At 44.4% G+C, this 70785-nt stretch overlaps 3 protein-coding genes across 3 annotated transcripts; 2 read left to right on the top strand and 1 right to left on the bottom strand.

Moving 5' to 3' along the window:
* Positions 1-1868: 1868 nt before the first annotated feature.
* ATP5IF1 (ATP synthase inhibitory factor subunit 1) lies at positions 1869-3930 on the bottom strand. The gene is made up of 3 exons (XM_079696689.1): positions 3786-3930; positions 3600-3691; positions 1869-2140 (listed from the first exon to the last, which is right to left on the bottom strand). Exons 1-3 carry the CDS (start codon positions 3870-3872, stop codon positions 1996-1998), a joined length of 324 nt encoding a protein of 107 aa, XP_079552815.1. The 5' UTR covers positions 3873-3930; the 3' UTR covers positions 1869-1995.
* A 2059-nt stretch (positions 3931-5989) lies between these two features.
* DNAJC8 (DnaJ heat shock protein family (Hsp40) member C8) lies at positions 5990-27007 on the top strand. The gene is made up of 9 exons (XM_079698068.1): positions 5990-6069; positions 8388-8489; positions 15928-15984; positions 18735-18801; positions 19319-19413; positions 20979-21050; positions 24104-24195; positions 25074-25149; positions 26192-27007. Exons 1-9 carry the CDS (start codon positions 5992-5994, stop codon positions 26312-26314), a joined length of 762 nt encoding a protein of 253 aa, XP_079554194.1. The 5' UTR covers positions 5990-5991; the 3' UTR covers positions 26315-27007.
* A 4824-nt stretch (positions 27008-31831) lies between these two features.
* Positions 31832-68227, top strand: PTAFR (platelet activating factor receptor; the record flags this gene model as incomplete). Its single annotated transcript, XM_079728502.1, has 2 exons — positions 31832-31904; positions 67153-68227. The coding sequence occupies exon 2, from the start codon at positions 67169-67171 to the stop codon at positions 68225-68227; it is 1059 nt and encodes a 352-aa protein (XP_079584628.1). The 5' UTR covers positions 31832-31904; positions 67153-67168.
* Between the last annotated feature and the right edge of the window lie 2558 nt (positions 68228-70785).

Raw genomic sequence — 70785 nt, 5'->3', positions numbered from 1 at the left:
TTGTCCCCTGCATTGGCAGGCAGATTCTTTTTTTTTTTTTTTTTTTTTTGCGGTACGTGGGCCCCTCACCGTGTGGCTTCTCCCGTTGCGGAGCACAGGCTCCGGATGCGCAAGCTCAGCGGCCATGGCTCACGGGCCTAGCCGCTCCACAGCATGTGGGATACTCCCAGACCGGGGCACGAACCCGTGTCCCTTGCATCGGCAGGTGGACTCTCAACCACTGTGCCACCAGGAAGTCCCAGTTAAAAAAATTTTTTTTATTTAGGTTTCACCTGGTCTTAGTTGCGGCATGCGGGATGTTCGTTGTGGCATGAGGACTCTTAGTTGCGGGATGCATATGGGATGTGTTCCCCGACCAAGGATTGATCGCAGGCCCCTGCACTGGGAGTGCAGAGTCTTACCCACTGGACCACCAGGAATTCCCATAAAGCTCAGGTAGTCTTAAATTAGGCTGCTCCAAAAATTCATTTAACCTTTTTAAGAATTCAAACTCACGATTCCTCATTTTCACTTTAAAGTTCCAACTTTTTGCTTGTTTGACTCAATCGTCATTAGACTGATTTTTATTTAAAATATAGGACAAGAGCAGATGGTACACTGCTATTGAGGAATCAACTCAGGAACATCATTCCCAATAAGGGAATTATTGATTGTAAGTCATGAAAACACTGTCATCTTCAAACTTAAGAGGTTGTGTTGTTTTGTTTTGTTTTTGGCCACGTCACTTACGGGATCTTAGTTCCCCCATCAGGGATCGAACCTGGGCCCATGGCAGTGAAAGCAGGAAGTCCTAACCACTGGACTGCCAGGGAATCCCCAAACTTAAAAGAGATTTTGTATGCCTTTCTTTGGTCACAAAAATGCGAAATGGAAGATATTACTTGTTCCTCAACCAATTTTTAAACTTTTCAAATTTTGTAGTGTTCTAAAATTAAAAGAAAAAGGTATATGACTTAATATAATCATTTCTTGCGCTTCATCTTTGAGGTCATTTTGTTGCTGGGCACTAAAATCTCAGCACTCATACCTCAAGAGTACCATAAACTTTTCATCAGTAGCATCATGGACAAGTTTTGGAAACAGCCAGTGTCTGGTCTGCAAGGGCAGAATCAATGACTTATCCAAGCTGTTATCACTCAGTGGCCCTAACGGCTTTTGTGTAATAGGGTCTTACAACAAAAGACTCATCAAAATTCTGGGGCAAATGATCTACTGAACTGGAGAACTGAAAATGTCTTGCCAATGGCCCATAGGTCACTTGAAGTTTTGTTTTTTGTCTGGACGAATTACACAAGTAGTTGGTACAATAATTTAGTTAAACAAGGCCTTAAAGTCTAATTTGAATCAAGAGCATACTCGGCAAAGCAAAATATAACCTAAGAAATAATTCTGATTCTGTGCTGTTAACAGATTTGATGAGGAGTCAAAACACCTGGATGCCAAGGCAACATATGATTTCTAATTCCAGCCTTCTCAACCTGCACAAGGATAATTAGAACAAGGATAACTAGTTCACATAAAGAGCTGTTTACTCCATTTTAGAAATGCAAAATGGTGTGATTATTGATGGTGCCTTGAATTACACCTTTTTAAGCAATCACTCCTGTTTTCCAGGCTGCTCTTGACCTTACGCTTTGGATTGAGGTTTATTCCTTAAGAAGCTTTCTCTGAACACCTCTTGACTAGTGTCCGACAGGGAAAGGGGCCTTGCTGTTCTCCATGTCACATTGGTCCCCCCATGTTGCACAGCACTTATCACACTGTGCTTTGTCTCCAAGTTCCCTACTGCTGGTACCCTGTCTGATTCATTTTAGTGGTTCAGTAGTGTATCCCCCTACCCCTCTTCAGATAGAAGGCATTAGACACAGTTCACTGATGACAATTTATTATAATTTGTTGGAAGCACACAGATAGATATTAATTAAACCAGAACTATGTCTGGTTTAATAGAAGTGGGCAATAACAGGTAGCCATGCTATAGGGAACTGTGAACACTTAATCATCATCTTGTTTTAGTTTCTTGATCGACTGCTTGTGCCGCTCAATTTCTTTCTGCAGGTGCTCAATCTCCTTCACGTGATGAGAGATCTCATTTTCATGGTGTTTCTTCAAGGCTGCCAGCTGTTCTTTAGCACGAGCTCTACAAGGACATAGTGGCTCTTGGTTTAATCCCAATCCTTCACCCCAAAGAGACCTCTAAGCATAATCTGAAATACCTAAGGCAAAAAACAGGAGTCCCAATCCCATGGGAGTCTGGCTGGTCATCCTCTTCTACCCTCTCAAGCCCCATCTTAAGAATACTCCACCTTAAGGTGTATCATTTTTAGGAGATGACCAAAATGATTCCATTTTCCTGGTGCTAGTGCCTGAAATTCCACCACTAATGATGGATTCCTTTCAGATTCAGTAGAAAACTCCAGAGAGGTATGACTTAAGTCCCTAACTGGGGGACTTATTAGAGGAACAACCCAGAGAACAGAATCCCTTTTGGGGGGAAAAAGAGCAAAAGGTGGGGGTGGGATATGCGAAGGGGCATAGTTAAAGGACAAGTATATGTGTCCTATCCCAGTTAATCTAGGGCTTTCTTTACCTGAGAACTTCAAGACCCACTGTAAAAGCCAAAATGAAGGGAAAAAAAAAAAAAGCGGTCTCTCGCAGTACTTGGCAGTCCAAGTTTAGGTCTCATGAAGGGATGATTCAAATGTTGGTTCGGCCACATATGGGCCTCTGTTTTCCATAACTGTACAATGCAGGAGGCCAATTAGATGGTCTCTAAGGGCTGCACCTTGTTTCTCTGGTATGGCAGGTGCCATGGTGGTAATAAGAGTGTGCAAGAGAGGGTGGAAGAGAAAAGATAGGTCAAGGAGAAGCAGAAGCTAGATTAGTTCCACGCTGCTCCTCACTGTGGATAGAAGTCACTGTAAGATAACTCGAGGTTGGTAAACAGGATAGGTAGGCCCAGCCCATGCCATACTCCTAAAAGCTGGGCTGGGTGGAGCAGGCCGTCTCAGAGGAGTGGGGGATGGGGTTCCAGCCATGAGCAGCTGCTACATGCTCTATGACCCACTCGCTCAGGCCAGTTGGAAAGGTGGGGTGGGAGGCGTCTAGAAATGGCTGAGAAGGTCTGAGGAGTCAGGGAATCCATCCACGCGGGGCTAGCAAAGCTGAGGCCTGGGGTGATGGGTGGGTGAGGGCCGAGGGAGTCAGGCTCAGGGGGTCTGCATATATTGGAACCGTCGGATCTAGACACTCTGGGAGGAATCTGGGGGGCGTTTGGCAGGATGCGGGGTGAACTCCACGCGTGGGGATGGTAAATGATTCAGGAACAGATGAGCCGTGGTTGGCGAGCTCTGAAGACCCGCAGGTGGAAACGGCTTGGGTGTGGAGGCCTTGGGATTCGGCAGCGCACGGGAAGTGCCCTACAGGTGGCGACAGTCGGGTCATCAAGTGTTGGGTGTAATGGGTTCAGGGGCCGGGAGTTCTACTGGGGGATGGGGAGCCCCAGGACACCAGGGAGGGATGGGTGGGGCGACTGACAGTTGAAGGACTGGAAGGCCGTGAGAGATCTAGGGCTGGATTCGGGGTCCCGTGGGCCTCACCGGAAGTATCGCTCCTCTTCGGCCTGCTCTCTTTTTCCGAAGGCTCCACCGGCGTCCCGGACCGCGCCCGCACTGGAGCCGAGATTGTCTGCCTGCGGAGAGCGACGGGGGTATTGGTAAAGGTGAAGGCGGCAGAGACGGGATCTGCGCTCAGGGCTGGGGCAACAGGCACCGCCGCCGGCGTACCGATTCCGAGCCGAAGCCCCGGCCCTGCATGGCCCAGACGCTCCACACGCCGAACCGCGTCCGGGCCGCCAATGCCGTGGCTGCCATTGCTGTCAGTGCAGCACCCCTCCAGTGACCGAAGGTGCAAGCTCCTTCGCAGGAGCTAACGGCGCTGCAGGCCAGGCCGCCAATCGTTTCGCTGGAGAGGCAGGATGAACCTGGGAGTAGCGAATCACGAGAGGGAGAGGCGGGGTTCCTGTAGTTTGCAGCGAATCCTGACCGAGAGGCGGGCCTATTCTTAGCCAACCCCTAGCAAGGGCTCCAGGGTCAAGGACTGGAGAAAAATAATGGAGGAGATAGGAGAAAAGCCAGAACAGAGGGGCAGAAGCCAAGATTTCGGCTCTCGGATCTATGAGAATTAGGCGTGACGTCCATCCCCACCTCACGATTCCAATCCTAAAGTTGTTATTATTAAGCACCCAAAGGAAGCTTTCCCTTTCCTGGACTACTGGCATCAATAAGATGGGTAATATGGGGGTGGGGGTGGGCGGCTATGTCCAGGATGCCCTGACTTAGTCATTTAGGGTTGGGAAAAAAATTTTTTTTTAATGTATGTGTATATGGTCAATGTTCTTTTGTTGCACTGACATTTCACTCTCAACTCTCAGCTTAAACGTCAGCTCAGAGAAAACTTCTCTGACCTCCTTCGTCATTCTATCATAGCCCCCTGTTTTGTTCTTGCACCTTTGAGCTTATGAAGTTATTAGGACCTTGATCAATCAAGTAGGCACTGAGTTAGTATTTGCAAAATGTATTGATATGTTATCAAATGGGCTTGATAACAGGACTTTTGGCAATGTGGTGCAATGAAGTGGAAAAGAGCATAGGTAGGAGTCTAGGGACGGCTTAGCCTTGACCTTCCTTAAGCCATCTAACAAAGTGAACAAGATAATAGTAGTTTATAGCCTTTGCCTAGGTCATTTTCTCCCTCTGGGCCCACTTTTTTTCTCCTTTAGTTGAGAGGGTTGGGCCAGATCTTATTCATGATTATAAAAATATGTTCTTTGCTTTCCATGAAATTGTTGAACTGTTTTTATTGATCATCTTTTGGTTGGAAGAATACCGGCCCTGGTTTGTAAGAGTTAAATGGGAGGAAATAGCTGCAGGGTATATTTTCAAATGTTCATTTTAGAAAACTTGGAAAAACACGAAAGCAGAAGGCTAGAAATAATAATCACTCATAAGCCCACTATCTAGTAATAATAATTTTTTGTGTTTCTAGATATTTAAGTGCCATTCCCATTTCAGACACTGTTTCTAGTTCTCAGATACTATTGTTTCTTGATTATCTCCTGGCTGGGCATCCAGTGGAGGGTCTTGCTGAGTTTGTGCAAAAGATCCATCTAGGTACTAGGATGGCTGTAGTTAAAAAAAATTGAAAATAACAAGCATTGGTGAGGATGTGGAGAAATTGTAAACCTCCTACATTGCTGGTAGGAATGTAAAATTGTTCAGCCGCTGTGGAAAACAGCTTGGCAATTGCTCAAAAGGTTAAATATAGAATTACCAAATTCCTTTCTAGGAAATTGTACCCCTCAAATAGAAAACTGGTACTCAACACATGTTCATAGCAGCACCATTTCACAGTAGCCAAAAGATGGAAACAACCCAAATGTCCATCAGCTGACGAATGAATAAACAAATCGTGGTATACACATGTGATGGAATACTATTAACCCATAAAAAATAATGAAGTAATGATGTATGCTATGCCTTGAATGAACCTGGAAAACATTATGTTAAGTGAATGAAGCCAGACACAAAAGGTCACATGTTGTATGACTGCATTTATATGAAATGTCCAGAATAAGTAAGTCCGTAGGGACAATACACAGATTGGTTGTTGCCAGGGGTTGGGAAATACGCGTACGAAATGTTGATTAGGTGCCGGGTATGCTTTTGGGGCCATGCAACTGTTCTGTAACTAGATAGAGGTGATGGTTGCACAACACTGTGAATGTACTAAAGGCCACTGAATTGTTCACTTTAAAATGGTTAATTGTATGTCACGTGTATTTAACCTCAGTTTAAAGAAGAGTTTACTTAGATTGGAGGCGTCTGGCTGGGCTGCGAGCCCTTTAAGAGTCACAAGGGGGAGAGGCGGACCTGTAAGAAGACGTGAGGTAGCGCTTGCGCAGAAGAGTCACATGGTGGCTAGGCCGGGAAAATGGCGGCTCCAGGAGAGAGCGGGGCTTCGGGTGGCGGCGGCAGCACGGAGGAGGCATTTATGACCTTCTACAGTGAGGTGAACACAGAGTGAGGGATGGCGGCAACGGGGCGACCCCGCTGGGGCTACGCTTCCAGCGGGCGAAGGCAATGGTCCTTCTGGCCTGGACCGTTGGGCAGCCCCTCCTGTCTGGCCTTTGGGGCGGTGGGGGCTTCGGGAGTGTGTGTGCGTTTCTTCCTGATATTGCGGCGCGGAGATCCCCTGGACGACAGAAAGGGGCGTGGGTCCGGCGTCTGCGGGGAGGCGGCGATCGTGGCCAACGAAGTGCTTGGGCGCGCGCAGAGTTCCCCAGGTCCGCGTAGTCGGGGGCTGGCAGCGGCTGGGAGGCTGGGCCTTCCTGGGGGCGACTTAACCGGCTTGGCCCCCGTTTTTATTCTCAACGGAAGCACTCTCTACTCTTAGTTATCTGTAGTGAGTTTTCCTGGTAGTTATTTCTGCCATTAGCGAACGCTAGGCACTGTGCATTTTGCCGTGTAGGCATTATCTCCCTTTTACAGATGACAAACCTGAGGTTTAGGGAGGTGAAATAATTTGTGCTGCGTCTTAGAGCAGATGACAGCTCGGTATCATGTTGGGAGGGAGTAAGTTTGGTGTGAGCCTCGTTTACTATCACATCTCCAGCGCGTAGTACGTAGTAGTTGCTTAATAAATATTTGTTGAGTAAACGAATGAATGAATAAATGAAGAAAAGAATGGCTTTTGGAGTCAGAGGACCTCGGATTGGATTCGTGCAAGGCAGTTAACGTTACTGTGACAGAATTCTTTCAAGCCATTGATTTTGCAATCCTCAATTTCCACGTTTGTAGAACAAAAGTTAATATTAAAACAAGAGTTTTAATGAGGGTTAAAGGGTTTAATGTATAAGAAAGTTTCATGAAATATAAAGCAGAAGCATCTTTGTAAGAGTTAAAACAAAGTTGAAAGTGGACCTCTTTAGGTTGGCATGGATTTGAGGAATGGAGTTGCTCCCCACCTGGCTGTGAGTTACTGAGAGTTAAGCACCATGTCACATTCATCTTTTATCTCTGGTAGTTGTAACAGTGCTTGTTACATAGTAGTTTCTCCAAAATATTAAGTTTAAAAACAAATTAGTATGTCCATTTATAGTCTGTGCTTTCAAAATGTCTAATTCACTTGAAAGTGTTAATGCACTGGTACCAGTTTACTGGCTTCTCATGAGTACTCAGCAGTTATAGTGGAACTTGTTTTAATTACTCTTTCTTAGTTTAAAAAAAAAAAGCAATCCTGGTTTGTTTAATGAGAGAAAGTGTCTAAAGAAGGACCCTTTAATCATCATTAACTAATATTTATTGAGCACCTGATATGGTCTAGTGTACTATTTAGGTCCTGGAGAAATGGTAGTGAACAACAGAGAGAAAAATCCTGTCTTCATAGAGCTTTCATTCTATTGAGAAGGATAAACAATGAATAGATGTACAATATACTGTCAGGTAGTGATAAGTTCTATGAGGAAAAATGAGTCTGGGAAAAAGAGAGTCGGGGGAGGGGCATGCTATTTTACAAAAGAGTGAAGAGGGAAGATGCTGAAATGGATTAGCTTTTTATGTTACTGAGATCCTTTCCAAATCCATTTTGGCTATAGAAATAAAGATGGTATATATAACATGCCAGAGATTCGTTCCAACTAAAATTTCAGTTCTGACAGTGGCACCAAGGATGTTTTCCTGGGACTACCTGGTGCTTGTTCTCTTTAACACTGTGTTCAGGTCAGGGATTTTTCTAACTATTAGAAGTAGAAAGGCGGAGTTATTTGCTCTCTCCCACACACTTTTTTAGTGCTGCTTTTAGTGTATATTTCAGTGTAATTGTATTTTTCCTTTCTTAAAAAGTTGTAAATTAATGTGAACATTCACAAGTACATCATTCGTCATTAGAGGGGAAGCTCTTTGAAGGCGGTGGCTGTGACTTATTTATTTTTGAATCTTCTTGCTGCCTTGCTCTGGCATCAAACTGTTGGGCCTAAAATTCTGGTTTATAAATTGGGTGATTGGGAAAAAATCTGGTTTACAGGTTGGCTGGTTACCAGTCAGTTGACCTAACTCTCAGTTTTCTTATCTGCAAAATGGGGATAATAGTGGTACCTACCATGTAGGATTGTTGAGAGGAATAAACACCTGTAAAGTATTTACATTATATTAAAATTCAGTAAATGGTAGCTGTTGTAATTATTTCTCAAAGTGTTTAGCAAAATACCTTGAACGTGTAGACACGCAAATAAATGTTTACTGAACATGTCTGTGAGTAACTTGTTAAGATGATAATTCAGAGTTCATTACTGAGCTTTACTAATGAGGTTTTTATCCCCTTTATTTTAGGTGAAACAAATAGAGAAGAGAGATTCAGTTCTAACGTCCAAAAATCAGATCGAAAGATTGACTCGTCCTGGTTCCTCCTACTTCAATTTGAACCCATTTGAGGTGAGGTATCTGATGTTGCTGTGGCCCTTGATAGGGAGCTTTACGTAGCTGCGGCCAGACTTACCTCGGAACACACACCTAATTTGTACTATGCATAGTTGGAGTTGAACTTGGGTGGTTTGTTGTGAGCAGAGCTTGCTCTCATCTTTTAGTAACCCAAATATATATGGATTTATTTTCAAATGTGAAGGAATAGCTAGCCTTGGTAAATTTAGGGTCTTAGATTTAATTTGTTTGTTAAAACTTTTCTGTTTCACCACAATAAAAAAAACCTAACAACCCAAAAATGTTCACAAGATTATAGACATGCAAGTACACTTTTTAGCTTCCTTAGTTTTATAACTTTAAATGTTTCCTGATTATAAAAGTAAATCATATTTCTAATAAAAATTAGAAATATAGAAAAAGCAAGGAAAAAAATCATGTATAATCGTACCTAAGAAAACACCTGTTTATGCTCCAACTGTTCTTAGTATTATTTAGAAACAAAGAGGGTCATGCAGTTCATGCTGTTTTCTTTTCTTTTATTTTTTTTAAGTTTTTAAAAATATATAAATTATTTATTTATTTAAAATTTTGACTGTGTTGGGTCTTCATTGCTGTGCGTGGGCTTTCTCTAGTTGCAGCGAGTTGGGGCTACTCTTCGTTGGGTGCTCGGGCTCTAGATGTGCAGGCTTCAGTAGTTGTGGCACACGGGCTTAGTTGCTCCGAGGCATGTGGGATCTTCCCAGACCAGGGCTCGAACCCGTGTTCCCTGAATTGGCAGGCGGATTCTAAACCACTGCGCCACCTGGGAAGCCCCATGCTATTTTATTTTATTTATTTATTTTTTTGAATTTTATTTTATTTATTTTTTTTATACAGCAGGTTCTTATTATCTATTCCCATGCTATTTTAAATGCTGTATTGTTACATAAACTATTTTTATACACTTTTAAAGTCTCAATTATTATTTCAACAATTCCTTTATTGTACAATAATTAAACTAGTTTCTAATTGTCACAACTATAAGTAACTTTGAAACGAATGTTGTTACATCTTATAAAAAACACTTATTGAGCACTTATAAAAAAAAACCTTTTCCCCACTTCATTTTATTGCGGTAAAGTATACATAATGTAAAATTAACCATTTGAACCATTTTTAGGCATACAGTTAAGTGGCATTAAGTACATTCACAGTGTTGTGCAATCATCATCCCTCTCCATTTCTAGAAATTTTTCATCATTCCAAACTGAAACTTCAAACCCATAAAATAATAACTCTCCGGTCCTCCTACCCCCAACCCCTGGTATGCTCTATTCTGCTTTTTGTCTATGAATGCCTTTTCCAGGTGCCTCATAAAATGTTTGTCTGTTTATGTCTGGCTTATTTCACTTAGTAAAGTATTTTCAAGATTCACCAATTGGGAGCTTCCCTGGTGGTGCAGTGGTTGAGAGTCCGCCTGCCGATGCAGGGGACACGGGTTCGTGCCCCGGTCCGGGAAGATCCCACATGCCACGGAGCGGCTGGGCCCGTGAGCCATGGCCGCTGAGCCTACGCATCTGGGGCCTGTGCTCTGCAACGGGAGAGGCCACAACAGTGAGAGGCCCGCGTACCGCAAAAAAAAAAAGAAAAAAAGATTCACCAATTGTTCTGTTTTTTTGAAGAATAATTTTTGAAGTATATCTTTCATTTTAAAACACTCTCAGGGGCTTCCCTGGTGGCGCAGTGGTTGGGAGTCCGCCTGCCGATGCAGGGGACATGGGTTCGTGCCCCGGTGTGGGAGAATCCCACATGCCGTGGAGCGGCTGGCCCCTTGAGCTATGGCCGCTGAGCCTGCGCGTCCGGAGCCTGCGCTCCGCAACGGGAGAGGCCACAACAGTGAGCGGCCCGCGTACCGCAAAAAAAAAAAAAAAAACAAACACTCTCAGATTTGCAGAAAGGTTGCAAGTAAGTTGTCAATATGACACCCCATCTCCCTGAAATACTTTAGTGTATTTTCCAACGAACAGCATTCTCCTACTGAACCACAATATAACAATCAAAACCAGGAAATAAAGGTTTTTTTTTTTTTTTTTTTTAGGAAATAAATGTTGATGATTTATTTTACTATGTGATCCTCAGACCCCATTCAAACTAGCTAATTGTTTCAGTGATGTCCTTTATAGCAAAAGGATCCAGTCTGGAATCTCTGTTACATTTAGTTGTCATGTCTCATTAGTCTCCCTCAGTCTGGAACAGTTCCTCAGTCTTTCCTTGACTTTCATGACCTTGGCATTTCTGAAGATTACAGGCCAGTTATTTTGTAGCATCTTTCTCAACTTGAGTTTGTTTGATGTTTCTTCACATTAGATTCAGTTTATGCAATGTTGACAGGAATAGCATAGAAGTGGTACTGCATTTTTCTCCTTGTAACCTGTAAAGTGGTACGTGATTTTGATTTATCCTGTTATTAATGATATTACTTGATCACTTAAAGAGTTGCCTACTAGGCTTCTTCATGAAGTTAACTTTTTTCCCCCTTTGTAATTGATAAGTATTTCATGAGGAGGTACTTTGAGTATGTGTGAATATACTGTCCTTATCAAAGTTTCAATTTATTCATTTGTCAGTATAGACTTGGGGTTTCCTATTTTATTCAGTGGGTTATAATTTGATATTACTTATTTCAATGCTCAAACGTCCCAAATTTGACCAGTAGGTTACTTTTAAGCCTTTCCTGTCTTTTTGATATGTCTTCATCATTCTTTGATTACTAGGCACTCTTGTACTTTTCCTGACCCAGCCTGGAATTAACCATTTCTTTGAGGAGTTCTGATTCCTTTTAATGAAGAATGATATTTAGAAATCAAGATTTGGATGCTAGGTATACCCATTGCCATTGGGATGTCACTACTCCCAGACCCTATTGGTAGACAGAGCTAAGGAGTGTGTGTGTGTGTGTGTGTGTGTGTGTGTGTGTGTGTGTGTACATACACATACACGTATTACATAAAAGTTCAATCCAACATCACAGGGTTTATTCTAGGGTTTTTTTTCTTTCCATGTTCATAGTTCCCTTCTCTGAGAAATATGGCTCCCGCTCTCTTTAATATATATATTTACTTAATTGATCCTCCTGTATGAATCTGATCTCGATCTCCCATTGCCATTCCTTCCCTCATGTGAATGACCTCCTCACCCTGCTTCACTCTGACACCAACACCAGGTTGCCTCTCTGTGCAACCTGAACTCTAAACTCCCTTCTCCCCACACCTGAACTCTAAACTCCAATGCCAGGTCACCCTTTGGTGTGGGTATGTTTCTCACCTGGCTCTGCCTCCCTGTGCCTGCCCTCCACTCCCAAGAGCTCTCTTCATCCCTCTTGGGCTCCAGCATCCTCCCCACCAAGCAGGCATGCTTCCTTCCTACCCTGCTGTGGTTTTGACACCCTGTGTCAGGCTACCTCCCTCTGGGAACACCCTCCTCATCTTTACTGGGTTCTGACTCCACACTCCAGGTCCCCCCACACTCCAGGTCGCCCCCCTGCATGGAGGTCCTCTTCACTCTGCTCATGTTCCAACTCTCTGTGCCACTTGTACTTGGGCTCCTACACCTCAAGTTGAGCTGCCCTGTTACATTGGATGCTCTCCTACATGGGCACCTACCTCACCAGGCACAGGCTTCCACACCCCATGCTAGGCTTGGGCTTTGTGGAGATGTCCTTGCTTGGGCTCCTGCACCCTGTGCCCTCCCATATTGACAATCTCACTCTGCTTAGGTTCTGACACCCTATGGCGGGCCACCTGTCCATGGAGGTGCCCTCCTCAACCCACTCTGGCACTTTATGTCAAGTTACCCCTCTGTGGGTGCTCTTCTCACCCTGTTGGGGCTCCAGCACCACATGACTAGCCGACACTCCTCGTGTGGTTACTGTCTTCTTTGTCCCAGATGGGCTCTGACACTCCTCTCTGGGCCATCTTGACTCCTCACCCAAAGTAGATGTCTACTTCGCCTGGCCCCACTTAACATATTTGAGAGGGAAGAGGAAGATGAAAAGCTTAAAGAGTATTTAGATATGATTTTGGGGCGGGCGTAGGGGGAGATAATATGTTTGAAAGAACTTGATGGTATGTCCTTTCTGTTTAGTCATATATATATATTTTTAATATTTATTTGGTTGCACTGGGTCTGTAGTTGAGACAAGTGGGCTCCTTAGTTGTGGCATGCAAACTCTTAGTTGCAGCATGCATATGGGATCTAGTTCACAGACCAGGGATCGAACCCTGGCCCCCTGCATTGGGAGCATGGAGTCTTATCCACTGCACCACCAGGGAAGTCCCTAGTCATATTTTTAAATTGAGATAGTATGTACTGTGAAAAGGGGACACATGATCATATAACTTAACCGTTTATTTAAGATAATTAGTGTTTCCTGTGGAGATCTGTTGATGAGGAGTAACAGATTGTTGGGACCAGTATGAATGCTAGGATTTTACTGTCCTACCAGTTAATGTGGTCTGGAAGTGGAACTCACTGCCCCATAGCTCCTGTCCTGATTATAGGAAGTGTGTTTGTTTTTTAATTTAATTTATTTTTTTCACTGCATGGCATGTGGGGTCTTAGTTCCCTGACCAGCCATTGAACCTGGGCGGTTGGCAGTGAGAGCTCAGAGTCCTAACCACTGGACCACCAGGGAATTCCCGGGAAGTGTGTTTGAATGTGTAAAGAATATGGTAAGGTTGACAAAACTTGGGGAGGTGCCAGATTGTGTTTGAGTGAGCAGGACTCCATGATTGTCCATTAGAACTTTTGTCTTTTCTCTTTCATACAAATATGCTGGCCACTTTATAGGATGGGTGTCATTATCTTTTTTTAAATTGAAGTATAGTTGGTATACAATGTTGTGCTAGTTTCAGGTGTACAGCAAAGTGATTCAGTTATACTATATATACGTGTGTGTGTGTATTCTTTTTCAGATTCTTTTCCATTATAGGTTATTACAAGGTATTGAATATAGTTCCCTGTGCCATATAGTAGGTGCTTGTTGTTTATCTGTTTTATATATGGTAGTGTGTGTCTGTTAATCCCAAACTCCTAATTTAGCCCCAAGGCCCCGCCAGTTGTCTTCTTACAAAGTTGGTTTTTGACCCTAAGTCAGGATTAGGTGTTCCTAGCAATTTAGGAAATCAGTAACTTCTGTTTTTTCATGCAACAACTACTGAGATATCTAAATGAATCAGACTTTTCTCCAGAGGTAAGCAGACTGGTTTTTTCCTAGTAAGGAGAAGTGATGCAGTAATAGCTGTCCTCTTGGCTATAAATTGAAATGCAAGTAGTTGTCCTATATACCATCTTCCTGAGCAGCAGGTAGAAAAGGGACTCTGATGGGTCTTGTTACAGGAATCCTAATCCAGGGGGCACTTCCCCCCGCTTCCTGCCATCACTGCACTATTTGGATGCATTTCTAACCTTCAGCCATTTTCTAAACATCTTTCTTATGCATTCTACAATTGTTCCTAGGTTAAGGACCCTCCCCTACTTCCTTCCATAAGCTTAGATGAACCTGTGCGCCTGCTCAGCCCTGCCTTTTTCATGTTCCTTTTTTCTGTTTAACTTTATTTTTTATAAAGATTTTATTTACTATTTATTTATTTATTTTATTTATTTTTGCAGCAGGCGGGATGCGGCACGAGGGCTTCTCTCTAGTTGTGGCGTGCAGGTTTTCTCTCTCTAGTTGTGGTGCGCAGGCTCCAGGGCATGTGGGCTCTGTAGTTTGTGGCACGCGGGCTCTAGTTGAGGTGCGCAAGCTCAGTAGTTGTGGCGTGCGGGCTTAGTTGCCCTGCAGCATGTGGGATCTTAGTTCCCTGACCAGGGATTGAACCTGTGTTCCCTGCATTGTAAGGTGGATTCTTTACCACTGGACCACCAGGGAAGTCCTTCTATTTAACTTTAAAGCCCCAGAAGGCAGCACCACAGGCGTCGTTTTCTGTTTATCTTGTTCAGCACGTTGGAAAGAAGGGTATTTATCTCACGGGATTCTGGAACCTGCACATTATTAACAGGTCAGAGAGTTCAGATGTGACCTAAGACTGGATTCCTCTTTCAAGCAGAAGATCCTAAAGGAGACTGTGGCGGTTTATTTGAGTTCAGGAACTTATATAAATGCCACAGTCAAGCATTTTTGTTTCTGTGTGATGATTTATTAACTCTCTGAGGTCCAAGACTGTGGATTTTTCTTTGCAGTATCCCCAAAGCCTGAGACACAGTGGGAGTTCAGAAAAATCTTCCAAGAATCTGAACAGACCTGTGTGCTTCCTTAGAGCCATATTGGTTATATGGTATTTATCATTTTGGTAAGAATTATTTGTGACTTTTCTGTTCCTTCCCTTGTGGACCTTAAATTCTATGAGAACAGTAGTGAGCACAGGATCTAGCAATCCCAGGTGCTCCATAAGTTTGTCCTGAATGTATAAAACTGGCTTCATAGGGGTTTGGGCCGCAGTTATAAGCCCATTGTCTTCACTGTGTTTCATGGCCACATAAAGCACCTCCAACTCTTAACGGTAGAAGAGGAGTCGGATTAGCTAGCTTTGAAGGCACTCAGTGAATATATGTTGCTAGTGATCAGTACACATATGATATGACCCTTGGAAAAATAACTTTTGTTGTATGTGTGTTTGTGTATATTTATACATACCTTCTTCATTTTTGCCAAATCATCTGAAAGTAAGCTGCAGACATTGATGCTTCATGCCTAAGTACTTTCGCATGCATCTCCTCAAAACAAGAACACATTTCCACATAACCACAACACCATTACCACACCTAGGAAAAACTTTTTCCTAGGAAAAACCACATTACTGCAGTTCAGCAACATCATCTGGCATAAAGTCCACACTCCCTGGCATTGCTCTCAGATTTCCACTCTGGGTTGAGAACTATTGAGCCATGTAAATTATAACATGGAGCCAAGTGGACATTTCTTGATTGAGATGAAAATCAGCTGTGGGGGGGGCTTTATTTGAAGATCTACAGTCCTCCCTCATTAAAAAAAAAAAAAAAAAAAAATCAGGTAGCCAGCCTAATTATTTCCATGTTGAGTTGCTGTACTTTCTCCATATTTGCAAAAGTAAGTAGAGGGTGGGTACTTTTCTTAATGAATGAAGGAGAAAGGCAACATTTGTCTCATGGCCTGTAAACATGTCCCTGGGTGTAGGGTAATTTATTATTTTTCTGATGGAGTGAAAGAAACCACTGAATTAATTTGAGAACCCTGAAACACTATAGCTATTATTCTGTTATTGGTTTACTCATTTATATTTCTTGAACATTTTTTAGAACTGTGTGCCAGGTACTGTTATAGAATGCTGAGTACTGTTCTAGATGCTGATTATAAAATGTATAATTATTGGGCATCTCTTAAATCTATAGATTCTTTTCATCTCTTTTACAGTTTTGATTTTGATTCTTCCAGGTTCTTCAGATAGATCCTGAAGTGACAGATGAAGAAATAAAAAAGAGGTTTCGGCAGGTATGATACTATATTCCTGTAATAGGTGGAGTTTGAACCTTTTAAAAATGTATTGAGCACATGATTCTCTTAGGACTTGAAGGTTATTATCAGGGCATTCTATTATGACTTTTGGGCCAAAATTTAATCTTTTTTTTTTTTTTTAAGGCTATGTAACTCTGAAAAAAAACTTACAGTGACATACAAATCTTAAATAATTTAATGACCATAGCTTACCTGTGAATAGGATGAATTTTACATCCAAATAGAATCTCTTCAATTCCTCAATTAAGAGAGAGAAGTACAAGGTAGAGTAGTAGAGCTTACATGGAGTCATACTTATCAAATCCTCTGGCTTCTAGGAGACTATAACAGTTTTAGTTTTAAGTTCATTTAACAGTGTTAAATGATTTTATTTTTAAAGTTCTATTCCTCAATAATTTTATCTTTTGCAAACTTATATGAATACTCAAAAGATACCTGGTTTAATATAGAGTGCTTTCAGAAAGTTCTCTAGGAAAGGGGATCCACCACCTCTGATTCTTGCCCATTCTAATATTTACTAACTCAAGCTGCAGAGTTTTATAGTAGCCTTTTAAAACACCTTTCCAGTTTTGACAGCTGAGTAACCCCTGCAGCCTTTTCTTCTATGAGTTGAATAATCATACTCCCTGTAATGTCTTTGCAAATTGGATTTTCTGTATATTTCATGTCTTTTTTTTCAACTTTCCTCAACTTATATTTTTTATATACTTCATATTTTAATAGGGCCTGACCAGTGCTGAATATAATTCTCAGCTCCTGCATGACAGACTTGTTAATATCCAGTGTTATGCTTGCTTTTTCAATACAGTCATTGCCTCCACATTGCTGACTCATAATCGTCTTCTGATGTACTATTAAGCCAAGGTGTTTTTATCTTTGCCTACTCAGTCATTTCCCATTATATAACTTTATAGCTTTTTTGCTTCCTGACTTCTTCTCTGCACTTATATTCAGCTTTTTCCCCTTCTTCTAAAATTTCAAGTTTTCTAATGTAATGCATTAGAAATCTTTCCCAATTTAATAAGCAGTCATTCAAATTCATAGTCAAAACTTTTAGACTATTTATGTAGCTATATGAAGAACTCAATAAGAGTTCTTATTTAGTCATTAATAGAGCCTAATAGTTAAGAATGTGGGTGCTGGAGCTGTATGACTTGAGTTTCTGTCTTGGCTGTACCTCTTACAAGCAGTGTGAGCTCTGGCAAGTTACTTTCAACCTTCCTGTGCCCTGTTACCTCATTTGTAAAATGCATGTAATGATGGTGGCTGCCCCTGGGGTTTTTATAAGGATTTGAATGAGGCAACACACCTAAAGCACTTAGAATAGGTCTTGGCCTATGGTATGTCCTCTTCATGCGCTAGCTGTTGCCTTTGTGTGTTAGTATGCTAAGTTCTTTACTCATTATCTCATTTCATCCTTACAACACAGTGAGATATAGGTATACAGTATTGTCCCACTTAGAGAGGAGGAAACTGAGACGGAGATAGACCAAGTGAATTGCTCAAGGTCTCACAGCTAGCAGGTGATTGAAGTTGAAATTGAAACCCAGGATTTTGGCTCCAGTAATGCTGGATTTAGCAGTAGATCCCTACTTGATGTCATCCCCGAGCACAGTCCCTCTGTTCAAACTGTTTCTGTCTGATGGTGATAGTAGGTCAGTGGTTCTTAACCCTGGCTGTCTGAAAGGATCACCTATGGAGGTTTTTGCTTTTTAACTTTTTGTTATAAGAAATTTTCGTTATATTTTAAAAAGAAAGAATAAAGAGGGGCTTCCCTGGTGGTGCAGTGGTTGAGAGTCCGCCTGCCGACGCAGGGGGACACGGGTTTGTGCCCCGGTCCGGGAAGATCCCACATGCCGCAGAGCGGCTGGGCCCGTGAGCCATGGCCGCTGAGCCTGTGCGTCCGGAGCCTGTGCTCCGCAGCGGGAGAGGCCAAAACAGTGAGAGGCCCGCGAACCGCAAAAAAAAAAAAAAGAAAGAAAGAATAAAGCAATGAAAGCCCATATATTCACCATCTATATGCAACAGTTCCCTTCATTAACTATACATGTATTTTTGGCAGAACTGTAATTTACAGACACTATGATACTTCACCACTAAGTACTTAAGCAGTTACCCCGCGAAAGTAAAAAAAGGACATTTTCTTGCATAACTACTTGTCACACCTAACAAATTAACACTAATTCCTTACTATCATCTGATACCCAGTCTAGTGGAGGTTTAAAAAGTACAGATGCCAGAGACTGATTCAGAAGGTCTCAGGCTGGAAAGTAGACCTCTGTATTCCTAAAAATCTGCACAGGGTTGGAACGCAGCCAGAACTGAGAGCCACTGCTCTATATTAGAAGTTCTTTTAGGAAAGAGATGATATCTTAGACCTGTTTAATCCTCTCTAGTGCTCCATATAAGAAACATAAAAGGAACTTGGTACTTTTTGTGTTTTCCTTCCCCCTCCCAAATTATCACAACATCTTCATAATGCTAGGCTTACATTTGTGCTCAAGTAAATGTTTTCCATCTGTGCAATTACCTGTTTGGCACTTGAATTTTATTAAGGACTAACACTTCTGGGCATTTTATGATATTTATTAATTTTTAAAAAATGCTTCTGGCTGGCTGGCAGTTTTTGCCCTAATAAGAGCTTTTGGTTGTAAAGAGGCACAGTGCAGACGAAGCGTTACTAAATGTTCCTCTTACTGACAAAGCTATCTCTTCTCTTATTATAGTTATCCATATTGGTGCATCCTGACAAAAATCAAGATGATGCTGACAGAGCACAAAAGGCTTTTGAAGGTATTTGTATATTTACCTGCTTCTGAGTAACATATTGTCAGTGCTCGGGACTAACTGTTCCTAGTCCTGGATCAAGAAAAGAATGTTACAGTTTTGTCTTCTGGTCATGAAGAAGCTGTGGTTTTCAGTAGAACGGTTGTCATTCAAAGCAGAATGTTGCTGTTTAGAAGTAGACCTTAACTTTGGTTTGTTAAAACTTTTATGTGCCAACAAAGATTGTTACTGCATAGGATCATTTTTTTCCTTTGAACATAAAAAATAATTGGAAGAATTTGATCACTGAGTTAAATCTAGATGTGGTGTATTTAACCTTGAATATATATTTAATTTTTTTCCAAGGCTCTCAAGGGAAATCATTGCTGTAGTTGTATGTTTTAAAATTAGCTTAACAACAGTAAATAATTTAACAAAGTAGGGAATGCTTTTAGACGGCACAAGTCCATTTACACTGCCTGAGTATAGTTCAGACTTTGAGAGGGTGTTTGCAGAAACAGTTAATTTCAATGTTTTGCATTAGCTGTGGACAAAGCTTACAAGTTGCTACTGGATCAGGAACAAAAGAAGAGGGCCCTGGATGTAATTCAGGCAGGAAAAGAATACGTGGAACACACCGTAAGTATTTATAGTGCTGCTGTGTTTACAGGAAGTATTAGTAAGCCTTGGGCGCCTTGCCTTGTAGGAGGGTAAATGTTAACATTAACATAGCAATGCCTAACTGGCCTGACTGGCCTGACTGCTCCTGTGGTCTCCACCACTTTGCTGTGGTGGTCATGAACAGTGCGTGCCTGAATCTGGCATTCACTCCTAGAGCTCAGGGTGAGTGGCCAGGATGCTGCTCCTGCCTCTTTCCCTAGCAGGTCCCTTGTCGTGGAAAGAGGGTTTTTCTTGCTCTCTCATCGCAGTACCCCATTCTGAAAGTGGAACAGTGGAGCAGCCATGGTACTGCTTGACCCTGGACTTTTATTCTTGTCTCTGTGAAAGGGTTGAAACAAGGGCTTGAGAAAGGCTGGCAAGGGGATATGAGTAAATATTAAAAAAAAAAAATAGGACGAGATACATGTCTGTATTAATAATAGAGTTGGGAAGGACTCAATTGAAATAAATTCAGTTCTAGCTGTCTTTATTTTTTTCCATTACCTAAATCTCCCGAGTGGTGGGAAATGTTAAGACAGCTTCCTTGAGGTAAGAAAGGTCTTTGTTTTAATTTTTTACTTGCTAGGGTAAGAATCTTGAGGCTGTTTTATAAGAGCAGTTTCAATTGGGAGTGAATATGGATGTGACCTTTTCTTTGAAGAGCTTTGGAATCTGTAACAACTATATAACCAATAATAGTAATGAGGCCAATTTAGATGAGGGACATGAGTAAAAAGAAGAGACAGACTGCCATAACTGTGTCTTGCTGGTCATGTGTTGGAATTTGAGGGCCACATTCTGGTAGAAACCAGAAAAGAACCTGACAATTTGTCCCTGAATTATTGTGATAGTTACCCTTCCTCTGTATTTTGCCTGTAAAGGAGCCACCATCAGGCTTTCTGACCACAGGGTGGCAGTAGGGCCTTTTTGAGCTTGGAAGGCACTTGGCTTTTTGCCGGACTGAATGGTAATTTAATGGAGTAATGTCATTCTTTTATGAATGGATATATTTATTTTGGGGGGGGAATCTCAATGGTGGCCAAAGTGATGAAAACATCAGTTAATGTGTTGTGAAGATCGTTGGTTTAAGGAAGTTTCACAGTGAAAATTATCCAGAATGCCATTGCAGAAATGCCAGAAAACAATCATATTTGATGCTGCAAATTCTGTAGCTTCTTTAAAACTTGACAAATATACTTTTTTTTTTGCTATAAACACATAACCACAAGCCATGAAAGATAAATGCATAATCTGTTCAATGTATCAAAGGCTCTTTGGATCTGGCCTAGGATCTGATAAGTTGGGGACAACTCCCCAGCTGGTCCCCTTGTGTTGGATCTTAGATGAGGTTAGGGAAAGGACCCCTGGTTCCTAGTTTTCTTTGATTGCATTGCTGTTTTGGAGGGGAGGGGAGTGGCTCATCTTTTTTAAATGCAAACTTTTTGTTATACCTGTAGAAAAATGCACATATTCTATGTGTGCAGCTTAATGGATATTCTCAAAGTATGAGTGCTCATTTTTTGATGGAAAAAAATTCTTTTTAGGTGAAAGAGCGAAAAAAGCAATTAAAGAAGGAAGGAAAGCCTACAAATGTGGAGGAGGATGATCCTGAGCTGGTAAGTTAAATATGAGAAAAACCACTTCATCTTGTGTGAATGGGTTCACTGATCGGTGGGTTAAAGAGAGGGAAGCTTGGGGCTTCCCTGGTGGCGCAGTGGTTGAGAGTCTGCCTGCCGATGCAGGGGACACGGGTTCGTGCCCCGGTCTGGGAAGATCCCATGTGCTGTGGAGCGGCTGGGCCTGTAACACATGGCTGCTGGGCTTGCGTGTCCAGAGCCTGTGCTCCTCAACGGGAGAGGCCACAACAGTGAGAGGCCCGCGTACTGCAAAAAAAAAAAAAAAAAAAGGGGAAGCTTAAGGAATGTTGCATACATGCTAGAAACATTTTCACTTAAAATATTAAAATGTATATTCATTCTCCTTTTTGAAAAATCCACCTTTTTTTGGACATAGGGCTATGGCCTTTCCTTTGAGGGTTTGTCTGCTCATTGGAGTTTTCAGTAGACTTTATTTTATAAAACACACAGAGCATTATCCATAGTTTCTGCTTTTAATTTCTTTTGAAGAACATTGAAAACTTAGGTACCTGTGAAGCAAAGCAAAAGCAGAATCCTAGATTGTTTTTTCAGTCTTTTCCAGATGTCTCACCTGTACCTAATTCAACAGCGGTTATTTTTAGGGACTTGTGTTTGACTCTTTCTAAAGCAACCAACAAACATTTATTTTTATAACCTCACTCATCAATTTCTGTGATGTTTAAATCACATAAGTACAGTAGTAATTGCAACTGGGATAGACAGCTTTGGGAGCAACCACGAATGACTCTTGGTAAACAGCTGTCTATAGCCACGGGTACCCATTGTGCTGCAGGTAATAATGTGCTTCCAGGGAAATGGCAAGCATCTGTTTTTTGTTTTTTTTTTTAAATTTTTATTTGGTTGCTCCAGGTCTTAGTTGCGGCTTGCGGCCCCCTTAGTTGTGGCATGCATGTGGGATCTAGTTCCCTGACCAGGGATTGAACCTGGGCCCCCTGCATTGGGAGTGCAGATTTTAACCACTGCACCACCAGGGAAGTCCCCGAGCATCTGTTAATCCCGTGGGTTCTTCAGTGGAGATTGGTTGAGAGAGATTCTACTTATATATTTGTGTCTGATTGCCTCACTAGCCTGAAATTTTTTTTTTTTTTTTTTTTTCCGGTACGCGGGCCTCTCACTGTTGTGGCCTCTCCCGTTGCGGAGCACAGGCTCAGCGGCCATGGCTCACGGGCCCAGCCGCTCTGCTGCATGTGGGATCCTACCAGACCGGGGCACAAACCCGTGTCCCCTGCATCAGCAGGTGGACTCCCAACCACTGCGCCACCAGGGAAGCCCCGCCTGAAAGATTTTAAGTCATCTTAATCTTGCCTCAAGTTAGGTCAATAAATAACTTAATCCACATGCTTATTTTAAAAGATTTATAGAGGAGCAGCTGTCTTACTAGGGAAACTTCCTATCAACTTCTTCCATCAGTGATCTTACTAACAGCAACTGGTCCCCTCTTCTGTTTGGTAACACTGCTTGAGAACTGTTAGGCCATCTTTTCCACTAGCCACTTGTTTGGGGTTTACTCCATTCCAGTATTTTAGTTTTTTTTCTCCTCAGCCCTACTTTCCCTTCCCTTTAATTATCCTTTTTAGTCTTTTCTGAAGACCCTCTTACAAATATTCCTTGCTCCTCCTAAGTTGTTAAGAACCTTAACTTTTTTTAGTTGTCTTTTTTTCCTGCTTATAAAGGAACCCATGCTAATGATAGAAAATTTGGAAAAAGCAGACAAATATAAAAAATTAAAATCACCAGAAACTGTTCATCCAGGAGCTTTTAAAAATATTGAAATATTCATTACAGATTCCTTCACCTCTTTGATGTTTGTCCTTATTAGGGGCTGGAGTTTGTCAGCATTGCTTTCATTGAGCAGTGCCTGGCAGGTAACAGTATTAAAGAGAAGTGACAGTAATTTGGGGATTCCTTTACCTCTCCTTTTTTCCATAGGTCACTCTTGCTCCAGTGTCACTGATTTTAGGATATAAATCGTATGGAATCTGCATGATGGGTTATTTTTTATATTTCTTTGTATATTTAAAATACTTTATATTTTGGGGAAAAAGTTTTAAAGATAAGAGTTTTGTTTTCTATCTAATGCTGTGTTACCTGTTTCTGCCAACGTAAGAGTCAGAATATAAGCTCAGCTGCATACAGCTGAGACCCCAAATGACAGTGGTTTGAACAAGTCGGTGACTTTTTTCTCTCCTGTGTAGTAGTCTTTGGGAAGATGGTTGCTGGACTGCCTGTCACTCAAGGACTCAGTGTCCTCCTTTCTGTGGCTCTGCCAACAAGTGTGTTGCCTCCATTCTCACAGTCCAGGATGTGTCATCACCTCACCCATGTACAGACAGCAGGATAGAGGAATAGGGCAGGAGGGATAAGTGTGCTCCCTCTAAGAACACTCCAGAAAGTTGCTACATCACTTTTCCTTATAGCTCATTGGCTAAAACAAGTTACATGGCCACGCCTAGCTACAGAGAAGCCTGGGAAATACAGGCTTTTGCGCTGGGTAGCCATGTGCTTTAAGATAAGGGAGTGTACAAGAAGGTAGAACACATCATGGGGCGAGGATAGGGGACAACTAGTATCTCTGCCACGGTTGGGAGACTCCTGAGACTTGTCTGATAGCACCTGCATATCTCCAGTACCTCTCTTGGTGCCTAGCTCAGAGTAATTATAAAATATGCATGAAAAGAAAGAATGAAAGTTATTTTTGGAAGTTCTTTGGAAGAAAGGGCCCTCCAAAATTTCAATGGTTGTGATAAGTGGGAAAATTTTTTTTTCTCTTATTGGTGCTTTTTACCAGAGCAAGCTCCTCTGTATCATCTGAATGGTGAAAGTGGAAAGAGCTCATAGGAGGATGTGTTATTATCTCCCAGGAGAGAGCCAGCATCCTGAAGTGGTTCTCTCTGGAGAGTCTTTTTTCCTTGCTGGTCTAATCTGCTTTTGTCCTGGGCTCCATCTAAAAATATTTGATTCAAATTGCTGGTAAAATATTTACTTTGCTTTTCTTCTTGATTTTTTTGTAGTTCAAACAAGCAGTATACAAACAGACCATGAAACTCTTTGCTGAGCTGGAAATTAAAAGGAAAGAGAGAGAAGCCAAAGAGATGCATGAAAGGTATATATTAGTATATTCGTTTAAGCCATGTCTGTCTGAATACCTAGATTAACCAAGATGGTCTTCGGAGATTTTCCTGGTGAAGGAATTATGTTACAGTACATCATTTAAGAGACTGTCTAAAATAGTTACCTGAAACAGCCAAACTTTTGAATCACTAGGGTAAGGAATTCTCTCTGACTTTTGGGAAATATTGAATAGGCCTGTCCTTAGGGAGTTTATAATCAAGAGTACTGTGCGTTTTCTTCCTGATTTCCTGGAGTGAAGTAGGCAGTTATTCAGGCCAGAGCCTTTTGTGTGACTAGTGGCTGCAGCTTTGGTGAGTATGTAGTGTTGTACAGTGTAATCACTTACAATATATTTATTGCCGGAAAGTATGATTTCCTTTGCTCATCAGAAATCTTGAGGTTAATTTAGTTTATGTGTTTTGTATTGTTGATTGGTGTTTAGCAATAACTAGGTTTTGCTGGTTGGGGTTGTGTGAAATGGCCTTGTTTTAGGATAGGGTTTTGTCCAATGATCCTCTTGAACAAGAACCTCTGCTATTGTAATGGTCACTCTACTGAAGTAAGGTGGCCTGGGTTCTTGAGATGGCAGGGACTGGGCCTGGAACCTCCGATGAGTGTTGGCTGGGCTTTGACGACCTTGTCTGTCTCTCTCTGTGACAGGGGTATCTGTATCTTGCCCCACAGTCTCATCTGCATGTTTTAGAATGACATTTGTGCAGTGCTTTGAGCCCTTTCCAGACAGCCATCTTTGGAGAACTCTAGGGAATTGGTTTACTTTATATGCTTGCTTCTGTGGGGAAATGCCTAATTTGTCTGGTTAAAACAGTCTCCAGGTATCATATAAATCCTATGGCCTGGTTTTCCTCCTAGGAAGCGACAAAGGGAAGAAGAGATTGAAGCTCAAGAAAAAGCCAAACGAGAAAGGGAGTGGCAGAAAAATTTTGAGGTAAGTTTCCAAGGTGGCCAGGGACTCTTATTCCAGAGTAAGAAAACTTCCCAGCATAGAAGCCTGATTCCTGGGCATTGCCAGGACTGACTGGGGTGGACGGTCGGGGAAATGACTTATGTGGGGAAGAGCGGGGGCTTTGGGGACTGAGTCCTGGCTCAGCCACCTCTGCGCTCTGTAGCTTGGCAAGGGCATGATAGGCACAGCTGCCAAGTAGGCTCAGGAACAATGGTTTACACCTCTAATTTAGGGGGCAAACGTGGAGTAGCGCCCTATTTAGAGGTCTGTTAGTAGAAACCGAGGTTCTTGTAACCCCGGTGTCCTGCCTGCAGAGAGACTTAAGGCTTGATTCCTCTTTGACATCCTGGTTATATCCTTCAGGGGCTCAGCCAGTTTCCTGAATTGAGCAACATTTGGTCTTGTCTTCTGTAAGATTTAGGACTCAGGGTAGGGATTGGCTAACCAGTGATGATGGCTTTGTTTCTGTCCCACTGAGTGAATGCACAGAGAGAAAAGGGGTAGGCCCCTCGGTAAGGGGCAGGGATCCCAGTGGCCCTCCCAGCACAGCTGGCCAGGCACTGTGCTGGCTTCACGCCTCCATCCAGGTTTTAAGGGGCAGGAGGCAGGTGCGGGGGAAGGAGCGGCTGTACTGCTGTCAAGCCAGATGGCTTTGAGAACAGGATGCAGCCTCTGAGCCCTGGTGTCTTTGTTTGTGAAATACCAGTGGCACGACACACCGCAGCTTTTGGTGAGGGTTAGAAATAGCGTGCAGTAAGTGTCTAGCCCAGAGGTTCCCAGCAAACGATGGCTTTGTTGTGATGAGTATTATTCGTCTCATCCTTTCCAGCCTGTGGCTTATCCTGCCTTCCAGGGGTGGTATGACCCTTTCCTGGGCCCATGGAAGGGGCAGAAAAGCTCTTGCTGTGTTGTAGGATTATTCCAGAGGGCTGGGCTGGGCCGAGCTGGGCTACGAGGGGGATGGCAGAGCAGGCCCTTCCTTTCCCTAACTGGTTTCCTCACCTCAAACCTCTTCTGTGCTTAGGAAAGTCGAGATGGTCGTGTGGACAGCTGGCGAAACTTCCAAGCAAATACAAAAGGAAAGAAAGAGAAGAAGAACAGGACCTTCCTGAGACCACCAAAAGTAAAAATGGAGCAGCGTGAGTGACCCCCTGGGGTCACAGCCACAGAACCTTCCCTCACCTGTCTCCCCTCCTGCTTTGAAGGACTCATTCTTTCCTCCCATTTTCACCCCAACATAGGGTAGTATTTGCTTTTTAGTCCATTTTGTTTTCAATACAATTTAATATCAATCAGAGTAATTCTTTTGTACATTGAAATGAGGGGCTCGGTTTAAAAAGAAACCTACCCCTACCCCTAGACCAACCGGGATCTGGAAGGTGCCACCACTGGTGCTGCCTTCTCTTCCCACAGCCTGTAACTTAAATGTTTTGTACTTCACTGAATTGTGATGGTTAGAAACTTCGTGTATAGTTTGTGGAAATCATCCAATTAAACATATTGCTTAAAATGGTGTTGCCATGACTTCAGAGACAAGCCTGGGCCACCTTAGGAAGCCCCTTTCCGTCAGTTGCTTGCTTCTGGGTGTGGCATCCTTCGAAGCCCCAGATCAGATGGGAAGGCATTGGACACACAGAGCAGTCACTCGATGCCCTGACGTCCCGTGGTGTTTGGCATGTGCTTTCCCGTCTGACTGGCCAATCCGTGTGGCATGAGGCTCCAAGCCACCCAAACCTATTCACTTTCCAAAGAGCTAGCCATCCTCCCTCCAGTACCACTGTGTCCTAGCCTGTCTGCGTTTGTTAGTGGTAATATTCTGTATGTGTAATAAATTTTTATACCCGAACCACTGGTGTACTGTTGCTCAGGTAGTTTTCCATGGATGAGTCTCTTGTCGGGCTTGGCCCATCCGCAAAATGCTTTGGAGTTGCATGGACCTGGCTTCTGACCCCTTACTTGCCGAACCTTAATTTCTTCATCTGCAAGTGGGACTATAGATCGCTGGCAGCTTTCAGAGAGGCTTAGGTATGGCATATGTAGGGTAACTACCATAGTGCCCAGTGCGTGTTGCCAGGATTATTTCTGTGCAAAATGAAAATACTGATTATTTTGAGGATTAAATGAAATAATGTATGGAAGCATCCTGCTTACGGTATATACTCCAGTGTCGTGCTGGCTGTGAGAGACAGGACCAGCCCTTGGGAGGGACATAAGGTGAAAAATAGAAAGGTGACACCTAAAATGTGAAGACAGGAGAACCTGGGTGACTTGAAGCCAGACTTTTGCATTGTTTTGTAGATGAGTACAGATGTCCAGTAATCACAGAGGTACAATGTCTTGTATCAAGAGATCCTGCAACTTTGACTTGCTTCTCTATGGGAGGGGACAGAAGCTTGGGTGTCTTACTGTCCTTCCCGGTGCAGCTAAGCGAGTCCAAACTGCAGATGATTAGACCAAAGGGGGTGGGTGGGAGGGGTTCTAGCTAAAACCTGACCGAGGCAGAGAGAGGGAACTGTTTAGTCACCCGCGGAATGACACCTGTCGTGAGGGAATGCTGATCGTCCTGGGCAGGGAGGTGCCGCCCACCTCACTCCAGGGTGTGTGTGCACACACCCACCCCTTCCTTAGAGCTCTGCAAGCTCGGGAGGGCCAGGCCCTGTCTTTGTCCTCCGGGAGGCTGTACCAGTGATCAGCTACTGGTATGCTTAGGCACTCAACAAATACGCTGGCTTTGGGATAAAGTGGTGAACACCACGGGTCCCTGCTGCCGACCGCGTCCTACTGGGGCGTGTGGATGGTGAACCGGTGCAAAGATCATGAGAGGCACGATGCGTCCACCGCTCCGAGGAGGGGGCCTTTGATCCTGTTCTTAGCAGCCAGGGAGTGTTTGCTGGAGGAAGTGACCTTTTCAAAGTCGGATGTTTTCAGCTGCAGGGAATAACTAGTGTAAACAAATGGGCCTATTTTCTCACATAAGTCTGGCAGCAGGCAGTTTCAGGTGTTGTTCATGACCTCAGCGGTGCCACTGAGGAACCAGGCTCTTACTCGGCTTCTCCTCCCTCCTCTCAGGAGGGCTTGTCGTCTTCCAGGTGTAGACTCTCAGAAGGTGGTGACTGCACCACACCCCATATCAATTGCCAAACAAAAGAAGTCATTCATGAAGCAAAACTTCCCCCAAAGGTGTCATTGGCCCCAAAATGCGTGACGTGGCCACCTCTAACTGTAAATTCGGGAAAACAGCAAAGGAGAATGGGCAGGCCCTAGACCAGGACTTGCCCCTTGGGACTGGACACCAACTGTTTCCAGTAAAGTCTTGTTGGCAAGGAAGGAAGAAAGGGAGATTGCCCAGCATAGGTGAGGTAGGACTTGGGGGGAAGATGTTTCCATCAGAGGGAACAGTGTGTGCAAAGACCTGGAAGTAAGAGCACAGCACATTCTTGGAACTGAACACCCTTTGTCACGCCTGGAGCAGAGAAGTGGGGTGAGGTGAGACCAGGAAGATGAGAAAGTCATAATAAGGAATTTGGGTTTCAGCCGTGACATCACCTTTTCCCAGACGGCCTAACGCCTTCCCGTTTCCTTTCTAGCACACGATAGCCACAGACCCACTTACAAAGTCAGCAGTGGTCCCAGCCCATTCCCATAACCCTGCTCAGAGCCATCTTTTCAGCGATGACCTGGCCCGCGAGAGAGGTGTGCGTTGGGCAATGTACATTGGGCATGAACCAGCTGCGTTGCTCAAGATGCCTCCAGGGTGTCTCCGTGGCAGCTGGTTCATCCCCTTCAAGGTTGAGGGGCTCCTTGGGCAGGGAAGGCTGGCTGGAGGAGCGCCAGGGCCCAGAAAGAGTGGAAGGCTGGATGAGCCACTTTACTCCTCTTCCTGTGGTTTACTGTGAATAATGGGGCCGATCCCAGCACTCTCACACCTCCCAGAGGGCAGCTCATTGCTGCCTGTGGGCTACCATGGGCTGAGCCAGATGGGTAGGGGTAGCAGCCGGGCATTTAGGCCTCAGCTTCCTCACGTGTCAAGTGGGAATTGTTCCTTTAAAACGAGGTGTAACCACCTAAAAAAAGCATGAGTCCAGACATCCCACCCCCAGCCCCTCAACATCCCACCCCCGTGGCTGGCCTCTCAGTGTCAGTCTGGGCACCCCCCTTCCAGCCCCTCTCACAGGCCCCGGGGGGGGGGTGGGTTGGAGTGTGTGTGTGTGTGTGTGTGTGTGTGTGTGTGAGAGAGAGAGTCTGGGCCTGCACTGACTGGGACCTCAGGGAAGCAGGGTTCGCCCTCTCCATTTCCTTCTCCCTTTCTGCAGCCCCGCATTCATCCTAGCACATCTGTTTCATCTGTCCCCTTGCTGGAGGTCATCCACGCTCCTCATTATTTAGGAATAGTGGGGATGTCCAGCGGCCCTGAGGAAAGAGCTCAGAAGGGCCTCGGAGTCACCTTGCCAAGCGCCTGCTCTGCCCCTGACTGGCTTTGTAATCCTGGCCAGTCATTTTGCCTCTCTGGGCTTTAGCTTCCTCTTCTTTAGTAAAATGAGGGTAAAAATAGCTCCTCTGTCCCTGTTCCGTGAACTCAAGTAAGATTCTGTTTATTGTAGAAAGAACAAACCTTGCAAGTGGAGGCGACAGGCCTGTGTTTGGTGTCAGGCAGACTGGAGTCTTGAAACTTCTCTGAGCCTCAGCTTCCATCATCTCTTAAATCTGTTGCCCTGAGGGTTAAGGAGATCAGGGAACCCTCTGCCCAGCACAGCGGGGTACACAGTGGGTACTCCTCTCCGTCCCCTCCTCTGGCAGGGTGGTCCCTGCTCCAAGATTGGGTGGAAGAGCAGAAAATGGAGAATGCCTGGGAAACTTGTTAAAAAACATTCTCGGGACTTCCCTGGTGGTCCAGTGGGGAAGACTCCGCGATCCGAGCGCAGGGGGCCTGGGTTTGATCCCTGGTCAGAGAACTAGATCCCACATGCATGCCGCAACTAAGAAGCCATGCCGCAACTAAGACCCGGCACAGCCAAAATAAACAAATAAAATAAATAATAAATATTTTTTTTAAACCCACAAAAAAAATTCTCTGGTCTCCCTGAAGATTCTGATTCAGGATTCAGGCTGGAGGAGACAGCTGGATCTTTAATGAGCTCCCGGGTTAACCCCACCAGCACTGGAACGTCAGGCAGGGACAGCCAGTCCGCCGGGAGGTAGGGGGTGGGGAGAGCTTGGGTTCTGCTACAGATGCCAAAATCCTCGCCCTACACCTGTGGCTCAGAGCAGGTAAGCGTGGCTAGAAAGAGCTCTTAGGTAATGGGCTCTCCTTGCCTAGTCCCTGGCTCCCTCCAAGCCTGCTCTGCAACATGGACTTCCTACCGTGGAATCACCTGGGTGCTTGTTAAAAATTCATTTCCTTGGCCCCATGACTAGCACTGCTGATTCAGAATCTCTCTTGAAGTAGAATCTGAGAACCTGCTTTTGTTTTAAACCTTCATTTTTAACAAGTTCTCCGACTGAGTCTGATGTGGAGAAAGGATTTGACTTCCAGTTCTGGGACACCAGGCAGGAACTTGGGTAAATAAAGTGATTTTCACTTACCGAGTTCCTATTATGTGCTCAGGTGTCATGCCAGGTCTAACAGAGGGAGTATGTGTGGCTGTTACTGACCCAGGACGCTGAGGCTCCGAGCGGGCTCCAGCTGAAGACCAGAGGCGGCAGTCAAAGCCCGGTCTCGTAGATTCTTAGAGTTGGTATTTGAGAATGTCCACCTATGCCAGGGCCCAGTTTGCTTCTCTCTGTGGCCTGACACCTCTGCTTCCTGCTAAGCCCAATCTGATTTTTCGGGGAGGTGGGGTGGGAGATGGAGGTGGAGATAACTCGCAGTGCAGAATGCGCAGTCGGAGCCCGGGCACAGTCCTAGGCTTTGACAGAACTCTGGTGCTTTACCATGGTCAGACTAGGTACTTCTCAGAGCAAGGATCTATCTTCCCTCTCAGACTGGGGGTCAGGACAGCCGGGATGCTGCATCTCCCCTCACACGGGGCTGGTTTCAGGAGGCAGAATTTTCTCTTTCCTTACAGACTGGGCATCCCTGAGGGCAGGCTGTCTCCTCCTTGGCTGGGGGCACTTGTGGGCAGGTTGTCACACCCACTGGACCGTGGCTTCCTGTGGGCAAGACTGGCTGTGCGTCCTCTCAGACAGGGTTATCTTCTGAAAGCAGCTTTGGTCATTTTCTAGCACCATGGGGCTCGCTGGATTGGGGCGGCACCCACAGAAGCTCGGGCTCCTGAAACAGGGCTGAGCCCTCCCTAGGTCAGGGCCCATCTCCCCCTCAGACCAGGAACCCAGTTCCTCCTTCTCTACCAGCCCAGGCCCGGCCCGGCCTCCCAGAGGGGCTCTGCATTAGATGGACCAGCCCTGTGTTGCTGGCTGAGCTGATTAGCAGAGAGAGAGAGAGAGAGAGCGGGCGTTCGGGCTGGGTGTGAGTATTCTTGGTGACCTTGGAGTTGGGGCCCCACCCAAGGAGCTGGCTTCCCGGGCTTCCCTGATCCTTCATCCGCCACTGCTAACTGGGGATTGCAGCTGTAAAGTGAGTCACGCACCTGGGACTGGGCCCGCCTTCTGCCTCCTTCCTGTTCGTTGCTCGCTTCCTGAGCTCCCTGAGAAGCCGGCAGGAAACATGCTCTCGGCGGTCCCAACCTCCCCCTCGGCCTCTTGTCGCCTCCTAGACCACTGTCCCTGCACTTTCTCAGGTAAGAGGCTGGTGGCCTGGGTGAGAGGGTCAGGTTTGTCTGCTTTGTCTGGCTGCTCTGCACAATCCTTGAGGCGGGTCAGGCTCTGGAGGGGTCCGCAGAGCTGGGTTATGTCAGACATCCCCCCCGTCAGCACCCCTCATGGACACACAACGCCCTTTATCACTCACAGACACAGCACACATTCTTTCACCCCTCATAGACATTTAACACACACAATCACCAACAGACGTGGCATTCCCTCACACACTTCACAGAAAACACACCCTCATCACCCGCAGACACCGTTCATGGCCCCTCACAAATACACGTCATACAACAGACCCTTGACATCTGCTGACCCCACCCACTACACGCAGTACACACGCTGTCACAATTGGCACAGTAGTCCCTTGTAGGATGTATATTGTAACTCACAGGATGAAATACACATCCTTATAGACATACAACATGTACGATAGCGCTGATGCACAGAACACATGAACACTTGCAGGACACAAGAAGCCCAGACTTGAAAGACCCTCCACTCACTCACGGCAAACAAACCTCTCCACACGCACACGCACACACACACACACACATCGATGCGGTCACACATACAATCATAGAAACTCCTCACACCCTGAAACAGGTCCCCAAGATCCTTGGGTGGTACTGCTCAGCTGGGGCAGGGGGTGGGGCGCAGTCAGCAACATTATCCCCACTTCTCACCTCCCCACCGTTGGACCCTGTTTGTGTACTGGGGGGCAGCCAGGAGCAGAGCTGGGGGTCTGGGTCACATCATGGAGCATGACGCAAGGGGCTGCCTTTCCCAGCTGTCTGAGTGCAGCTTCCTGACGGCCCTGGGACTCCACACAAGCTGCTGATAAAAAAAACTGGCTAGCATTTATCACATGCTTACTGTGAGTCAGACATACCGCTCACTGATTTTGCAAGTATTATCTGATTTAATTATGTGATACCTTTATGAAGTAGATAGATACCATTATCCTCATTTTGCAGCTGTGTTTCGATATAGGCTCAGAGAGGTTAAGAAACTTTCCCGATATGCCACAGCTACGAGGCAGCAGCGGGATTTAGACATAAGTAAGTCTGACCTCAGACTCCACTTCTTTTATTCTTTTTAAATTAATTAATTATTGCTGCGTTGGGTCGTTGTTGCTGCATGCGGACTTTCTCTAGTTATGGCCAGTGGGGGCTACTCTTTGTTGGGGTGTGTGGGCTTCTCATTGTGGGGCTTCTCTTGTTGCAGCACACGGGCTCTAGGCACACGGACTTCAGTAGTTGTGGCACATGGGCTCAGTAGTTGTGGCTCACAGGCTCTAGAGCTCAGTAGTTGTGGTGCACGGGCTTAGTTGCTCCGCGGCATGTGGGATCTTCCCGGACCAGGGCTCGAATCCATGTCCCCTGCACCGGCAGGCAGATTCTTTTTTTTTTTTTTCCCCCATTTGTTTATTTTTGTTTTTATTTCCTTTACTCTAGGAGGTAGATCAAAAAAGATCTTGCTGTGATTTATGTCAAAGAGTGTTCTTTCTATGTTTTCCTCTAAGAGTTTTATAGTGTCCGGTCTTACATTTAGGTCTCTAATCCATTTTGAGTTTATTTTTGTGTATGGTGTTAGGGAGTGTTCTAATTTCATTCTTTTACATGTAGCTGTCCAGTTTTCCCAGCACCACTTATTGAAGACAATGTCTTTTCTCCATTGTATATCCTTGCCTCCTTCATCATAGATTAGTTGACCATAGGTGCATGGGTTTATCTCTGGGCTTTCTATCCTGTTCCCTTGATCTATATTTCTGTTTTTGTGCCAGTACCATGTTGTCTTGATTACTGTAGCTTTGTATATAGTCTGAAGCCAGGGAGTCTGATTCCTCCAGCTCCGTTTTTTTCCCTCAAGACTGCTTTGGCTATTCGGGGTCTTTTGTGTCTCCATACAAATTTTAAGATTTTTTTGTTCTAGTTCTGTAAAATATGCAATTGGTAATTTGATAGGGATTGCATTGAATCTGTAGATTGCTTTGGGTAGTATAGTCATTTTCACAATATTGATTCTTCCAATCCAAGAACATGGTGTGTCTCTCCATCTGTTTGTATCATCTTTAATTTCTTTCATCAGTGTCTTATAGTTTTCTGCGTACAGGTCTTTTGTCTCCCTAGGTAGGTTTATTCCTAGGTATTTTATTTTATTTTATTTTTTGCTGTGGGTTGGTCATATATGGCCTTTATTATGTTGAAGTAGGTTCCCCCTATGCCCACTTTCTGGAGAGTTTTTATCATAAATCAGTGTTGAATTTTGCCAAAAGCTTTTTCTGCATCTAGTGAGATGATCATATGGTTTTTATTCTTCAATTTGTTAATATGGTGTATCACATTGATTGATTTGCATATATTGAAGAATCCTTGCATCTCTGGGATAAATCCCACTTGGTCATGGTGTATGATCCTTTTAATATGTTGTTGGATTCTGTTTGCTAGTACTTTGTTGAGGATTTTTGCATCTATATTCATCAGTGATATTGGTCTGTAATTTTCTTCTTCTTTTTTTTTTTTTTTTTTTTTTTTGCGGTACGCGGGCCTCTCACTGCTGTGGCCTCTCCCGTTGCGGAGCACAGGCTCCGGACGCGCAGGCTCAGCGGCCATGGCTCACGGGCCCAGCCGCTCCGCGGCATGTGGGATCCTCCCAGACCGGGGCACGAACCCGTGTCCCCTGCATCGGCAGACGGATTCTCAACCACTGCGCCACCAGGGAAGCCCCCTGTAATTTTCTTCTTTTGTAGTATCTTTGGTTTTCCTTCCTTGTCTCTTGTAACATTCTTTATTTTAAAGTCTATTTTATCTGATATGAGTATTGCTACTCCAGCTTTCTTTTGATTTCCATTTGCATGGAGTATCTTTTTCCATCCCCTCACTTTCAGTCTGTAAGTATCCCTAGGTCTGTAGTCGGTCTCTTGTAGACATACCCATACCTATATATGGGTCCTGTTTTTGTATCCATTCAGCAAGCCCATGTCTTTTGGTTAAGTATTTAATCCATTCACATTTAAGGTATTATTGATATGTATGTTCCTATTATCATTTTCTTAATTGTTTTGGGTTTGTTTTTGTAGATCCTTTTCTTCTCTTGTGTTTCCCACTTAGAGACGTTCCTTTAGCATTTGTTGTAGAGCTGGTTTGGTGGTGCTGAATTCTCTTAGCTTTTGCTTATCTGTAAAGCTTTTGATTTCTCCGTTGAATCTGAATGAGATCCTTGCCGGGTAGAGTAATCTTGGCTGTAGGTTCTTCCCTTTCATCACTTTAAATATATCATGCCACTTCCTTTTGGCTTGTAGCGATTCTGCTGAGAAATCAGCTGTTAACCTTATGGGAGTTCCCTGTATGTTAGTTGTCATTTTTCCCTTGCTGTTTTCAATAATTTTTTTTGTCTTTACTTTTTGCCAGTTTGATTACTATGTGTCTCGGCGTGTTTCTCTTTGGGTTTATCCTGCCTGGGACTCTCAGCACTTCCTGGACTTGGGTGGCTATTTCCTTTCCCATGTTAGGGAAGTTTTCGACTATAATCTCGTCAAATATTTTCTCGGGTCCTTTCTCTCTCTCTTCTCCTTCTGGGACCCCTATAATGTGAATATTGTTGCGTTTAATGTTGTCCCAAAAGTCTCTTAGGCTGTCTTCATTTCTTTTCGTTCTTTATTCTGTTCCGCGGCAGTGAATTCCACCATTCTGTCTTCCAGGTCCCTTATCCGTTCTTCTGCCTCAGTTATTCTGCTATTGATTCCTTCTAGTGTATTTTTCATTTCAGTTATTGTATTGTTCATCTCTATTTGTTTGTTCTTTAGTTCTTCTAGGTCTTTGTTAAACGTTTCTTGCATCTTCTCGATCTTTGCCTCCATTCTTTTTCCGAGGTCCTGTATCATCTTCACTATCATTATTCTGAATTTTTTTCCTGGAAGGTTGCCTATCTCCACTTCATTTAGTTGTTTTTCTGGGGTTTTATCTTGTTCCTTCATCTGGTACATAGCCCTCTGCCTTTTCATCTTGTCTATCTTTCTATGAATGTGGTTTTTGTTTCACAGGCTGCAGGATTGTAGTTCTTCTTGCTTCTGCTGTCTTCCCTCTGGGGCAGGCGGATTCTTAACCACTGCACCACCAGGGAAGTCCCTCCACTTCTTTTTTATTTATTAAAAATAAAAAAAAATTTTTTAAAGAGGTAACAAATGAGCAAGTTAAAAGTTCAGTAGATATAAATGGACACACAGTGAAAAGACTCCCTCTGATCCTTGTTCTCAAAACACCCAATTTTGCTGTCTGGAGGAAACCCCCCGAGTTACCCCTTGGAGACCTCTCTTATTTTTGGCTGCCCTTGTGACTTGTGGGATGTTTTTTCCCCAACCAGGGATTGTACACAGGTTTCTGGGGCCCCGGCCCTGAAAGTGTGGAGTCCTAACCACTGGACTGCCAGGGAATTCCTGATCTCTCTTTTAACAACAGTCACAGGGCAGTCTAGCAGTAAGAGTTCCAAGTGCAGTGCCCAGACTCTGGGGGCTTCCCATGTCCTCCCCCTCCTCTATCTGCTCGGGTGAGGAGTGGGGCCGGAAGGTCTAAGGCTCCTTCCAACCTAAGACCTAAGTCCACTTCTGCCCTAAATCCTCAGGGAGACCCTTGCCCTTGATTCCGCTGGACCTGGATCTTCTCCCCCTTATCTCACCCCTGGGGGCCCCGCCACACCCCAAGTCTTCCTTTCAGGATCCAGTGCAGGATGAGGTGACCCCTCTTACAAGCTGGTGGAGGGGAGCAGTTCTTACTGCTGTCAAAGGTGTGCCCAGGCTGAAGAGGGGGAGCAGGTGGGGCTCAGCCCTGACCAGAGGAGGGAGAGGATGAGGGAGAAGAAGAGGGAGAGGAGGGAGGAGAATGAGGACTAGCTGCCCAGCACTGTCCTTTACAGACGTAATGCCATGATGAGGTCGGCAGTCATTCCTGCTTTACAAATGAAGAATCTGAGGCCCAGGGGGCCCAGTTGGTAAGAGGCAGAGTTTGAGGGAAGATGAGTAAATGAGAAAGAGAGAGAGAGAGAGAGAGAGAGAGAGAGAGTCAGAGAGAGAAACTGAGTTTTTGACGAGGAGGAGTAAGAGGATTCAGGGCTGCCAAACATCAGGGCTGGCCATCCCCGAAAGGGCTCTCATAGTGAACCTGCTGCCCAAGTGACTTATGGGTTCTGAGGCCTCTGGTTTTGTAGTAATCCCCCTCCTCCAGTGATTCTTTCTCTATTCTCTTCGTTTGCACTATTTGTCTTTCTTTGTGCTTTTTTTCTCTCCGTGAGTGCATGGCTGACTTGCAGAATCTCAGTTCCCTGAGCAGGGATTGAACCTGGGCCCTCCGCAGTGAAAGTGCAGACTCCTAACCACCGGATCGCCAGGGAATTCCCCATCCTATCTTTTTTTTTTTTTTTTTTCTTTTTTTCTTTTTGAGGTACGCGGGCCTCTCACTGTTGTGGCCTCTCCCGTTGCGGAGCACAGGCTCCGGATGCGCAGGCTCAGCGGCCATGGCTCACGGACCCAGCCACTCCGTGGCATGTGGGATCTTCCCGGACCGGGGCACGAACCCGTGTCCCCTGCATCGGCAGGCGGACTCTCAACCACTGCGCCACCAGGGAAGCCCCCCCATCCTATCTTAATTACTTTAACTTTATAGTAAATCTTGATATACATTGTGGCATTTTCTTGACTTATTCTACAAATTATCTAGGCAAATCTCAGACTTAGGTTATAGGTTATATATATAAATACGTATTACAAATTCCTGTGCACCTACTGCTGAGTTAATTAGAATATTACAGATATAATAGGAATCTCCTGTGTATCCTCACTAAACCTCCTCCCTCCCTTTCTCCCCAGAGGTAATCATAACCTGAATTTGTCTTTATATGTTGATGCATATGTAGTGTGTCCACTAATAATAATAATGTTTAAAGTCTTAGGAAATAGTATCATGCTGTATGCATCCTTCTGCAACTTGCTTTTCTAGTCTAACATTATGTTTATTGTCCAGGTTATTACATGTAGCTCTGTTCATTTTTACATATGTATAGGATTACATTGAGAAACATACAAATATTAATATTTCCAGTATGTAACTAGGAATAATGTGCATTTTCAACTTTATTATGAAATTAATTTCCAAAATGGTGGTGCCATTTGTAGTTTCTTTTTATCAGTGTAATGAGGGTTTCTATTTTTTTTTCTTTTTTTTTGCGGTACGCGGGCCTCCCACAGTTCTGGCCTCTCCCGTTGCAGAGCACAGGCTCTGGACGCGCAGGCTCAGTGGCCATGGCTCACGGGCCCAGCCGCTCCGTGGCATGTGGGATCTTCCCGGATTGGGACACGAACCCGTGTCCCCGGCATCGTCAGGCGGACTCTCAACCACTGCGCCACCAGGGAAGCCCAGGGTTTCTATTTTTTTTACATCCTTCCCAATACTTGGAATTGGCAGACTTTCATTTTTTCCAATTTGGTGGTTGGTTGTTTTAATTTGAATTCCTGATTTTCTGTAATGTTGACCATATTTTTATGGTTTCTTAGCCTTTAGTCTTTTTCTTCTGTAAATTGCCTACTTCTTCTTTTACCCATTTTTCTATTGGGCTTTTCTTGTTTTTGATTTTTAGAAATTTATATTATATTATGCCTGAAAATTCTTTGATATATATGATACAAATATCTACTCCTGGTCTGTGACTTGTCTCTTTACTATTTTTATAGTATCCTTTGATATACACAGTTTTAAACTTTATATGGTCATATTTATAAAAGTTTTCTTTGTTATTTATAATTTCTATGTCTTAATTTAAGAAAATTTCCCAGACCCTTAGCTCATAAAGATATTGTCCCCTATTTTCTCCCAAAGCTTTTTATATTTTGCTTTTCATAGTTAGGTCTTTATGTCAGTTGGAATTTAATTCTGGATATGGTGCGAGGTAGGAATCTAATTTTATTATTTTTTTCCCCTAATGGATAGCCAATGATTTGCACCAATATCTACTCTTCTTTTATTGATCTGTAATGGCAACTCTGTCATATGTATCAAGTTTCCATATGTGTGATCTCTATTTGTGATCTCTCTTTCTGGGATCTCTATTCTATTCCTTTGGTCTATCTGCTTGTCCCTTTGTTAATACTCAATACTACCCTGTCTTACTACTATAACTTTATAATAAGACTCGATACATCATAGGAGGAATTCTATCATGTGTCCTTATGGTTTGTATGTTCTCATTGTACTTCAGAAATTTCTTGGCTCTTTGCTTTTTCATTTGGAATTTTAGGATCAGCTTGTAAAGTTCCTTGCAGAACTCTATTGGGATTTTTTTTTTGAGTGCTTTACATATGCTATTTTTTCCCCCAGCTTTACTGAGGTATAATTGACAAATGCAATTGTAAGATATTTAAGGTGTACATCATAGTAAACCCTAACCCTAACCCTAACATTGTAAAAGGACTCCCACCATCTAGTTAATTAACATCTATCAGGATTTTGATTGAACTGGCACTGAATTTATTGATTAAATTGGGAAGAACTTCCATCTTTATTATACTGACAGTCCCATGCATGAATATTTTACATCTATCTGTTCATCTAGTTCTTAGTTGTTTTTCAATAATTTTATAATTTCCTCCATCAAGACCTTACATGTATCTTCGGCCAAGATAGTTTTCTTGGTATCATAAATTGTGTCTTGAAAATGACATTTTCTGTTTATTGCTTGTTTATAGGCACATGATTGATTTTGTTTGTTTGTTTGTTTGGCTGTGCCGTGCAGCTTGTGGAACTGAACCTGGGCTATGGCAGTGAAAACACCGAGTCCTAACCACTGGACCGCTAGGGAATTCCTGGAACATGATTGATTTTTATTATTGATTTTATATCCAGAAATCTTGCTGAAGTCTTTTGTTGATTCTAATAATTTGTCCATGGAATTGCTTTAATTTTTCTGTAAATCATATTGCATGTGAAAATGACAGTTTTGCTTTTCCTTTCCAACCTTCATAACTTAAAAAAAAATCAATTAATTCTTTTGGCTGTGTCGGGTCAGTTGTGGCAAGCGGCTCATTGTGGCACGAGGACTCTTTTCGTTGGGGCGCTCGGGCTCTTCGTTGCGGCGCTTGGGCTTCTCTCTAGTTGTGGCATGCGGGCTCCAGGGCACGTGGGCTCTGTAGTTTGCTGCACATGGGTTCTCTAGTTGAGGCGTGAGAGCTCAGTAGTTGTGGCACACGGGCTAAGTTGCCCTGCGGCATGCGGGATCTTAGTTCCCCGACCAGGGATTGAACCAGTGTCCCCTGCATTGGAAGGTGGATTCTTTACCACTGGACCACCAGCGAAGTCCCAAGGCCACTCTTTAAATAAGCAATCCCTTATTTTCCTGATGATAAGATCCCCAAAATATATTTTTTTGGCTGCATGTCTTGTGGGATTTTAGTTCCCCGACCAGGGACTGAATCCGGGTCCTCGGCAGTGAGAACTTGGAGTCCTAACCACTGGCCTGCAGGGAATTCCCTCAAAAGGTTTTTTTAGGCCTACTTGAATATGTAAACTCTTTAGAATGTAGATGATATAATCCTGAGTTTCTCAACCTCAGCACTATTAACATGTTGAGCCAAATAAATTTTTGTTGTAGGGACTGTTCTGTACATTGTAGGTTGGTTGGCAGCCTTGCTGGTCTCTACCCACTAGATGTCAGCAGCACCCCAGTCCCCTCCTCCCCTGCCACTTGTGACAACCAAAAATGTGTCCAGACATTGACAAATGTCCTTGGAGGACAAAGTAACCCCTGGTGAGAATGACTGCTAGAGTCAAATGCCTGCTTATAATATTTAATTCATCCTTTTAAAAAATTATTTTATTTTTTAAATTGAAGTATAGTTGATTTACAATGTTGTGTTAGTTTCAGGTGTGCAGCAAAGTGATTCAGTTTAATTTATTCTTTTGGTTACTGACATAATCATTTTGGACAATAATTTATTATTTTATAAATTTGAGAGTGCTTCTTTACACTCTCAAGTTTCATGAGACTAATTTATTCACACTCAGTTTGTACATCATTGACATCAGCATCTTTATTGTTATTCTTTTCTTTCATTTAACAGAATTTTCCAGGTTACAACGTTTTTACTTCCATTTACATTGTATGAGATACAGCACCTAACATTCTAATAAGACACTATCATAAGAAAAGTCCATCCCAAGACACAATTATTCATTATATAGCATTGAGACAATTTTCTTTTTCACTGTTGTTCTCACCTCTAAAATCTAAACAAGTGTTGAATTACTTTAAAGAACAAACAACAAAAAAAACCCTTTTCTTATAAAAAATTACAAATACATACAAGAGTGCACTTAATGGTATAATGGATCCCCATGTACCATCAGCCAACTTCAACAATTATCAACCCATTTTTTTCAGTTGAGGTATGTCCCATTTTATTTTGAAGCAAATCCCAAATACATAATTTCACCTGTAAATATTTCATATGTTTCTCTAAAGGATAAGAATTCTTTTTAACATAACTGTGAAGTCATTAACCTAACCATCAACATTAATTCCTTAATATAATTGAATATCTGATGTGTTCAAATTTCTGATTGTCTCTTAAGTTTCTCTTTCTTTGCTTCTCTCTCTCTCTCTCTCTCTCTCTCACTCTCTGTCTAGTTTGTTTGAATCAGAATCCCAAAAAGGCTCACACATAGCAATTTGGTTGCTATACCTCTTAATTCTCATAATCTATAGGTTCTTCCATCATCTTTTTTCTCCCTTATAATTTATTTGTTGAAGAAACTAGGTTGCTTGTTCTGTGCATTCACTGCTGTCTGAATTTGCTGAGGGTACCCTATGATCTGTTCCTCTTCTCTATTTCCTGTAAACTGGTAGATGAACTTGCTGATTCTGTTTCCTTGGCAAGACTATTTCATAGGTAGTGTTGTGAACTGAGCACGCTCAAACACAACTTTATTAGAAAAGTTTCCAAACACACAGGAAGAGAGGGAAGAGTATAATAAATCCCTGTGCACCTGTATTAATTTCCTACAGCTGCTGTAACAAATGACCATAAGCTTGGCAGCTTAAAACAACACACATTTATTCTCTTACAATTCTGGAGGCCAGAATTCCAAAATCAGTTTCTTTTTTTTTTCTTTTTGGCGTTCTCTCCAGAGGCTCTAGGGCGGAGGCCATTCCTTGTCTCTTCCAGCTTCTGGTGGCTGCTGGTATTCCTGGCTAGTGGCCATGTCACTCTGCCTCTATGGCCACATTGCCTTCTCTTCTGTCTGTATCAAGTTTTCCTCTCTTACTCAGGTGCTGGTGATTGCATTAAGGCTCAGTTGGATAATCCTGGATAATCTCCTCATTTCAAGAGCAGTAATTCAATTGTACATGCAAAATCTTTGCCACATAAGGTAACATGTACAGGTTCCAGAGATTAGGACCTGATATTTCTGAGGACCATTATTCAGCCTACAAAATACCCATTCTCTAGATTCAATATTTTGCCTCTCTTTTTCTTTCCTTCATTCCTTTCATCCTTCCCTTCCCTCCCCTCCTCTCTCTCTGTCCCCTTATTTTACTGTAATATTTTAAACCATTTCCCTGTAATTTCACCCCTACATATTTCCATATATATGAACATTTTCTTATATAACCACACCACCATTATGCTCTAATAAAATTTTTGAAATCCCTTAGAACCATCTAAAATCCTGCCCATATGAAATTCTCCCTGATTTTCTCAAATGTGTCTGTCCTGGATATCTTCTGTTTTCCCCTCCAGATCCACTTTCCACCCTTTTCCACCCAACTCTGTGCCCCCAGAGGCTGATCTGTATGGACAACATTATCCATCTCCCTTGCTTCTGGTTGGGCTCAGCCAATGGGAGGCACTGGTAAGAAACCAGAGGGTGGAAGAAGAGAGAGATTCGGGTATTTATGTCCTGGTTCCCTCTCTGCCTGGTCATTGATGACCAGCTACAACTGCCTACGCAAGGTCACAACTCTTGTCAGGCAGCCTTTTCCAAATAGCTACCCTCTTTGTGTTCCAGTAACTGCCCCCTCTCCTCAGCCCTTCAGATGAAAAGGGTACCCCACTCTTGGCAGCCTTGGACGACTACACTATTCCTTTTGGTTCTGTAGACCTGCCTGTGTCTCTTTAAGTAATCCCTTCCTCCTCAGATTGCCCATGTTGAGTGTGCCATCTCTTTCCAGGACCCTAACTGATACATGTATCTTTTTACAGTTGACTTGAGTGATCCAGGTTCCAAACAAGATCCACAGGTTGCATTTGATTTTTTTTTTTTTTGTCTGCACTGCACGGCATGCAGGATCTTAGTTCCCTGACCAGGGATGGAACCCGTGTCCCCTGCGGTGGAAGCATGGAGTCTTAACCACTGGACCGCCAGGGAAGTCCCTGCATTTGATTTTTATATCTCTTAAGTCTCTTTTAATCTAGAGATTCCTAGATTAAAAGTCCCCTCCCCATTCCTCCCCGCCCCCCGCTGTGGCTGATCTGTCGAAGGAACCGGATCAGTTCTCCTGTAGATTGTCCTGGTCTCACATTCTGGATTTGGCTGATTGCTTCTCTGAAATGCCCTTTAATTTGTTCCTCTGTTGCCTGTATTTCCTACAAACTGAAGTTTGGATCTAAAGGCTTTATTAGATTCAGATTTGGATATATTTTATAGTAGAACTGACAGAATTGGTAACAGAATGAGGTGGGTGTGAGAGAGAGGAGTCAACCTCAGTTTCCTCATCTGTAAAATGTGGATAATAACCTCTGCCTACCTGCCCTGATTATTGATAATCTCAAAGAGTGCTGAACTGCGATTGCTCCGTGCACATACATGAGGGACTATTGAAAACCAGGCGTGAGCCTGGAGTTGAGCCAGGTGTCCTTCAGTCTGTGGTCAAGGTTGATCCTGGAGGTCCCTCTGTGCCTCTGGAACATGGTGGCTGGGGGATGGCTGAGAAGGTGAAGCCAGTTTGGGGGAAGAGGATCTGGGTTGGGGAGCAGAGCTAGGGCCTCAGCTCTAGTGGATAGTTTGTGTGAAGGTTAAATGTGATGAACAGACCACCACGTTCTCTCCTGTCTCAGGTGCTCAAGGCTCAAAATGCCTCCAAGGGAGACGAGAAGCGATGACCAAACTGCACCTTTTCAAAGTCCCTCCCAGGAGGCCTGGGCCACATCTTAGGATGTGAGGAGAGTGTGTGAATGAGCACGAGGAAGGAGGTGACGCTGGGCAGTTGTGAGTGAGAGGATGACAGATGTGACACCTGAGCTTGTGAGTGTGCAGGTGAGTGGGGAGATGTAATTATGACTGGGTATCTCTGCATGATGGTGTGTACTGAGTGTATGTGAGTGTGCAAGGATTGTGTGCTTAGGTGGTTTGAGTGTGTCCACCTGTGTGTGATGGGGTGCAGCTGGGGGAGGGGGCAGATTTTGGCTCTAGTTCTTCAGGGCTGAGGCACATGTTAAAGGTGGTTTGTCCTTTGAGGTCCATTTTTGGCTTTGATAAGGAACAGCAGTGGGGTCCCAAAGAGCAGGAGGGGGCCAGTCCAGACACCCAGGGCAGAGCTGAGGCCGGACCCTGCATGGGGCGTCAGGAGCCCGTACTACCACCTCTGCTTTGCACCTGCCCGGCTGTGGGACCCTGGTCCTCTCTAGACTTGTTTCCCGCCCTGTGTAGGGGGCTTCTGGGTTGGCTCTCAGCTGAGAGGCTTGCTTCCTTAGACAGTGTCCTCTGCAGTGCCCGGTGCCTGTGGGGCTCAGTAAATGTTTATTGGTTAAATGAATGAGTGGATAAATAGACTGGAAACTGAGGCAGGGGGCTCAGGCCCATCTCTCACCTCTGTTCACACAAAAAGCCTCCACCACCGGACTTTCACACACACGCTCACACACACGCACACACACACACACACACACGCTCACTGACAGACTCACCTGCGTTCACCTCCTCAGTTGCCCACACCTACTCACCCTCACCTATTCCCTCTAACTCACTCACTGCCAAATTCCTGCTCTGGGTCTACGAGCCTTCCTCCCCCGCAATCCCAGCCCCGCAGGGTTCCTTGGTCTTGGTGCTCCTTGGTCGCCAGGGGAGCCCAGCCGGGCCATGGCACTGACCACAGCAGCTCTTCGAGTTCCTCCCTTCTCATCCTCTTTATATTCCAGCTGCCTCTCCCTTTCCTCCTTCTCTCCCTTTCTTTTGTCTTTTCTCTCATGCTCATGCGTGTGCGCGTGCGCGCGTGCACACACGCACACACACACACACACACACACACAGGCGCTCTTACTGTCTCATCTTTTTCTCTGTAACTCCCTTGGTTTTTGTCCTCAAATCTCCTCATTCCTCTCATGCTCTCTCTCTCTGTGTTTACATTTGTCTGTCTCTGTGTGTGTGCCTGTCTCCCTCCATCTCTCATTTCCCTGACTCTCTCTTATTCTGTTTTCTCACTCACGTCTCCTCTCCCTTCTCCCTCACACTTGTGCTGTCTCGAATGCATGCTCTTGCCCCTCTTGTTCTCTCCCTGTCTGCTTCTTCTCTTCCTCCTCCGCAGCTCCCGGCTCGGTGGCCGCTGCCCACACCCCACCCTGCCCCTTTCTCTGCGAGAAACCTCCGAGCAGCGTCCAGGGCCTGGGTGACCCAACTCTGAGGTTTCTGTGGAGGGGCCCTGGGGTCATGACGTTTCCTTCTGGGGGTGACTTGGCATGGATGTGCTCTGTTTCCTCACTTCTGCAATTCCAGACAGCACAGAGGCTAGGGCTGCAGACAGATACTCAGACCTGACAGAGGCAGCCGCTGCCCCGGGAGAGGTAAGAGGCGTCCCAGCCCTGGCCGGGCCAGGAGGAGGTGTGTGACAGTGTCCTCGGGAGACCAAGGTCATGACGCCTAGACTGCGCCTAAGCAAACAAGTGCTTCTGTTTTTGGGTTTATTTTTAATTTTTTAAAATAATTAATTTATTTATTTTTGGCTGCGTTGGGTCTTCCTTACTGCGCAAGGCTTTCTCTAGTTGCGGCGAGCGGGGGCTACTCTTTGTTGCAGCCCACAGGCTTCTCACTGCGGTGGCTTCTCTTGTTGCGGAGCTTGGGCTTTAGGCGTGTGGGTTTCAGTAGTTGTGGCACGCGGGCTCAGTAGCTGTGTCTCGCAGGCTCAGTAGTTGTGGCGCTCGGGCTTAGTTGCTCCGCGGCAAGTGGGATCTTCCCAGACCAGGGCTTGAACCCTTGTCCCCTGCATTGACAGGCAGATTCTTAGCCACTGCACCACCAGGGAAGTCCCAGTGTTCCTGGTTTTAAGGGAATGTTTTGGCATCTTCTTCAGGCCCAGAGGCTCTTGCTTAAAAGGAATTCCTCGTGACCAAACTTTCCCAGGGAATCTGCTCCCCTCTTTGGTTCTCTAAGGCCAAGGCAGTGCTGAAGTGACCTCAGAGACCTCACTGGGAGGTGGCGATGGTGATGAGAGGGGGCTACCTAGATCTCAGGGGCTGGAAGCCATCTGATTTACTTGCTGTGTGGCCTTGACCATGTCACATCCCCGCTCTGTGCCTCCGTTTCCCAAATTGTCAAATGAGGATAATACCGTCTCCCCAGAATGAAGGTCAGCAAAAGTAAAGGGTCTGGTATAGCGCTGCGCACTTAGGAATTCACTAGATGCTGGGTTTTTCCAGGGGGATGATGAAGAGGATAACCAGGTTGCTGGTACAAAGTGCCTGGCTCACAACCTGCTTCCCCGGCAGGTCCCAGGCGGTAGGGACAGAGCACAGGCTGGTAATCCCTGTCCTTCACTGGCAGGTCCAGATGTGGGCATAGTGAATGGAGGCTGCTGCCCAGATACTTGCTCACCTGTAGAGAATGAGGGGACCAGCAGAGTCTCTCCCCAGGCATTCAGGAAGCTCTGATTTAGCTCTTGACTGAATACACAGCTGTGTTCCAGGTGCTTAAGAGTGTGTGTGTGTGTGTGTGTGTGTGTGTGTGTGTGTGTGTGAGTGAGTGAATGAGATGGTGGTGGTGGAGACTATGTGGGGGGAAGACCACCACTCGGCAGCCCCTCCCCCCCTTCTTAATTCTACAGGAGGGGACCTTCAGGTCTAAGTTTGGAGCTGAGCTCAGCTGGCTGGTGGGAGCGGCATGTCGAAAATTTCTGCTATCTCTTCACAGTTTATAAAGTCCGTTTCAGTTCCCCAAATGCCTTACTGTTTACCAAACCCTTTATCACGCCCAACCATCTTCCTTTTCACAATAGTGTTTGAGGTTTGGTGGGGGAGGGGTGTGTGCAGATGAAGATCCCAAGGCTTAGAACTGGGGAGAGACTCACTCTAGGTGGTGGGTGGCTTGGCTGAGATCAGAGCCCAGATCCTCTGATCGTAATTCCTGATCGTAATTCGTAGTTCTCTTCAGCCACCCTTGGTCGCTGCTTCCAAAGGAGGAGATATGTGGCTGCTTTGGTACATTGCTGATTTATTTGCTCATTCATTCATTCATTCAACAAACATTTTCTGAGGGGGAGGGAGGAGCTCACAGTTATTGATCAATAACCTCGTGCATCAGTTGCTTCATTTTGCACTTATAACTTACCCTGTGAGGAAGGTTCTATTATCACCATTTTGCAAATGAAGAAAGAGAGACTTCAAGCTGAAGATCAGCTAGGAAAGAGCAGAGCCAGGTGCAGATCTGAGTCTATGTGACCGCAGGGCCTGTGTCCTGTAACCTACGCTTTCCCTTGGGCCAGCCCCTGAAGATGTCAGAATGATTCCTGGTATAACAGAGGTGTGCCCTTGCTGGGGAAGCCCAGAGGAAGAAGCACCTCCTTGGGTGCTTCCTCTTCCCTGCCCTGGCTGACTTCCAGGAGGCAAGAAATGGGGGAGGGTGACTCACAGACAGATACTACCTGGGTATCTTGGACCCAGAAGGAGAGACTCAGGCCAGGCTCAGGGTCCCCCAACTCCACAGGGATGTCCTAGGTCAGATGAGCAGAGACTGAGTCTCATCAATATAATATATAGGGCTTCCCTGGTGGCGCAGTGGTTGAGAGTCCGCCTGCCGATGCAGAGGAGACGGGTTCATGCCCCGGTCCGGGAAGATCCCACATGCCGTGGAGCGGCTGGGCCCGTGAGCCATGGCCGCTGAGCCTGCGCGTCCGGAACCTGTGCTCCACAACGGGAGAGGTCACAACAGTGAGAGGACCGCGTACCGCCAAAAAAAATAAAAATAAAAAATAAACCTGGGATCAGGTGGGCCCCAAGTGAGAAAGAAAGTTGGGAAACTCTGATGCCCAGGCCACCCCCCATCTCTGGGGCCCTAGACCCTGTCCCTGACCTCTTCCCAGACAATGAGCTCCATTCATCCACCAATAAACGTACCTAGCGTGGTGCTAGCCTCCTTGTACTGGAAACCATGTAGAGCCTAGTGCAGAATTCCCCAGAGGTCAGGAAACTTGCTCCCTTTATTTGCCCCTCAAATCCTTCTGCTTCCTGGACAAATGGTAATGAAACCACTCCATGAGGGGAATTTTTAGAGGATATGACCAGAAGCACAGAGGCATGGCCAAGCCAGGGCACAAATGTCAAGCATCAGGGGAGGCCAGAATAGGAGGTAACTCATTTATTGAGCATGTTAGAAGTTTAACTGCTTTCAACCTCAAAGCTACACTGTGAGGTCAATGTTGATATCATTTCCGTTTTATTGATGTGAAAACTAGAACTCACAGAAGGGAAATGATTAAACTATGGTGTTTTAAACCTTTATTTTATGTATTTATTTATTTATGTGTTTTGGCCGCGCCGCATGGCATGCGGGATCCTAGTTCCCTGATTGAACCCGTGCCCCCTGCAGTGGAAGCGTGGAGTCCCAACCACTGGACCGTCAGGGAAGTCCCTGAACTTTGGTGTATTATTGGTCCCAGGGAATCTAAGGGCTAGGAGTGGCTGAGGCTGGTGTGAGAGGTTTGGAAGTGAAGGATGAGGGACAGTGCGACTCTGTGTGTGTGTGTGTGTGTGTGTGTGTGTGTGTGTGTGTGTAATGCCTGAGGACCTGTACCCAGGGAGTTCCCAGCCCAGAAGGGAAAGAGAAATCAACATCCATTATAATGCAATGTGATGTGTTATGGGAACCAAAGGTGACACCTCTAACCCTTTCTGGGGTAGAGAAGTAAGACTAACAGTAGCCGGCATTCACTGAGCTCTTATCATAGATCAGGCATTTTCTACTTAATCCTTACAAAAATGCTATGATGTAGTGTTAGGATTCGTTGTTTTTTGTTTTTTTGTTTTTTTTTTTTTGCGGTACGCGGGCCTCTCACTGTTGTGGCCTCTCCCGCTGCGGAGCACAGGCTCCGGACGCGCAGGCGTAGCGGCCATGGCTCATGGGCCCAGCCGCTCCACAGCATGTGGGATCTTCCCAGACCGGGGCACAAACCTGTGTCCCGTGAATCGGCAGGTGGACTCTCAACCACTGTGCCACCAGGGAAGCCCTTTTTTTTTTTTTTTTTTAAATAGATGAATGAACAGAGGCTTATGGAGGTGAAATTGTCTTGGGCAAGAATTGGCTGATAGCATTTTGCCAACTGTCTCTAGCTGCCATAAAAAGATGTGACTGTTTCCCAGAAGTTTTCAGGGTTAATGATATATCTGGAAGCTTGATATAGGTGGCTTCAAATTGGGGTAAACTTGGGATGAGCTAGATGTGAATGGTTGCAATGACAGTGGTGCTATTTTGAGAAACATTTGATCTAATCAGCTGATTGTCTGGATTTCCTGTAGATACAGCTTTTTAGAGCTGTTGATCATGAATACCTGAAATTGTGCTACATTATTCATTGAATCTTCACACCATGCTGGGAGCTATGTGCTTGAAATATTATCAGCTCCATTTACAGGGGAAGGACCTGAGGCTCAGAGAATGATAAGCTTGGCCATGGTCGTGAAGCCAGGACAGAGACAGGATTTGAACGGAGGTTTGTCTGACGCCAGAGTCTGTGGTCTTAACCACTGTCCTTTCCCAAATACTTTATATCCTTTATCTCGCTGGGTGCTCACAAAAAGCTCTATAGGGTAGATGTGTTATTGTCCTCATTTTATAGATGAGGCCCAAAGAGGGGAAGCAGTTTTACCAAATGTCACACAACCATTAAATAAAAAAGCTGAGCCATATGATTCTAAGTTAAAATTATACAATGTATTTTCAAATCTGCCATCTCTGAGACCCATTAAAATTTGTTTTTATTGTGGTAAAAAAGATGTAAGAGGGATTTACCCTCTTAACAATTTTTAAGTATTGTTAACTATATGCACATGTTATACCACAGATCTCTGGAACTTTTTCATCTTGCATGACTGAATCTCTACACATTGAACATCAACTCCCTGTTTCTCCCTCCCTCCAGCCCCTGGCAACCACCGTTCTATTTTCTGTTTCTGTGAGTGTGATTACTTTAGAAACCTCATATAAGTAGAATCATTCAGTATTTGTCTTTTTGTGATTGGTTTATTTCACTTATTAATATCCTCAAGTTTCATCCATGTTGTAGCATAGGACAGGATTTCCTCCCTTTTTAAGGCTGCATAGTATTCCATTATACATATATACCACATTTTGTTTATCCATTCATCTGTTGATGGACATTTAGGTTGCTTCTATCTCCTGGCTATTGTAACTAGTGCTGCTGTTTACCTGGGTATACAAATACTTCTTCAAGATCCTGTTTTCAACCTTTTTTTGGAAATATACCCAGAAGTGAGATTTCTAGATCATTTGGGAGTTCTATTTTTAATTTTTTGTGGAACCTCCATACTGTTTTCCATAGTGGCTGCATCATTCTATATTCCCACTGACAGTGAGTGCATAAGTGTTCCAATTTCTCCACATCCTCACTAACACATGTTATTTTCTGCTTTTATGATTGAGGCCATCCTAATGGGTGATATCTCATTGAGGTTTTGATTTGCATTTCCCTGATGATTAGTGATGTTGAGCATCTTTTCATATGCTTTTTTTCCCCCTGCCTCTTGGCAATTTAAAAAAAATTTAGTTTATTGAAATATAGTTGATTTATAATGTTGTGTTGATTTCTGCTCTACAGCACAGTGATTTAGTTATACATATATATGTATATATATATATATATATATATATACATTCTTTTCCATATTATTTTCCATTATAGTTTATCACAGGATATTGAATATAGTTCCCTGTGCTATATAGTAGGACCTTGTTGTTTATCCATTCTATATATAATAGTTTGCATCTGCTAATCCCAAACTCTCAATCCATCCCTCCCCATCTTTTCATATACTTGTTGGCCGTTTGTATATCTTTGGAGAAATGTTTCTTCAAGTCCTTTGCCCATTTTTAATTTTTTTGTTGTTATTGAGTTGTAAGAGTTCTTTATATATTCTGAATATTAATCCCTTATATTATTTGCAAGTATTTTCTACAGTTTGGTAGGTTGGCTTTTACTCTGTTGATTGTTTCCTTTGCTACACAGAAGTTTTTAAGTTTGATGTAGTTCCAAATGTCTATTTTTCCTTTTGTTACCTGTGCTTTTGGTATCATACCCAAGTAATCATTGCCAATTCCAATGTCATGATGATTTCCCTTTAGGTTTTCCTCTAGGAATCTTATAGTTTCCAGTCTTATGTTTAGGTCTTTAATCCATTTTGAGTTAATTTTTGTATGTGGTTTAAGATAAGGGTCCATCTTCATGCTTTTGCATGTGGATATCCAGTTTTCCAAATACCATTTGTTGAAGAGACTATCCTTTTCTCATTGTGTGGTCTTGACACCTTTGTCAAAGATCATTTGACTATATATGTAGGGATTCATTTCTGGGCTCTCTATTCTGTTCCGTTGGTCTTTATGTCTGTCTTTATGTCAATACCACACTCTTTTGATTATTGTACTTTGTAATATGTTTTGAAATCATTAAGTGTGAGGCCTCCAGCTTTGTTCTTCTTTCCCAAGATTGTTTTGACTCCTGGGGGTGCTTTGAGATTCCTTATGAATTTTAGGATTATTTTTTCTATTTCTACAAAAAATGCCATTGGGATTTTAATAGGGCATTGAATCTGTAGATCAATTTGGGTAGTATGGACATTTTAGCAATATTAAGTCTTCCAATCCATGGCCGCAGGATGTCTTTCCATTTATTTGTGTCTTCTTTAATTCCTTTCAGCAATATTTTGTAGTTTTCAGTGTACAAGTTTTTTGCCTCCTTGGTTAAGTTTATTCCTAAGTATTTTATTCTTTTTGATGGTATTGTAAATGGGATTACTTTCTTAATTTCCTTTTCTCTTAGGCCCATTTTTAAATCCTCATTTTACCAGTGAAGAGACAGAGAGGCAGAGTCATGGGGTGAGTTTAGCGTTTGAACCAGGATTTGATTCCAGCTTCAACGCTGCCTGGCAGGAGTTAGATGAATGCAGAGCAGTCCCTCCCCTGCCTTTGCCCTGTTCAATTCCCCACTTTGGGGAGCAAAGGTAAAAGCAGGGCCCCAGGTCGAAGGCAACTCTTCCCGGGGCCTTGCAGCCTCTGAAGCACCTGTTCTTAGGTAATAGGACAGGTCTGTGAGTGGATGAGTTGGTCAAGGAGTGGTTTGCTTCCACCAGGGGCCACAGCTTGGCCTGGGAGAGACAGGATGGGCCTTGGAGTTCAAAATCTCACGGGCCACTTCCCAGCTATGTGACTGTGGACAAGTCTGTTTCCCTCTCTGACCTCACTTTTTTTGCTGGAAAAATGGGCATTTTGTAAAACTCACCTTGCAAGGCTGATTTGAGGAGGAAATATGATCATGGGTAAGAGGTGTCTGTTCATTTAATCAGGGAATGATGCCCAGTGCCCTGAGCTTAGGTGGGCTGGCTCTGGCTCCCCTCCAGTCATGCCCTCCCCCACAGAGCACGGAGTCCTTGGATCTCGGAGGGAGTGCCCACTTGGATCCAGTGCCCCTCCCATGCTCCCAGGCTTGCCAGGCTTCGAGGAGCTGCTGATTCATGGAATGTGCATGAACTTAGATATGACTGATTTATAGCTTATAAATATTTAGACATTTTTACTCTTGACCCCAAATGGCCCCACAAATGTTAGGGGCCAGTCTGACTGGTAAACCCAATGTCCCAACCCACAGTCCACACTGGGGAAGTAATCAGCACATAATTCCTTCTGCCCAGATCTCAGTGGTCCCTCTGACTGTCCAGCTGAGGATGGGAACCCTTTCTCTAGGTGCCCTAGGGGCTGGGATTGTTTGCAGACAGTATGGGAATGGCAGCCAGTGGGGATTGGGACTGAATACTCTGCAGGGCAGAGGGTGGGAGATACAGATGGTAGAATTCTTCTTGTCTCCATAAATATTTATGCCCCCCTAGCCCACCCCTCAGCTAAATGCTGGGCCTGGGCCTGCTGCCCGGCCTTGATCCATCAGGGAGCCCTGCCCACGTGTTAAGTTGAGTGGTCTGAGTAGCCTCTTCCTTCTCCCTCCGGATGCTCCTTCCCTTCCTGAGGCGTTGAAAGCTTTTTTGGCATTAGCCCAACACCCTGTCCGGAGCTGGCAGGAAAGCCAGTATGTGGGTTAGGGTCCCTGGGGTCACTGGTGATCCACAGTCCCCTCCCCTGGCTCCAAGTGACTGGGCCAATAGTGAGAGGAAGGCCTGGCCATTTGTGGCTACATTGCATGCTTATCTTTGGAAACATTGTTTGGCTTATAAAATTTTGCAGATGAAGAAACTGAGGCTCAGAGAGGTGAAGTCACTTGTCCAAGGTCACACAGCAAGTAAATGGCAGAGCCAGTTAAGAACCGAGGTCTTTCTGACTCCAGAGGCCTTTTCCCTACCCTGCCTTTTCCCCCCAGAGAGACTGGACACCTTTCCTTCATACTAGTTTCCTCTGAATAATTGTCAGGGCTTGGTCATTCATTCATTCAGTCTTTAATGTCTGACACTGAAGATAAAGAGACAAAAATGATCTAGTCTCTGCCCTCAAGAAGCGCTCAGCCTGGCGAGGAAACATCCACAGAAATCAATATTTACAACATACAGTGTCAGATGCTATGCTGAGGAATGTGCCCAGTACCATGGCAACCCAGAGAAGGAGACAACTCATTCTGCCTGGGGCAAACAGAGAAGGCGTCCCAGAGGAAGTACTCTTTAGATTAGGTCTTCAAAGATGAGTAAGATTTTGCTAGGTAAAGCAATAGGCAAAAGGCATTCTCAGTAGGGGCCACAGCATGTGCAAAGGCACAGAGGTTTGAGGAGAAATAGTTTTTAGAGAAGCAGCAAGAAGTTCATTGTGGTTGGAGTAGAGGGTGAGTGGTAGTAGAGGCTGGTGGGAGATGAGATGGGGAAGGAGCTTGCACTTGGTCCTGGGCAATGGGGAGCCATGGAAGGTGTTAGAACAGGCAAGTATGTGGCTGACAGTGTGTGGAGGCACAGCACTGCTCAGAGTTCAGTGTGCGCGTGAATCACCGGGGAATCTTGTAAAAATACAGATGCTGAAACAGCAGGTCTGAGGTAGAGTCGGGTTCTACATTTCTAACAAGCTCACAGCTGATGTTGATGCTGCTGGTGCAAGGACCACACTTTGAGTAATGAGGTTGTAGAGGGCTCACTCCGCCTTGTCTGGAGGCTGCTCTGGGGAGCAGGCAGCCACTGGTGCTCTTTTGTTACTGGAGAGATCGGGCCTCTACCATCTTCTTGGGTCAGCCCTCTTGCAGCCCTCACAAAAGAGTCAATCTTGTTAGTTGCTAGATATTTGTTCACTAGACAAATATTTGTTAAGCTCCTACTCTGGCCAAGCCTGTGTTGGGTGCTGGGGATGGAGAGAGGAATTGGAAATGCTGCTTTCTGGTCCACGTCACCACCATCTCTTGCCTCTGACATAGTCTCTCTGCTTCCACTCTTGTCCCCTACCATCTATTCTCTGCTCAGCAGCTGGAGAGAGTCAGATCCTGCTGCTCATGTGCTTGACATAGTCCAGCGGCCCTCTGATGTTTATAGAATAAAACCCAAACTCCTTACCATGGCATAGGAGTGATTTGGGGTCTGTTGCCCTCAGATCTCATCTTACTCTTCCCATTTCTCTGGGGACACTGACCCTTCAGTTCCTTGAACGTGACACATTTATTTTTAGGTCAGAATATGATGAACTTATTCCCACTGCAGGCCCTTTGCACGTGATACCCTTTGTCTGGAACATGCTTCTTCTAGATTTTCTCTTGACTTGTTCCTTCTCACTTTTTAGATTTTAGCCAGGGGAAGACACAGGTTTTGTAGGACTCTGAAGCTTATACAATATGTGGGCCCCTCTTTAAGAGATACCAAATTATAAATATACAATTAGAAACAAGGCCTAGGAAGGGGTCTTAAAGCTTAATTCCTTGGCTTCATGGTAGATCTGCCTCTAGTTTCATTTATATGTCACCTCCTCTGAGAAGCCTTCCCTGGTCACTCTATTTTAAGTAGCCCTCTATCCAGTCTTCATCATGTCACTATTTTTATTTCTTTTATTGAATTCATCACAATTTGAAGTTACCTTGTTCATTTATCTCTGTACTTATTTTTGTCTGTTTTCCATGACTAGAGTATAAGCTCCTCAAGGGCCAGAATCTTGCCTGTTTTATTCCCACAGTGTCCCCAACACAGTGCCGGGCACTCAGCAGGATGTCAGGTGAATGAATGGACATGGTCTCATTCCTCAAGAAGCTAAGGCCTAGTGGCAGGAGGACACACACAGGCAATTTCAGTGAGCTTTGGGAGCCCAGGGGATGGGCATTTAACTGGGTCTTGGGGGAGAGGCAGGATGTGAAAGAGTCGGAGAGGCTTAGGAAAAACTACCTGGAGGAAAGGAGGCCTGAACAGCCTTAAAGGATGATCAGTAGTCAGCCGGGCAGAGAGAGGGAGGGGAGCATGAATGAAAGCGTGGATGTATGAGCCCCCAGACCCAGAGGAGACTAGGCTGGTTACATTTTGGGTGATTTCAAGGGTTCTATTGATGTAAAGGGGCATCTGGGCATTATGTTTGGGATGAGGGCCAAGGGAGTGGGAGTCACCTGGGGACCTGTGACTGAAGAGAAGGCAGCAGAAGTAGGAAGGGCCTGGGTGGTGGGTATTGGAGGCACCAAGGACGAGGCTACTGGCAAAGGCAGGGGTTCCGCCCAAGGCGTCCACACTGATTCTGGTCCTGTATCTGGAAGGAAGAGACCTACCTCTGCTGGGCCTCCTGTGAGGGCCGTGTGGACTGGGGAGGCTCTGGATTCGGAAGGACCTGAGTACACATTGTCGCAGGTTGGGTTCCTGGGAAGATGCTTCTCACTTGAGATTAGCACACCGGCATGTTTTTCCTGGAATGTTTTAAAGCAAAACTGAGATATTGTATAATCCTGCCTATAAATTCTTCAGTATGTGTGTATAATAGATAAGGAATTAAAAATCTAAAAGTATATAACCAATATATCATGATCACAGCCTCACAAAATTAGCATCAATTTCTTTTCTTTTTTTTTCTGGCTGTGCCTTGCAGCTTGCAGGATCTTTGTTCCCCGACAAGTGCTGAGCCCTAACCACTGGACTGCCAGGGAATTCCCAGCATCGAGTTCTTTTTTTTTTTTTTTTTTTAAAGATAATTTTTATTATAAAAGATACAGAAAATCACACAAAGCAAATATATATCTTAATTATTGTCAGATGGACATCCTTTATAACCACTACCCATTTTCATAGAATTTGCCAGCCACCCCAGAAGTTCCAAAAGTTCCTGTGTCAACCAACTTCCTCCCCATAAAAATAACCACTCTCCTTTTATAGTAACCACTTCCTTGCTGTAAAACAATGACTCCAAAACTGGGTGGCTTGAAACACCTATTTTATTATGCTCATGGATCCTGTGGGTCAGGAATTCAGACAAGGCACAGCAGGAATCTCCCTGATTTGTAGTGTTTGCTGATTTCCAACGTGTAATTATTCCTACCCTGGCCAACATCAAGCTACTCGTGTGACGTCACTGAATGTGGATTTGGGGGAAAATGCTAACAATTTGCTGCTGGGAGCCAGTACAAACTGGCTACGGCACATCAGTGTCTCTGCTCCACAGTGTTTGAGCTGGGAAGACTCAGTGTCTGGAGGCTGGAATCATCCAGAAGCACCTTCCCTCACAGGTCTAGGAGTTGATCCTGGCTGTCAGCGGGGATCTAAATCTCAGCTAGAGTCCATCCACCAGAGCACCTGTGCATCGCCTTTCCGTGTGCCCTGGGCTTCCTCACAGTATGGCAGCCTCATAGGAATCAGTTCAGGGTTCCAAAAGTGAATGTCCCAGTGAGCAAGACGGAGATATTGTTTTTTATGACCTCTCTTCCACTGCATTCTCTTGGTCACAGGTGATTCAGTAAGGTCAGCCCAGACTCAAGAAAGCGGGTCATATTTGGGAGGCGTGTTGAAAATTTTGCAGACATGTTTTAAAATCCCCACACTTGCATTTCATTATAGCTTTATCACCTGAATGTTCCTTAGCACTATAGTTAAGCATCCCTCTTTATTGTTTTATTTTTTTATTTTTTTTATTAGTTTCTGCTTTATAACAAAGTGAATCAGTCATACATATACATCTGTTCCCACATCCCTTCCCTCATGCATCTCCCTCCCTCCCACCCTCCCCATCCCACCCCTCCAGGCGGTCACAAAGCACCGAGCTGATCTCCCTGTGCTCTGCGGCTGCTTCCCACTATCTATCTACCTTACGTTTGGTAGTGTATATATGTCCATGCCTCTCTTTCGCTTTGTCACAGCTTACCCTTCCCCCTCCCCATATCCTCAAGTCCATTCTCAAGTAGGTCTGTGTCTTTATTCCCGCTTTACCCCTAGGTTCTTCATGACATTTTTTTTTTTTAATTCCATATATATGTGTTAGCATACGGTATTTGTCTTTCTCTTTCTGACTTACTTCACTCTGTATGACAGACTCTAGGTCTATCCACCTCATTACAAATAGCTCAGTTTTGTTTCTTTTTATGGCTGAGTAATATTCCATTGTATATATGTGCCACATCTTCTTTATCCATTCATCCGATGATGGACACTTAGGTTGTTTCCAGCTCCGGGCTATTGTGAATAGAGCTGCAATGAACATTTTGGTACATGTCTCTTTTTGAATTATGGTTTTCTCAGGGTATATGCCTAGTAGTGGGATTGCTGGGTCATATGGTAGTTCTATTTTTAGTTTTTTAAGGAACCTCCATACTGTTCTCCATAGTGGCTGTACCAATTCACATTCCCACCAGCAGTGCAAGAGTGTTCCCTTTTCTCCACACCCTCTCCAGCATTTATTGTTTCTAGATTTCTTGATGATGGCCATTCTGACTGGTGTGAGATGATATCTCATTGTAGTTTTGATTTGCATTTCTCTAATGATTAATGATGTTGAGCATTCTTTCATGTGTTTGTTGGCAGTCTGTATATCTTCTGTGGAGAAATGCCTATTTAAGTCTTCTGCCCATTTTTGGATTGGGTTGTTTGTTTTTTTGATATTGAGCTGCATGGGCTGCCTGTAAATTTTGGAGATTAATCCATTGTCAGTTGCTTCATTTGCAAATACTTTCTCCCATTCTGAGGGCTGTCTTTTCATCTTGCTTATGGTTTCCTTTGCTGTGCAAAAGCTTTGAAGTTTCATTAGGTCCCATTTGTTTATTTTTGTTTTTATTTCCATGTCTCTAGGAGGTGGGTCAAAAAGGATCTTGCTGTGATTTATGTCACAGAGTGTTCTGCCTATGTTTTCCTCTAAGAGTTTGATAGTGTCTGGCCTTACATTTAGGTCTTTAATCCATTTTGAGTTTATTTCTGTGTATGGTGTTAGGGAGTGTTGTAAGTTCATTCTTTTACATGCAGCTGTCCAGTTTTCCCAGCACCACTTATTGAAGAAGCTGTCTTTTCTCCATTGTATTCTTGCCTCCTTTATCAAAAATAAGGTGACCATATGTGTGTGGGCTTACCTCTGGGCTTTCTATCCTGTTCCATTGATCTATATTTCTGTTTTTGTGCCAGTATCATATTGTCTTGATTACTGTAGCTTTGTGGTATAGTCTGAAGTCAGGGAGCCTGATTCCTACAGCTCCGTTTTTCTTTCTCAAGATTGTTTTGGCTATTCGGGGTCTTTTGTGTTTCCATACAAATTGTGAAATTTTTTGTTCTAGTTCTGTGAAAAATGCCATTGGTAGTTTGTTAGGGATTGCATTGAATCTGTAGATTGCTTTGGGTAGTAGAGTCATTTTCACAATGTTGATTCTTCCAATCCAAGAACATGGTATATCTCTCCATCTGTTTGTATCATCTTTAATTTCTTTCATCACTGTCTTACAGTTTTCTGCATACAGGTCTTTTGTCTCCTTAGGTAGGTTTATTCCTAGATATTTTATTCTTTTTGTTGCAGTGGTAAATGGAAGTGTTTCCTTAATTTCTCTTTCAGATTCTTCATCATTAGTGTATAGGAATGCAAGAGATTTCTGTGCATTAATTCTGTATCCTGCTACTTTACCAAATTCATTGATAAGCTCTAGTAGTTTTCTGCTGGCATCTTTAGGAGTCTCTATGTATAGTATCATGTCATTTGCAAACAGTGACAGTTTTACTTCTTCTTTTCTGATTTGGATTCCTTTTATTTCTTCTTCTTCTCTGATTGCCATGGCTAGGGCTTCCAAAACTATGTTGAATAATAGTGGTGAGAGAGAACAACCTTGTCTTCTTCCTGATCTTAGAGGAAATGGTTTCAGTTTTTCACCATTGAAACGATGTTGGCTGCGGGTTTGTCATATTTGGCCTTTATTATGTTGAGGTAGGTTCCCTCTATGCCTACTTTCTGGAGGGTTTTTATCATAAATGGGTGTTGAATTTTGTCGAAAGGGAAGTGCAGAGTCTTAAGAATTGGACTGCCAGACAAGTCCATTCTCTTTTAATGTTGGGCTCTTCAGGGTTTAACCCTGAATCCTCCTGGGTGTTTCTCAGGCACTCCACCTGGGATATGGCCCCCACGAAGTTCATCCTCTATGCCCCACACTCTTCCTCCTCAGTGTCACCTTCGTGAAGACAGACACCACCCAGCTCCAGTCATCTGGGCCAGAAAACCTGGCCATCCTTGTCTCCTCCCTTTCTCTCAACCACTCTCCCGTGCATCTCTAAGTTCCGTCCATTCCATCTCCCAAATCATTCTCACAGCCGTCCATTTCCATCCACTCTGCCATGTTCCAAGCTTCCCTTTGGTGCTCTGGACAGTTGCAGTTATCTCTTTGTTATCTCCCTGCCTCTGACCTGAGGCCCCTCCAATTCATTCTGTACACAACAGTCAAAGCCATATTCCATAAACTTGAAACCCCACATCCTTCAATGACTCCCCATTTCCAGCAGAATCAAATACAAACTCCTTTAGCCTAGTATGCAAGACGCTACTTCAGTTGACTGATGCTTGCTTTGGAGGTCCTGTCTCTCCTCACCACCATCCCACCCACCTTTTAAGTTTTAGCCAAACCAAACTTCTCAAGTTCCCTGAGAACAAGGCACATCCTCTCCTGTTCTTCCAGACGTCTTCCTCTCTCCCAGCTGCATCTGGCGAACTCCTTGTCTTCCTTCAGGATAAGCAGGAGTCGTTCCTGACCATCAAGTCTGGGTCACGGGCACCACTCAGAATGACCCTGACATCTAGAACCTCCACCATCCGAACACTTAGCACCTATGTATTTCTGAATCTCTCTCTTGAGAAATGGCCTGTGAGCCACTGAAGGACAAAGACGAGGTCTGTTCTCAGAGGCCTCCGGACTCTGCCCAGGCTGGCAGCAGTGAGCTTGTCCAGTGAAGGCATGAATGAGTGACTGAATGGGTGAGCTGGGCTATTCTGTGTGTGCCCCATTCACATGGTGAGACTATTTTTTTTAAAAAAAATCAATTAATACCAAAAAAAACCCCAAACCCCCCAAAATCCATGACGAACAAAATACCAAAAGTTTAAATGAAGACAGGATCATAATACAGGCAGGGCCGTATTAGAGCCTGGGGCAAAAGGAAGCATCAGTAATACTGATTTTTTTTTTTTTTTTTTTGCGGTACGCAGACCTCTCACTGTTGTGGCCTCTCCCGTCGCGGAGCACAGGCTGCAGACGTGCAGGCTCAGCGGCCATGGCTCACGGGCCCAGCCGCTCTGCAGCATGTGGGATCCTCCCGGGCTGGGATGCGAACTCATGTCCCCTGCATCGGCAGGCGGACTCTCAACCACTGCACCACAAGGGAAGCCCAGTAATACTGATTTTGATTCTTCAAATGATTGCATCCAAATATTATTTATCTTGATTACTGAGGTTTTTGGTGCTCCCTTAAATTTTGCACCCAGATGAGCACCTCATGAGCCTTATTCAAATCCTGATCCTCATGGGAAGACTTTCTCAACATGCCTGGGCAGGGGTGGCATAAGCGGCAGGGCCCAGGAGGATGTCCTGAGTGTAGTCTTTTGCCTGGAGAAGGATAGTTTCTGGAGGACAGTTGTCCCTACTCCACTGTGCTGGAGCCTAAACCCAAGAAGAGGACAGGACTTACTTAGGGGTGGGAATAGGGTGTTGGGGGTGAATAGGGATGTGACTTCCTCAAAGACCCAGAGTGAGCACCACACACCTCCCAGCTGTGGGCTGCTCCCCGCCCCCCGCCTCTCAGGCCCCAGGAACAGGGTCCCCTAAGGCACAAGGGTCCAGCAGGAAAAAGAAACAAGGCTAGTCCCAGATGAATGCGCGTCTTAGTCTCAAAGGAAATGGGGGGACGGGGCGGGGTGGTGAACTGAGATTGTGGAGCATTGATTTTCAAATTTTCTGGTCTCGGGATCTCTTTATATTCTTAAAAATTATTGAGGGCCTCAGAGAACTTTTGTTTACATGGGTATACCTACCAATATTTACCCTCTTCAAAATTAAAACTAAGACATTCTAAAAATTTTTGTTTTTAAATGTAAAAACCAATAATAAACTCATTTCATGTTAACATAAATAATGTTTTTAGTGGAAAATAACTAAAGTTTTCAAAACATAAACAATTTAGGGAGAAGAGTAACATTGATTTACATTTTTTTCCCCAATCTCTTTAATGTTGGGTTTAATAGAAGACAGCTGGATTCTCATATTCACTTCCACACTCAGTCTATTGTGATATGTTGTTTTGGTTAAAGTATATGAAGAAAATCTGCCCTCACACAGATGTATGTGTATTTGTAAAGGGAGGAATATTTTAATGGCTTTTTCAGATAATTGGTGATATTCTTCTTTGATTCTACCTCAGAACTCCGAAATGGTGGTTTCTTAAAAGTTAGTTGCAATGTATACTGAATCATATCAACAAACTTTTTGTCATCTGTGAACAAGGCAATGTATTGGTCTATCTTTCCCTTTGAATCTTTTACCTCTATGTAATTTTGAAACATCATGCTTTCCTCATTTGGAAAATATTGGTTCACTGAGATATACAGGTCTTCCAGATATTGACCTTTCATTATAAGATGTCAAAAAATTGTATTAACTAATATCACTACCAATCTCATCAGAAAATTCTTTGGATATTGGAAAGCTGTCAAGCTCATGCTGACAGATACAGATTTTCCAAATATTTTAATCTTTTCTTGAAAGTTAAAATTTTAATCATGGCAGCAAAAACCCATCATTGGTTTTCCTTGAAGGGACAGGATCACTTTATTTATATAGTGACTTCTTGAGAAAAAGTCTGACAGATACCCAAGTCTCTGAAAAGCCATAGTTTGCCAGTCATTTTTTCAAGTGATAATGATGATCCAAAAAACAGCTCAGCTCACAACTCAAATAATGGCATTGGTTCTTTTTCTGAAGACAACCACTCTACTCCAGTTTGCAGTAGAGATGTTTCATGTGTATTTCCCATTCCGATACACAGATTATTAAACAGATGTGTACTGGGCTTCCCTGGTGGCGCAGTGGTTAAGAATCCACCTGCCAATGCAGGGAACACGGGTTCGAGCCCTGGTCCGGGAAGAGCCCTCGAGCCGCAACTACTGAGCCCATGTGCTACAACTACTGAAGCCTGCGTGCCTAGAGCCCGTGCTCCACAACAAGAGAAGCCACCGCAATGAGAAGCCCACTCACTGCAACAAAGAGTAGCCCCCGCCTGCCACAACTAGAGAAAGCCTGTGTCCAGCAACAAAGACCTAATGCAGCCAAAAATAAATAAGAATTTTAAAATGTGTAAAAAAAAATATAATAAAAAAATAAAGTGAGATTGGCTTTTTTTTTTTTTAATGCTGAATGCATAGCTGTGAAGGATATGACTCCTATGATAGTTTGGTGTCCCTGCCTTGACTGGTGCTAAGGAGCCAGCAGTTTTGCTCACCCTTTTGTACCGTCAGCGCAAATGTCAGTCAACTCAGTGAAAAAGACAAATAATGTCTTGGTATTATTATGATGATCATTTTGACCTCATGGATTCCCTGAAAGTTTTCAGAGATAGACCTCCTCTCTCAGCCCTCGTTTACATGGACCACCCTTTGAGAGTTATTGTCTTACACCTTTGGGATCAGATGGCAGGGTCACCTTTAGGAGGGAAAAGATCCCAGCTGAGTAGAAGCTAGCAATTTGCTGCTGAGGAAGCAGAATAAAAGTATGTAATTCACAATGTGACTTGAGGGTGAGTTTTTTGTTTTTAAAGGAATCGCAATGATTTCTTGGAATAATGGAACCTACATTTATTTAATTAACATAGACAAACCACCACCATATACTAAATAGAACAAAGAACAAAATTTTTCTCAATCAAGAGAAAAATTCTAATTACAGCCACTGGTTTCTTTAAACTCACCTGTAAGTATCTATAGACTTCTTCAACTGTTTCCACTGCTCTGGGGCTCCCTAAGGGGTGGGTGTAATTAACAAGGCTTATTACCCATTCCTTTTATTTATTGATTCATGGTCTGGGAATAGTGTTGATTAGGCAGACAAGGTCCTTGATCTGCCGGTGCTCACAGTCAAGTGGGAGAGTGTGAAACAATCATACAAACATGAATATGATTACAATTGTGCTAAGATTTAAGAAGAAGTACAGGGAGCTTTGAGATGGGACCTGACCTGACCTGGAGGTCATTGAAGACCTCCCTGAAGAAGTGAAATTCAGTTAAGGTCTGAAACATGAGTTGGAGTTGGCCAGGTGGCAGTGGGGTGTGGATAGGGAAGCATGTTCAAGGCAGTGTCATGGCTATGTGTGCAGGCTGAAGCAGGAGAGTTCTGGGTGGGTTTGAAGACCCACCTGGGAAGTCCATTTTGGCTGGAGCCTGGTGAGAAGGTGGCATGAGATGAGGGTGGAGTGGCAGCCAGAGGTCAGGGCAAGGGCCATCAGGTGGCCTTTTTTCCAGTTCCTGGAACCTACCAATCTCTTTCCTGCCGCAGTGCTAGACTCATGCAGATTCCTCTGCCTGGAACTCTCTTCCTAGGCTCTTCTTTCAGGCCTCAATGGAAATGTCACCTCCTTTCAAAGTAGATATCTTGGGACTTCCCTGGTGGTGCAGTTGTTAAGAATCTGCCTGCCAATGCAGGGTACACGGGTTTGATCCCTGGTCAGGGAAGATCCCACATGCCACAGAGCAACTAAGCCCATGTGCCACAACTACTGAGCCTGCGCTCCAGAGCCCGTGAGCCGCAATTACCGAGCCCATGTGCTGCAACTACTGAAGCCCACGTGCCTAGAGCCCATGCTCCGCAACAAGAGAAGCCACCGCAATGAGAAGCCCACTCACTGCAAAGAAGAGTAGACCCCGCTCGCCACAACTAGAGAAAGCCCGTGTGCAGCAACAAAGACCCAATGCAGCCAAAAATAAATAAATAATAAATAAATAAATAAATAAATTTATATTAAAAAAAGTAGACCTCTGTTTTCTTCTCCATGTCAGCACCTTATTTTCTTCATATAGCAGCTATGTTTGTTTACACTGCTTTTGTCTATCGCCCCCATGGGACTCTAAGTTCCCTGAGGGCAGGGTCCTGTTGGTCATGTTCACCTGCCTCTCCTGTGTTTGGCAGTGAGCCTGACACGCAGTTGCTGCTCAGAAATATTTTTGGTTGAATGTATGAAGGAACAAATGAAGACAGAGCTAGATTTGAGATCCTGGCTCCATCCCTTAATGCTGTGTGACCTTGGACAAGTCACATAACCACCCTATACTCTGTTTCCTATTCTGTAAAATGGGGATCTTACTTCCTATCTCAAAGGGCTTTTGCGAGACTCAAAGGAGGTAGTGCGTGTGGAAGCACTGAGCAGGGTGCCTGGCTCCAAACGATGTGCTCTTAAGTGTTAACTGTCTTCCTTGCTTCTCACTGCCTATTCCCTGCTCTTTTCACTCTACTATGATATATGATGAGCCTTGGGCCTTACTTAATCGCGAGCCTCTTGCCATCCCATCCCCCTCAGCTGCAACACAAACATAAGAGGGGCTTCCAGGCTCACGTGATGGCAACATAGTGGGAGGGACAAGAGGGGAGGGAGGAACTGGTTTTTCTGGACAGTGGATGGGGACAAAGAACTGTTGAAAATGAACCAGACTTTGGGTAGTACGATTATGGCTACTTTTAATCTTCTTTCATATGTAGTTGAATCTTGAACAACACAGGAATTAGGGGCGCCACACTCCCCGCAGTTGAAAATCTTCTTATAGCTTTACAGTTGGCTCTCCTTCTGTGGGGTTCCGAATCTGTGGATTCATCCAACCATGGGTCGTGTAGTATTGTATTTTGGTATTGTATTGTATTAATCAAAAAAAAAAAATCCATGTGTAAGTGGACCCACACAGTTCAAACCTGTGTTGCTCAAGGGTCAACCGTACTTAAAACAAACAAACACCTTTTTGTTTTGAAATAATTTTAGGCCTTCAAAAAAGTTGCAAAATAGTACAAAGAGTTCATTATATGCCCTTCACCCAACATTCTCAATTTATAAAACCATAGTACAATGATCAAAACCAGGAAATGAACATGGTTACAGTATTATCTAAATTATAGACCTTATTTGAACTTCACCAGTTTTCCCCTAACAATATTTCTGTTCCCGGGTACAATCCAGGATCCCACTTTGCACTTAGTTGTCCTATGTCTCCTTTATATCCTCTGATCTATGATAGTTCCTCAGTCTTTCCTTGTCTTTCGTGACCTTGACACTATTGGTCAGTCATTTTGTAGAATGTTGCACAATTTGGCTTTGTCTGATGTTTTCTCATGGCTAAATTGAGATTATGCATTTTTGGCAAGAATACCACAGAAGTGGTGTTGTGTTGTTGTCAGTACATCGTACCAGGGGTACATGATGTTGACATGTCTTACTAATGATGGTGCTACTCTTTTTTACTTGGTTAAAATATTGTCTATTGGGCTTCTCCACTGTATACTTTTCTTTTAAAATTATACTTAAAATTTTTTAATTACTAAAGCAATGCACACTCCTAAAAAGTTTAAACAAACAAAAAAATTGTGAAGTAATTATACTTCCCACCAAGCCCACCTCACCTTCCCAGAGGTTTCACCACTGTCATCGCTTTGAGGGGTATCCTTCTAGATCATTTTCTATATCATATACAAGTACATAATGGGGTCATACCAACTTTTGTTTTGTTTTGTTTTACTTAACAATATTATCCAGGGACAACTTTACATAGCAGTACAATCAGATCTAACTCATTCATTCTAATATATAGCTACTATTTCATTCTCTGGGTGACTCTAATATACATCTGTGTATTTTCTAGATTTTGTATGGGCACGTGAATTATTTTTTAACATAAGACATTTTACCATCAAAATTTTTATCTCAAATTTCATCAATAGAAAAATATTCAAATTTTGTCAGAAATTAAAAACCGTAGAATTTAAAATTTTTTTTAAATTTAAATTTCCATCTGTTTCATCACCAGGAATAGATTATCTAAAACTCTAAGTCAAAACAAGCTAAAGAAGAAAAAAGTATATTTTTAAATGGAACAAGAGAAAAGAAACTGAACTGCCACTGATTTTATTGAATGTCAGAGGCCATTCATTTAAAAAACACACGATTATATTATGTAGGAAGAAAAAAAAATACCAATTAATTGGAAAATGCCATCAATTTTAGAGTGTTTAAAATGTGCAAAATGGGAGTCTTGGAACTGAGTAAATAAGATAGTCCCTTGTTAGCCCTTCATTAACCAGAATTTCTGTGTGGTCTTCCAGGCATAGGTAGGATCCTATGACCAGCTGCCCATTCCAGCCCACAGTGATGGAGGCAAATGATTCCTCTCGTGTGGATTCTGAGTTCCGATACACCCTCTTCCCAATTTTTTACAGCATCGTCTTTGTGTTTGGGGTCCTCGCCAACAGCTATGTGCTTTGGGTCTTTGCCCGCCTGTACCCTTCCAAGAAATTCAATGAGATAAAGATCTTCATGGTGAACCTCACCGTGGCTGACCTGCTCTTCCTGGTCACCCTGCCCCTGTGGATCATCTACTACTACAACGAGGGCAACTGGATTCTTCCTGAATTCCTGTGCAACCTGGCTGGCTGCTTCTTCTTCATTAACACCTACTGCTCAGTGGCCTTTTTGGCCGTCATCACTTATAACCGCTTCCAGGCTGTAACACGGCCCATCAAGACCCTTCAGGTCACCACCCGCAAGCGTGGCATCCTTTTGTCCCTGGTCATCTGGGTGGCCATTGTGGCCGCTGCATCCTACTACCTCATCCTGGACTCCACCAACACAGTGCCCAGCAAGACTGGCTCAGGCAACATCACACGCTGCTTTGAGCACTACGAGAAAGGCAGAATCCCAGTCCTCATCATCCACATCTTCCTCGTGTTCAGCTTCTTCCTTGTCTTCCTCATCATCCTCGTTTGCAACCTGGTCATCATCGTCACGCTGCTCACACAGCCGGTGCAGATGCAGCGCAATGCAGAGGTCAAGTGCCGGGCACTCTGGATGGTCTGCACGGTCCTGGCTGTGTTCATCATCTGCTTTGTGCCCCACCACATTGTACAGCTGCCCTGGACCCTGGCTGAGCTGGGCTTTCAGAACAGCAACTCCCACCAGGCTATTAATGATGCACATCAGGTCACTCTCTGCCTTCTTAGTACCAACTGTGTCTTAGACCCCATCATCTACTGTTTCCTCACCAAGAAGTTCCGTAAGCACCTCATGGAGAAGTTCTACAGTATGCGCAGCAGCCGGAAATGCTCCCGGACCACCATGGAGACAGGCAATGACACGGTCATGCCGCTCAAACAGGTCCCTGTCAATTGCCTCAAAGATTAGTCCCGGATTGTTGGAGCCCAGAGGCTTATCCTCCATGGGCATCATGGAGTGACCTGGGGGAGGAAGGGGTGTCTGATATGGCCCTGGCATCTCCTCCCTGGGCACTGGTGGCCCATTAGATATGGAGGCTACCTCACCAAAGTGTCAATGCTGGCAGAGCCAGACTGCTGGGAAATCCAGAACTTGAATGAGCCCTTTCAGCCACCTTTGGGCACACGCCATAATAACCTTGGTTGGTAACCTCATCCCGAGCGCCTGAGTCTGATAGCTCTGGAAGGAATGTCAGGGCCAGGGGCAGTCCTTGGGGGTTGACACTGAGCCACCCAGTTCACCCTACCAGGACAGCAGTCCCGAATGAGTAAGTGCTAAAGTTTTGGGCAACCACTCCCTTTATCACTAAAACGTCAGAGAAGGGGTTTTGGAAAAGGGATGCTCCCCTCGCTGTGTGGCACCATCTCTGGGATAGACTTTTGAGCTAGGATGGTGCCACCCAGTCTCCACCTAAAGGCACAAGGTCTTTGTGACACTTCTCACGGGAAGTGGCTTGGTGGAACCTTCTCCCGAGTCATGCAACAACCTGTACTGAGTGATGACCAGAGAAGATAAAACATGCATAGACTGAAAGCTAGGACGGGGAGCCTGTCTCCTGGGGCAGATGTGTGTTTCCGCACAGGCCTCACCTCAGGCCTGGGGCAGCTCTGGGGCAGCGGGAGAGACACAACACCCACATCCACTTTCTGTCTCAACAGGGGACCCTGATGAAGTAACACCTGCAGGACAGCCACCCACTGTGGGTGGGCAAAGTCTCCTCAAAGCCAAATTGGGGCCCTCCAGGCCACTGCGATGCCCAGAGGCTTCCGTGGGAAAGAACAGTTAGGCTGAGAAGTGCCTGCAGGAAGGCCTCCAGAGTGGAAGGAGCCTGTAGCTCCCTTCCCCACCTCACCTTCCGGGAGGCCCCTCTGACTTAGCTGCCACGAGCTGAGAAGAGCAACTAGAATCCCAAGGGCAGGCAGACACTTTGAGTTCTGGGTGCAGAAGAGAGGTTCTAGATGCCTGAGCCTCCTCTCGCACCCTGAGCACCTGCAGTGTGAACCTGACAGCCTCAGACCTAGGGGCTTGGAGGAGCCTTCCCTGGTTTCCAGAAATCGTCTTCCCTTCCAGCCAGTGACCCCACAAAGCTGGGATCCTCGTTTCCCGCATACTGGGCTGATTTTGATAAATGCCTCCCAATGGGCCAGAGACCTGCTTGGGTCTGGGATGGCAGTTGTGGGCTGGACTTAGCAGGTGGTGACTAGGTGGATAGTGCAGTGGACTTGAACTTCGGTGTCACACAGACCCAGGTTCAAGCTGTGGCTTTGTCACTTCCTGCCCAGGGCCTGTGAACTGAATTTCCTACCTCATAGAGTTATGAGGAGTGGATACCTCTTGGTCAGGCTGACTGCTCATCCCAGATTCTCCCGTCTTCTGAGAATTTGTTCCCCCTAAACCTCCGATAGGAGCTGAAGGGATGCGAGGTGAGCGTCTGTCTCTAGTGGGGCCAGTCAGGTTCTCGCTTGGGAATAAGCAGCAAGATTCAGGGATGCTCTTTCAGGCTCTGCAGGCCACTTACTGGAACACATTTAAACTCTGGAGCTGTGTGTGTGTGTCTGTGTGTGTGTGTGCATGTGTGTGAGGTGTGTGTGTCTGCATGTCTGTGTGTGAGGTGTGTGTGTGCATGTGTGTGTACGAGGTGTGTGTGTCTGCGTATGTATGTGTGTGAGGTGTGTGTGTCTGTGTGTATGTGTGTGTGTGTGAGGTGTGTGTGTGTCTGCATGTACATGTGAGTGTGTGTGTGAGGTGTGTGTCTGCATGTCTTGTGTGAGGTGTGTGTGCGCACGTGTGTATGTGTGCGAGGTGTGTGCACATGTGTGTGAGGTGTGTGCGCATCTGTGTGTGAGTGTGTGTGAGGTGTGTGCGTGTGTGTGAGGTGTGTGTGTATGTGTGAGTGTGTGTGTGTGTGTGTGTGTGGCCAGCAGGCCAGGGTTGAGGGAGGCACCTGCATGAATGTAGTAGAGAAAACGGCTCTGCTCAGAGAGAAGACAGAGATGTGCAGAGCAAGGCAGAGACTAGGGGGACCGCAGGGGCCTGGAGAGAGGAGGGGCAGTGCTTCCAGGGGCCTGCTGGCTCCCTTCCTCCAGGCCCAGCCCTTCTCGAAGCTCAACATCTGCGCTGCTTCCTTTGGGTCCTTGTGAGATTCCCTTTTAGGATACATTCTCTTATTTTGCTTAAGCTGATTTGAGTGATTATCTATTACTTGCAACCAAAAGAGTTCTGAATGAGATAAATGCTTGTATGCTAAAGCACAGTGTTTCTTGAATTTCAGCCGTTTGTGTACTCCCCTCGTAAATTTTGCAATATCCATGTACCGTCTGTATGTTTACTCAATAAATATATTTCTCTAAATCGAGTCACTTTTTAAACTTTCACCTGTTTAAAAGGATGCTTTAGAACTAAATTGTAAATGAAAACAAAAACCACCTGCCACACATAGAAGGTAAAAATAAACACAAAACACAAAT

This window comes from Hyperoodon ampullatus, assembly GCF_949752795.1.
Source record: "Hyperoodon ampullatus genome assembly, chromosome: 2".
In the NCBI taxonomy this organism is placed as follows: Eukaryota; Metazoa; Chordata; class Mammalia; order Artiodactyla; family Ziphiidae; genus Hyperoodon; species Hyperoodon ampullatus.
Note: the sequence above shows the minus strand (reverse complement) of the source record. Positions and strands in the feature narration are given on the sequence as shown.

Excerpts from the sequence above, each read along its gene's own strand:
- ATP5IF1 (XM_079696689.1), bottom strand. The coding sequence starts at position 3,872 with ATGGCAGCCACGGCATTGGCGGCCCGGACGCGGTTCGGCGTGTGGAGC. Across the intron at positions 3,692-3,785 it reads GGGGCTTCGGCTCGGAATCG|GCAGACAATCTCGGCTCCAG; the intron begins GTACGCCGGCGG and ends CGCTCTCCGCAG. Across the intron at positions 2,141-3,599 it reads GAAGAGGAGCGATACTTCCG|AGCTCGTGCTAAAGAACAGC; the intron begins GTGAGGCCCACG and ends ATGTCCTTGTAG.
- DNAJC8 (XM_079698068.1), top strand. The coding sequence starts at position 5,992 with ATGGCGGCTCCAGGAGAGAGCGGGGCTTCGGGTGGCGGCGGCAGCACG. Across the intron at positions 21,051-24,103 it reads AGGAGGATGATCCTGAGCTG|TTCAAACAAGCAGTATACAA; the intron begins GTAAGTTAAATA and ends ATTTTTTTGTAG. Across the intron at positions 24,196-25,073 it reads GCCAAAGAGATGCATGAAAG|GAAGCGACAAAGGGAAGAAG; the intron begins GTATATATTAGT and ends TTTTCCTCCTAG.